General features: G+C 44.4%; 4 protein-coding genes and 2 non-coding genes across 7 annotated transcripts in view; 3 read left to right on the plus strand and 3 right to left on the minus strand.

Moving 5' to 3' along the window:
• Window positions 1-10265: 10265 nt before the first annotated feature.
• On the minus strand, window positions 10266-27709 carry LOC129830711 (transmembrane protein 200A-like). 2 transcript variants are annotated; one of them, XM_055893352.1, is made up of 2 exons: window positions 27273-27709; window positions 10266-12865 (listed from the first exon to the last, which is right to left on the minus strand). In XM_055893352.1, the coding sequence occupies exon 2, from the start codon at window positions 12831-12833 to the stop codon at window positions 11502-11504; it is 1332 nt and encodes a 443-aa protein (XP_055749327.1). In that variant the 5' UTR covers window positions 12834-12865; window positions 27273-27709; the 3' UTR covers window positions 10266-11501. The 2 variants fall into 2 exon arrangements, with proteins under 2 accessions (XP_055749327.1, XP_055749328.1); XM_055893353.1 differs by lacking the exon at window positions 27273-27709 and adding an exon at window positions 12994-13085.
• A 1456-nt stretch (window positions 27710-29165) lies between these two features.
• Window positions 29166-35925, minus strand: LOC129830712 (serine/arginine-rich splicing factor 6-like). The gene is made up of 6 exons (XM_055893355.1): window positions 35661-35925; window positions 34423-34595; window positions 32462-32580; window positions 31062-31279; window positions 30607-30678; window positions 29166-30129 (listed from the first exon to the last, which is right to left on the minus strand). The coding sequence occupies exons 1-6, from the start codon at window positions 35765-35767 to the stop codon at window positions 29631-29633; spliced, it is 1188 nt and encodes a 395-aa protein (XP_055749330.1). The 5' UTR covers window positions 35768-35925; the 3' UTR covers window positions 29166-29630.
• Window positions 35926-39428: 3503 nt separating this feature from the next.
• Window positions 39429-39500, minus strand: trnap-agg (transfer RNA proline (anticodon AGG)). The gene has a single exon. It is a non-coding gene; the product is annotated as a tRNA-Pro (tRNA).
• An 875-nt stretch (window positions 39501-40375) lies between these two features.
• Window positions 40376-40447, plus strand: trnap-agg (transfer RNA proline (anticodon AGG)). Its single transcript has one exon. It is a non-coding gene; the product is annotated as a tRNA-Pro (tRNA).
• Window positions 40448-43623: 3176 nt separating this feature from the next.
• Window positions 43624-47110, plus strand: LOC129830713 (60S ribosomal protein L14-like). The gene is made up of 6 exons (XM_055893356.1): window positions 43624-43726; window positions 45321-45422; window positions 45818-45912; window positions 46292-46391; window positions 46775-46828; window positions 47015-47110. Exons 1-6 carry the CDS (start codon window positions 43724-43726, stop codon window positions 47075-47077), a joined length of 417 nt encoding a protein of 138 aa, XP_055749331.1. The 5' UTR covers window positions 43624-43723; the 3' UTR covers window positions 47078-47110.
• A 24271-nt stretch (window positions 47111-71381) lies between these two features.
• LOC129830714 (1-acylglycerol-3-phosphate O-acyltransferase ABHD5-like) overlaps window positions 71382-72089 on the plus strand; it is a 20397-nt gene continuing 19689 nt past the window's right edge. Inside the window, exon 1 of the mRNA XM_055893357.1 lies at window positions 71382-71485. Within this exon, the coding sequence (XP_055749332.1) occupies window positions 71454-71485 (32 nt within the window). The 5' untranslated portion in view covers window positions 71382-71453. The remainder of the gene's footprint in view (window positions 71486-72089) is intronic.

Here is a 72089-nt window from a genome sequence, read left to right on the forward strand (position 1 = left end):
GAACACTGCTAAGGTTTTCTATTAACTGTAAAAAAATAAAATAATAATAATTTAAAAAAGGAGAGAAACCCCCCCCCCACAACAGAACGAGTCACAAATGAACCATCTAATCATCAATGAATTCAAAAATACATTTTTTTTTAACACAGCAACCGTATATCATCAGGGATGTCAATATGCACCTTTTTTTGTTCACTTGGGGAAACTATCATTGTCTAATGTATTCTATTTCATTCCATGATATTGTTGTTACAAAATAGATTTGTGTGGACTGTGATCAGGGCATGGGGATATAAGAGCATCTGCTAGGCTAAATTAACAACCAAGGCATGCATAGCTCACCACATGGTCCTCAAACCAAAGACTGGCCTAACTCCTGTTTCTAAAAGTGAATTCAAAGGCACTGTAGAACGACTGTCTAGTCTAATAAGACACTCATGAATGACTGTATAGCCTAATAAGACACTCATGAATGACTGTATAGCCTAATGAGACACTGTAGAATGTCTGTTTAGCCTAATAAGACAATGTAGAATGTCTGGCTAGCCTAATAAGACAATGTAGAATGTCTGGCTAGCCTAATAAGACAATGTAGAATGTCTGGCTAGCCTAATAAGACAATGTAGAATGTCTGTCTAGCCTAATAAGACAATGTAGAATGTCTGGCTAGCCTAATAAGACAATGTAGAATGTCTGTATAGCCTAATAAGACACTCATGAATGACTGTATAGCCTAATAAGACACGCATGAATGACTGTATAGCCTAATGAGACACTGTAGAATGTCTGTTTAGCCTAATAAGACACTGTAGAATGACTGTCTAGCCTAATAAGACACTCATTAATGACTGTATAGCCTAATAAGGCATTTTTTGTTTCATTATTATTTAACTCTAAGTCATTATTTTTTACATTTTATTTTATACAGCCTAAATGCGATGTATAGACAGCCTAAATGTATAGGCATGTTATTGAAGTGTTGTTGTTGATGTGCTGAGCGCTCCTTGCCAGCCTGTAGCGTGTCACGATGCTTCACGATTTATTTCTTAAATGGCAGGCTGTAGCCGAGAAATACCACTAATAATACAGTCTAGGTAAGGCTACCTGGCCAGCTCCTGATTCATTTAGACTTAGTATGTTGTTTAATAGCCTGTTATGCATGTGGCATTAAAACTTCTAACTTGTAGCGCAGCCTCTGAATGTCATAGAGACAGACCAAAGATATCCCATATGCATCGGAGTCACGTCTTTCCCATGGTTTTAACATAACACACCAAGCCCACTGACACTGAGATATTTAAGGAGTGCATGTTGGAATTGGTTGAGAAAAATCTATGTATAGTAGACTATAATTTGTCTGTCAAACAGGTAGGCCTAACTCTTTTATTTCTTGAAAGGGAAGAAATAGGCTCCAACACAAAGCCCTCCTGTTGTTAGTAGCCTCAAGTCAAGGTAAAATGAAGACTGTTTAAATGAATTAGGCTTCTCAAATTAGTCTACTTTCAGCACCCATGTCCATCTCCACGGCAGCCGCATCATAGTAATGTAAGTTATGTAAATTACTAGAATAATGGCTTATGAGATCAATAACTCGGATAAATATCTTCATTATGGGCAACAAAATTTATTGTTTTTATTCAAATCAATTATAGGAGTAGCAAGCTTACCTCTGGTCCTCCTTCTCATCTTCAAGCTCTTCCTCAAACTGAACAGGACACCAGTAGGCCTAGTCCTCCCTCAAACGGAACAGGACACCAGTAGGCCTTGTCCTCCATCAAACTGAACAGGACACCAGTAGGCCTAGTGCTCCCTCAAACTGAACAGGACACCAGTAGGCCTAGTCCTCCATCAAACTGAACAGGACACCAGTAGGCCTAGTGCTCCCTCAAACTGAACAGTACACCAGTAGACCTAGTCCTCCTTCAAACTGAACAGGACACCAGTAGGCCTAGTCCTCCTTCAAACTGAACAGGACACCAGTAGGCCTAGTCCTCCTTCAAACTGAACAGGACACCAGTAGGCCTAGTCCTCCCTCAAACTGAACAGGGCACCAGTAGACTTAGTCCTCCATCAAACTGAACAGGACACCAGTAGGCCTAGTCCTCCTTCAAACTGAACAGGACACCAGTAGGCCTAGTCCTCCTTCAAACTGAACAGGACACCAGTAGGCCTAGTCCTCCTTCAAACTGAACAGGACACCAGTAGGCCTAGTCCTCCCTCAAACTGAACAGGACACCAGTAGGCCTAGTCCTCCATCAAACTGAACAGGACACCAGTAGGCCTAGTCCTCCATCAAACTGAACAGGACACCAGTAGGCCTAGTCCTCCATCAAACTGAACAGGACACCAGTAGACTTAGTCCTCCATCAAACTGAACAGGACACCAGTAGGCCTAGTCCTCCATCAAACTGAACAGGACACCAGTAGGCCTAGTCCTCCATCAAACTGAACAGGACACCAGTAGACTTAGTCCTCCCTCAAACTGAACAGGACACCAGTAGACCTAGTCCGTGCACACAGATATTGCATATTTTTGACAAATAAAAAATTATTTTTGGAAAAAGTCTTTGACTCGCTTCCTGAAGTGCCAGTGTACACAGCACAGCCGTACCTTCTCCGCTGTGCAATCCGGTTTCCGAGCCGGTCACGGGTGCACCTCAGCCACGCTCAATGTACTAAACGATATCATAACCGCCATCGATAAAAGACATTACTGTGCAGCCGTCTTCATCGACCTGGCCAAGGCTTTCGACTCTGTCAATCACCATATTCTTATCGGCAGACTCAATAGCCTCGGTTTTTCTAATGACTGCCTTGCCTGGTTCACCAACTACTTTGCAGACAGAGTTCAGTGTGTCAAATCGGAGGGCATGTTGTCCGGTCCTCTGGCAGTCTCTATGGGGGTACCACAGGGTTCAATTCTCGGGCCGACTCTTTTCTCTGTATACATCAATGATGTTGCTCTTGCTGCGGGCGATTCCCTGATCCACCTCTACGCAGACGACACCATTCTGTATACTTCCGGCCCTTCCCTGGACACTGTGCTATCTAACCTCCAAACGAGCTTCAATGCCATACAACACTCCTTCCGTGGCCTCCAACTGCTCTTAAACGCTAGTAAAACCAAATGCATGCTTTTCAACCGTTCGCTGCCTGCACCCGCACGCCCGACTAGCATCACCACCCTGGACGGTTCCGACCTAGAATATGTGGACATCTATAAGTACCTAGGTGTCTGGCTAGACTGCAAACTCTCCTTCCAGACTCATATCAAACATCTCCAATCCAAAATCAAATCTAGAGTCGGCTTTCTATTCCGGAACAAAGCCTCCTTCACTCACGCCGCCAAACTTACCCTAGTAAAACTGACTATCCTACCGATCCTCGACTTCGGCGATGTCATCTACAAAATAGCTTCCAATACTCTACTCAGCAAACTGGATGCAGTTTATCACAGTGCCATCCGTTTTGTTACTAAAGCACCTTATACGACCCACCACTGCGACCTGTATGCCCTAGTCGGCTGGCCCTCGCTACATGTTCGTCGTCAGACCCACTGGCTCCAGGTCATCTACAAGGCTATGCTAGGTAAAGTGCCGCCTTATCTCAGTTCACTGGTCACGATGGCTACACCCACCCGTAGCACGCGCTCCAGCAGGTGTATCTCACTGATCATCCCTAAAGCCAATACCTCATTTGGACGCCTTTCCTTCCAGTTCTCTGCTGCCTGCGACTGGAACGAATTGCAAAAATCTTTGAAGTTGGAGACTTTTATCTCCCTCAACAACTTTAAAAATCTGCTATCCGAGCAGCTAACCGATCGCTGCAGTTGTACATAGTCCATCTGTAAACTACCCACCCAATTTACCTACCTCACCCCCATACTGCTTTTATTTATTTACTTTTCTGCTCTTTTGCACACCAGTATCTCTTCTTGCACATGATCATCTGATGATTTACCACTCCAGTGTTAATCTGCTAAATTGTAATTATTCGATTTATTGCCTACCTCATGCCTTTTGCACACATTGTATATAGATTCTCTTTTTTCTACCATGTTATTGACTTGTTTATTGTTTACTCCATGTGTAACTCTGTGTTGTTGTCTGTTCACACTGCTATGCTTTATCTTGGCCAGGTCGCAGTTGCAAATGAGAACTTGTTCTCAACTAGCCTACCTGGTTAAATAAAGGTGAAATAAAAAATAAAAATAAAAAATTGGTTAGGAAGCACAAAATGGTTTCCATCAGTAAGAGCAGGGAAGGCCAGGGCTCATCATAGCCTGTCCATTGCAGTGTGTAATGCAGTGTAGCCTAGTTTTATATACATCATCCCAGCAGTGCAAAAAAACTCAGGAAGGAAGTACATTTTCTTAGAAATAGAATTTTTCCCTGTGCTTCTCCGACTATGCTCTGCATATAACCTATAATATAGGTTATGGATGATTCAATTGAGACCAAACTATGCTTACTTGATATAGAACGCCCAGCAGATCATCAGGGATGAGGGGCATCATTGGGACATAATAAGCAACTCATTCTCAAGCCCTGAGCAATATGGCATTTAATCAATTATAAACCCTTCCTCTAACTGAAATTTAAAAAACATTACCCCATTTTCCTCCGGGGTGACAAATGTGTAAATTTCGACCGCTCCCTAACATCACTGTGAACCCTTAGGTCCTAAAAGCCACCCTTTTACTGAATGACAATGAGTGGTTATTCCATGAACCGAGTGAGCCACTGCTACAAATAACAAGGGGAGAAGGCATTGTGTACTGTCATCCATACTAAAACCATTATTACTCTGACTCATTATTACCAGTAAACATGATCCATTTGTGAGTGTAAAGAATTGCTCTGGAATATACAACTCAACCATATATTAACATATAAGTCCTTTACCTCAGTTGCTTCACTGCATGCTGTTGTATAATTGAAAAAAAATCACATTTAAAATCACATTACAGAGAATGAACTGCAGCATAAGCTACCTTAGAGACTGGGATAATGGCCCTACTAGGCTACCGTAGAGACTGGGATAATGGCCCTACTAGGCTACCGTAGAGACTGGGATAATGGCCCTACTAGGCTACCGTAGAGACTGGGATAATGGCCCTACTAGGCTACCGTAGAGACTGGGATAATGGCCCTACTAGGCTACCGTAGAGACTGGGATAATGGCCCTACTAGGCTACCGTAGAGACTGGGATAATGGCCCTACTAGGCTACCGTAGAGACTGGGATAATGGCCCTACTAGGCTACCGTAGAGACTGGGATAATGGCCCTACTAGGCTACCGTAGAGACTGGGATAATGGCCCTACTAGGCTACCGTAGAGACTGGGATAATGGCCCTGCTAGGCTACCGTAGAGACTGGGATAATGGCCCTACTAGGCTACCGTAGAGACTGGGATAATGGCCCTACTAGGCTACTGTAGAGACTGGGATAATGGCCCTACTAGGCTACTGTAGAGACTGGGATAATGGCCTTACAGAACATATTGTAATTGAGCATATTAATCATATGCAGATAATCTCCCACCATGTCTGAATAATGCTGTAATGCCTTTTAGATACTCTGCTTGCATCCCAAATTACACCCTATTCCCTATATAGTGCACTACTTTTAAAGTAGTGCACTATATAGGGAATAGGGTGCTATTTTGGACGTCCACTGAGTCTCTGCAGAGTTTGCCTCTATTGTTGGAAGCAAACATTGTCCATAAATCACCACATTGTCGTTAATCCGTCTCTACCTCATTGGAAAGCCTGTAAAATCTCCTGGGTTTCAGTTCAGATTCACTAGAAGTAGCCGGGTGACTTGAAGTGCCTGCTGGAGAGGAATGAAGATTTTTTTTTACAGCAGGAACAGAAACCCCATCAGCTCTCCACTGAGACCCTCAAGCCTGATCTGACGGGCAGCTTTGCGTAGTTTTGGATAGGTGGAATGGCATGGGTTGAGTTCCAAATTGTACCATATTCCCTATATAGTGCACCAGTTGGTCAAAAGTAGTGCACTACAGTATGTAGGGAACAGGATGCTTTTTGGGACACACAGCAATGCTCACAGAAAGCTTATTTTTAAATGAACCACTCCTGAGGGATTAGTTCAGGGACACAATGCAGTCTGTGTCAAGCTTTTCCCCCCAAAACTCTTCCATTTTCACATATTCATTCTCATCCCTGCCTGTTGGTCTCTCCAGTCCTTTAGTAAATTAGTATCCCTTGAAAGCATTGTGTTGTATCCACACCTGGATCCCATTGACTCCTGCGTTCAGGCCAACGAGACTGTGCCTCTGGGAGTGACTGCAGTAAAACACAATTAAAACCGGCTTGAAGTCGTTTACTCAACTCCCTCACACACACATTACACTAATTGCAAAGTTATGTTGGGTTGGGCGACAAGTCCTCCCCACCCACCAGCATTTAATGTCTAAAAGTTAATACAGAGTTATAACTAAATTAATACCTAGTTATAGCTAAGTTAATACCGAGTTATAACTAAATTAATACAGAGTTATAACTAAGTTAATACAGAGTTATAACTAAATTAATACCTAGTTATAGCTAAGTTAATAGCGAGTTATAGCTAAGTTAATACCTAGTTATAGCTAAGCTAATACCTAGTTATAGCTAAGCTAATACCTAGTTATAGCTAAGTTAATAGCGAGTTATAGCTAAGTTAATACCGAGTTAGCTAAGTTAATACTGAGTTATAACTAAATTAATACCTAGTTATAGCGAGATATAACTAAGTTAATACCTAGTTATAGCTAAGCTAATACCGAGTTATAACTAAGTTAATACCGAGTTATAACTAAATTAATACCTAGTTATAGCTAAGTTAATAGCGAGTTATAGCTAAGTTAATACCTAGTTATAGCTAAGCTAATACCGAGTTATAACTAAATTAATACCTAGTTATAGCGAGATATAACTAAGTTAATACCGAGTTATAACTAAATGAATACCTAGTTATAGCTAAGTTAATAGCGAGTTATAGCTAAGTTAATACCTAGTTATAGCTAAGCTAATACCGAGTTATAACTCAATTAATACCTAGTTATAGCGAGATATAACTAAGTTAATACCTAGTTATAGCTAAGTTAATACCGAGTTATAGCTAAGCTAATACCGAGTTATAACTAAATTAATACATAGTTATAGCGAGATATAACTAAGTTAATACCTAGTTATAGCTAAGTTAATACAGAGTTATAGCTAAGCTAATACCGAGTTATAGCTAAGCTAATACCGAGTTCTAACTAAATTAATACCTAGTTATAGCGAGATATAACTAAGTTAATACCTACTTATAGCTAAGTTAATACCGAGTTATAGCTAAGCTAATACCGAGTTATAACTAAATTAATACCTAGTTATAGCGAGATATAACTAAGTTAATACCTAGTTATAGCTAAGTTAATATCGAGTTATAACTAAATTAATACCTAGTTATAGCGAGATATAACTAAGTTAATAACGAGTTATAGCTAAGTTAATATCGAGTTGACTAAGTCTGTACTCATTATTCCAACAGACTTTAGAAAGTACTCAACATTTCAGTCATGTTTCTAAATACTCCTCCACACATTTCAGCTTTCTCTCTAAATCACAAAACCCTGATCACCCACAGGGTTACATAAGTTGCTGTAGTTTGGTCTAACATGATAACTAGATAATACTAAAGGAGAGAATGACTGAGGACTTTGGAGAGCATTTTAAGTAGCATCGTCTGTGACTAATCCGCTGAAAAGGTGATAGACCGATGCCTCAGATTGCTCTTGACCTTTAACCCCTGACATCATGTTGACTGCAGATGGCCTAGAGACATGGGTGTGCGTCCCAAATGGCAATCTAACCCCTACATAGTGCACTACTTTTGACCAGAGCCATATGGGCCCTTGTCAAAACAAGTGCACTCTAGCACTATATAGGGAATAGGGCTCTGGTCTAAAGTAGTGTACTATATAGGGAACAGGCTCTGGTCTAAAGTAGTGCACTATATAGGGAATAGGGTGCCATTTGGGACGTATGCTGGTTAATCTCTGCTTGCCAGATGCTAATGCATCAGAGGTAGTAATGGGGCAGCACCTTCTGCCAATGGAAGACAATTTACAGCATCTTCACCGGACAAATCATCTTATGGACGGTTCACAATATTCTTGCTGGCATTGCACCGTACGTAAATCCTTCCAACTGGAGTGACAGATAGCTTAGCAGATAAACAGAACGTGGAAAGTGGGCCAGCACAATTGCCATTGGCTTTTTGGTGATGTAACTCTCACCCCCATGCCCCCCTACCCCCTCCCACATATGTAATCCTCCACCTCCTTGTGATTTTGGCAGGAGAGGGCCCTGGGTCTTGCCTGCTAGCTTTACGAGCTGTTAGAATCGCAGAAGCCATCTTGTAAACAACAAATTAAATGAGAAAAGATCACGAGAGACTGCATACCTGCTCGGAAGGAACCATAAAATCTAATAAATGGGGGGGGGGGGGGGGAGTTGGCCTGGTAGAGGAGCGCTGCTTAGAATAATTACGACCTGGGAATTTCTCCTTCCTCTCCACCCCTCAAGAGGACTGCACCAACAGGAAGCCATGATGTGAGAGCTGATCTACACCGAGGAGGAACTTGTGGTTTTGTAAATGTAGGTGACTGTTATCTAACTCCGAGGATGTCCCCTGTCAAAGTCTTTAGCACAGAGTAAAGTAATAGTAGTGGAGAAAGTAGATTGTGATACGAGAGATCCCAAAATGTTGTTCAGACTTCCAATTGTTTGGTCTCATTTGAATCCGTTGTGTAGTGGTACAGCCTGCTGATTGGCTGCGGTGTTTCGGGACCGGCCCTGGGGACAGCTAGGAGGCTCGTTGCTTCACATCCCAGGTTTACATCCTCGAGCTGGGAGGAACAATGAGACGCATACCCCCTGTCTGGTGAGGAATAGGGTCATCAGTGTTGAGCACAGAAACAGTGATGCAACAAATAACCCAAGTTGAACAAAGGAAACACAAGGATTTTTTTCTCCATTTTTTTTTTTTTAAAGCTTTGTCTTGGTATGTGGGTCTACAGGGCCAGACACAGACAATAATTGTTCTGGCAGACCTACTGATATTGCTTGTTAATACTGTACATTTAGAACACACAAATTGTCACACTGACATGCCATACAAAACAGGCAACACTGACAAGAGAGAGAAAGAGAGAGACTGTGGCATTGCAAACACAGTGGAGCCTTCTCTCCACATCAGCCAGTGTGTGTGTGGGGGGGGGGGCCTTGTCCTCTAGTGAACCAGACATTTCTTAATCACGTAGCCCCACACAACCCAACTGCATGCAAAAACACTGACCATTTCATTCCACTAAATCAGAGACAGACACCGTCGACACTGACTGGTCTGTCCTCCATTCCCTCACCTGTATTGGACGGAGGAAGGCTTGACCCCTCCTCGTAAACACTAAGGCTGCATCCTAAATGGCACCCTATTCCCTATATAGAACACTACTTTTAACCCCTATGAGCGCTGGTCAAAAGCAGTACACTACATCTGTAGGGAGTAGGGTGCCATTTGGGACAAACACAAGATGCACTCTGAGATGAGGCAGAGAGAAAATCAACAGGATGGTAAGACATGAGGAAGGGAAGGGTTTCCTCACCGTTGATTACCTGGGGTTGCGTCTCAAAGAGCACCCTATTCCCTATACCAGGGCTCGCCAACCCTGTTCCTGGAGAGTTACCATCCAGTAGGTTTTAACTCCAACCCTGTTCCTGGAGAGACACCCTCCTGTAGGTTTTAACTCCAACCCTGTTCATGGAGAGTTACCGTCCAGTAGGTTTTAACTCCAACCCTGTTCCTGGAGAGTTACCGTCCAGTAGGTTTGAACTCCAACCCTGTTCCTGGAGAGCTACCGTCCAGTAGGTTTTAACTCCAACCCTGTTCCTGGAGAGATACCCTGCTGTAGGTTTTTGCTCCAACCCCAGTTGTAACTAACCTGATTCACCTTATCAACCAGCTAATTCTTAGAATCCGGTACACTAGATTAGGGTTGGAGTGAAAACCTACTGGAGGGTATCTCTCCAGGAACAGGGTTGGAGTTAAAACCTACAGGACGGTAGCTCTCCAGGAACAGGGTTGGAGTTAAAACCTACTGGACGGTATCTCTCCAGGAACAGGGTTGGAGTTAAAACCTACAGGACGGTAGCTCTCCAGGAACAGGGTTGGAGTTAAAACCTACTGGACGGTAGCTCTCCAGGAACAGGGTTGGAGTTCAAACCTACTGGACGGTAGCTCTCCAGGAACAGGGTTGGAGTTCAAACCTACTGGACGGTAACTCTCCAGGAACAGGGTTGGAGTTCAAACCTACTGGACGGTAACTCTCCAGGAACAGGGTTGGAAAGCACTGCCCTATACAGAACACTACTTTTGACCAGAGCCCTATGAGTGCTGGTCAAAAGTAGTGCACTAAATAGGTAATAGGGTGTCATTTTGTACACAGCCTTGGAAATAACCAATAGAACTACAGCAAACGGACAACATAGTAGTTGAAGGGTACCTACATAAGGGATTTATTACACCTTCATAAGCCATACATAATACTTAATAAATTATTATGTACTGTTTATTCATGTGTTATGAAGTCCTTATGTACGTACCATTTAAATAAAGTGTTAACCAACCTATCATTTACTCTCTCTTCTTCTGATACACAGCCAATTGAACCCTTATTCTGCATAACTATGTCATTTACACATCTCTGTCATCATGCACCTGTTTTGGTCTCCTACGGACAAATATATTATTTGACTAGTTGTTATCATTAGCACATCTGTCGCTCACCAGGTTACAGTTGTTTGGTTTTTAAATTGATTGCAAAGTGAAGACAGTCCCTCATTAGAATGTCTTTCTACCTCCCACATTCGGATGTGCTTTGCTGTGTCCTGAAAACAAGCAACGCTTTGGCAACGAAAGACAAATTGATTCTTCCACATTACTACCAAATGCCAAGCCTAACTGCCACCCAGTAAACAGACTGGCAAATCTTTCAAACTCATATTTGACAGTCTGTGTATTGTTCCCCTCTTAAATAATGACGTCTGCCAAACTGATCCAATTCATCTGCAGTCCTCCAACACTTGTGTTTACATATCCACGCCACGGGAAGTCCGAGAAACAAGGTTTCTAAAGGTTTGTATCTTTAGATTGGAAGCCGCTCAACACTTGTACTGTGTATCCCAAGAGAGAGGAAATCAGCTTCATACATAAACTGGATTTGACTAGAACGGTTTCTGTTATAGCCTCCCTTCTCGGTTTCAGGAGTCAGTGAAAACAGTGCAAAATTATGATCCAATGGAAAAAAGCTCCTACTCCCGGTAGTGGATATATCAGCATCCATGAGGATCTTTCTTCATAAGCTGCTTTTTAAAAACAGACAGAGGACCCTGATATAGGGCCATATTGAGATATGGGGCCTTATTGAGATATGGGACCTTTACTGGCTCTCACTGGAAAGGCCCTGAGCCGAAACTGTTATCCCACTGAGAACACTGCTGCTCCAACTGGTCTAGCAGTCTGTCCACCGAGTCCTCCTTATTGTCCAGCTTCAGGTACCTGCGGGCACAGCCCAGGTCTAACCGGGGCCAGCTGCAGTGCCTCTGCTCCTCTACGGGGGTGAGCTCCGGGGGCTCCACACCGCCACACCCAACCATGTTCACACACACGTCTGAGCTGGGCTCACTCCGCACTCTCTGTGGGTCTGCCCCAGGTCCCCCGGGTCGCATGGCCCCTTCCTGTAGACGTATTACAGTCTGGGGCCCGTGAGGGCCAGGGTTAGTCCTGTAGCTCAGACTGTGGGAGCGCCTGGGCAGCGTGGCCGTGACCTCCGACCTCTCCCAGTCATCCCCTCCAAGAGTAGACATGGAGCTGGCTGACAACAGACAGTTGTTGAGCTTAAAGAGGTGAGCGGGCTGGGGGTCCGGGCTGAAGCCCCGTACCCTTGGCCCACCACCGGCCCTCCCCGTGTTGAAGCCCATCTTGCTGGAGTTGCATGAGTTGGAGTGGGAGGAGTGGAGGGAAGGGGTGGAGGCTGAGTCCTGGTGGTGTAGAGCCTCCGTCTGTACGGTGGCCTGCTGGTACATACGGTCAGTTGCCCTCTCCTCCTCTCTGCTGTCTCTGGTCGTCTGCAGCAGGGGCTCTGAGCTGGCTAGCTGCTGCAGATAGAGGATGTTAAGGTGGGTGGCAGGCAGACTGCTCACCCACTGGTAGTGTCTGGCCATGGAGTTGGCTGCTGCCATGTCTGAGAGGTCGGCCGAGGGCATGGCCGCCGACACCGAACAGATGACGCTCCGCATCTGGGCCAGCAGCATCTGGGTCTCCCTGTCGCGGTTCTCGTACAGCACCGTGTTGGCACAGATGAGGATGAACAGCCCCACGCCCATGATGACTGGTCCCAGGAGCTTCATCCGCTCACTGTGGATCAGACTGGCCGTGGTCAGCAGGCTCTTAGCCCTCAGGCTCCAACCGGATGACTGGGGTTCAGAGACACCCCCACCTCTAACTCCGTCTACAGAACCAGAGCCTTGTTGTCCAACTCCTAGCAGCTGGGAACGCTGGGTCCGGTAGGGCCAGTACCCAGCCACTGCCAGGGCCGTGCCCACCACCACCACGATGACCCCCAGCACTAGGAAGGCTCCTGGCATGGAGCGGATGCGTAGCTCCCCGCGGATCAGGCCCTCCTTCTTCCGACCCCGCAGGCTGAAACCAGACATCCGTTGGCGTGGGGAAGGAGAGCTTGGCGCCTGGCCCCCGGGGTCCCCGGCCTTCTGGGTCTTCATGGTGCGGCTCGGTCCAGTGCCCTATCGGAACACTGTGGAAGGGGGGGGGGGGGGGGGGGTTCAAGGGTTAGGAAGACACATTAATTATGGACTATCCATTTTTTTCTACTGTTGTTGATATTGTTCACCTTTCCCCCCCCCCCCCTTCCCTTTTTCCTACTTTGTTTTCTTCCTCTTTTTTTAATCTTCTGAAGTGGGTTGTGAACTTTAAATCACCTTTTTGACTTGACTGATGCGACAACACATCCTTTTCCTGTAGACATTGAACTCTTCTTATAATTCATTTAATATGTTCTCACTTTCATACTGCCCATACCTTTTTTTTGCTCTATTGCTCTGTTGTAAAAAAAATAGCTTCTGGTTCTCAGGGTTTTGATACGTGACACAACCAAACGTTTCCCTTTTGAAATACTTTATTAAAAACATTTCAATTTAAGAGACACTAAAAAGGTATTTTGTGAATGTTTTTAGTCCTTGCTTTGGAGATATAAAAAAAAAAATCAGTTTATCACATTTTGCATAATCGTACATTTTTTTGTATGTTAATGTTCACAGAAAACCATTCAAGTTATAGCGTACTCCTCTTACAAACTGTTCCAAACCATGTCGGTGGCGAGCTTCTAAATTCAAATGCTACAAACACTGACACGTGGCGTGCTACGTGAGTTCCCACATGACCATAAACAAGGTGAGTTCCCACAAGACTATAAACAAGGTGAGTTCCCACATGACCATAAACAGGGTGAGTTCCCACAAGACCATAAACAAGGTGAGTTCCCACATGACCATAAACAAGGTGAGTTCCCACATGACCATGAACAGGGTGAGTTCCCACATGACCATAAACAAGGTGAGTTCCCACATGACCATAAACAAGGTGAGTTCCCACAAGACTATAAACAAGGTGAGTTTCCACATGACCATAAACAGGGTGAGTTCCAACATGACCATAAACAAGGTGAGTTCCCACATGACCATAAACAGGGTGAGTTCCCACATGACCATAAACAGGGTGAGTTCCCACATGACCATAAACAGGGTGAGTTCCCACAAGACCATAAACAGGGTGAGTTCCCACATGACCATAAACAGGGTGAGTTGCCACAAGACCACAAACAGGGTGAGTTCCAACATGACCATAAACAGGGTGAGTTCCCACAAGACCATAAACAAGGTGAGTTCCCACAAGACCATAAACAGGGTGAGTTCCCACATGACCATAAACAGGGTGAGTTCCCACAAGACCATAAACAAGGTGAGTTCCCACAAGACCATAAACAAGGTGAGTTCCCACATGACCATAAACAGGGTGAGTTCCCACAAGACCATAAACAGGGTGAGTTCCCACAAGACCATAAACAGGGTGAGTTCCCACAAGACCATAAACAGGGTGAGTTCCCACAAGACCATAAACAGGATGAGTTCCAACATGACCATAAACAGGGTGAGTTCCCACAAGACCATAAACAGGGTGAGTTCCCACAAGACCATAAACAGGGTGAGTTCCCACAAGACCATAAACAGGGTGAGTTCCCACAAGACCATAAACAGGGTGAGTTCCCACATGACCATAAACAAGGTGTGCAACAATACCTTTAAATCCCTACCCCTAGACCAAACTGATCTGATGACAGCACTTAACACTCAAAACACATAAAAATCCAAATAAACTTTGATTATTTTGTCACACACCATCAATATGTCCCGTCCACTATCAAATGTAGCCTGAAGTCTCGCTCCAGATGACAAAGAGAAAAACAGGAAGTCTATCTTCTTCACAGTCTATCTTCTTCACACAACATCACATATTTAGACAATTAAATGAATGTGAGGTTTAAATTTAGAGGTCTTTCTTTAAAGGCTAAGGCATGTCTTCTTCTTCACTGTTTGGTAAATATGCATACACAGACAGACAGATGGCGGCCACAGGACTCATCGTTTGGCTTGAGTTCATCAAAGCCCTTTAGATAAGGTTTAGAGTGAATGATGGAACACGGCCCAACTTCATGGGCTCCATGCTGGTCTCCCATAGGACTTCTTTATTCATACAGTATGCACTACATGACCAAAAGTATATGGACATCTCCTCGTCGAACATCTCATTCCAAAATCATGAGCATTAATATGGAGTTGGTCTCCCCTTTGCTGCTTTAACAGCCTCCACTCTTCTGGCAAGGTTTTCCACTAGATGTTGGAACATCGCTGCGGGGACTTGCTTCCATTCAGCCACAAGAGCATTAGTGAGTTTGGGCACTGATGTAGGACGATTAGGCCTCGCTTGCAGTTGGCGTTCCAATTCATCCCAAAGGTGTTTTATGGGGTTGAGGTCAGGGCTCTCTGAAGGCGAGTCAAGTTCTTCCACACCGATCTCAACAGCTCATTTCTGTAGGGACCTCGCTTTGTGCACGGGGGCATTGTAATGCTGAAATAGGAAAGGGCCTTCCCCAAACTGTTGCCACAAAGCTGGAAGCACAGAATCAGAACGTCATTGTATGCTGTAGCATTAAGATTTCCCTTCACGGCAACTAAGGGGCCAAGCCCGAACCATGAAATACAGCCCCAGACCATTATTCCTCCTCCACCAAACTTTACAGTTGACACTATGCATTTGGGCAAGTAGCGTTCTCCTGACATCTGCTAACCCAGACGGTAAAGCGCGATTCATCACTCCAGAGAACGCGTTTCCACTGCTCCAGAGTCCAATGGCGGCAAGCTTTATATCCCTCCAGCCGATACTTGGCATTAAGCATGGTAATCTTAAGCTTGTGTGCAGCTGCTCGGCCATGGAAAACCATATCATGAAGCTCCCGACAAACAGTTATTGTCCTGACGTTGCTTCCAGAGGAAGTTTGGAACTCGGCAGTGAGTGTTGCAACCGAGGACAGACGATTTTTACGCGCTATGCGCTTCAGCACTCGGCGGTCCTGTTATGTGAGCTTGTGTGGCCTACCACTTTGCGGCTGAGCCGTTGTTGCTCCTAGACATTTCCACTTCACATTAACAGCACTTTGACCGGGGCAGCTGTAACAGGGCATAAATTTGACAAACTGACTTGTTGGAAAGGTGGCATCCTATGACAGTGCCACGTTGAAAGTCACTAAGCTCTTTAGTAAGGCCAGTTTACTGACAATGTTTATCTATGGAGATTGCATGGCTGTGTGCTCGATTTTATACACCAGTCAGCAACGGGTGTGGCTGAAATTGCCAAATCCACTAATTTGAAGGGGTGTTCACATACTTTTGTATATATAGTGTACAGTACCAGTCAAAAGTTTGGACACACCAACTCATTCAAGGGTTTTTCTTTATTTGTACTATTTTCTACATTGTTGAATAATAACGAAGAGATCAAAACTATGAAATAACACATGGAATCATGTGGTAACCAAAAGAAAGTGTTAAACAAATACAAATATATTTTATATTTGAGATTCTTCAAAGTAGCTACCCTTTGCCTTGTTGACAGCTTTGTACACTCTTGGCATTCTCTCAACCAGCTTCATGAGGTAGTCACCTGGAATGCATTCCAATTAACAGGTGTGCCTTGTTAATTTGTGGAATTTCATTCCTTCTTAATGCGTTTGAGCCAATCAGTTGTGACAAGCTAGGGGTGGTATAAGACCAAGTCCATACTATGGCAAGAACAGCTCAAATAAGCAAAGAGAAACGACAGTCCATCATTAATTTTAATTTAATTAAAACTTAAGGATCGGACACTTTTTTAAATGTTCGCCTAAAATAACATAATCAAATCTAACTGCCTGTAGCTCAGGACCTAAAGGAAGAGTATACATTTTCTTGATAACATTTGAAAGGAAACACTGAAGTTTGTGGAAATGTTAAATTAATGTTGGAGAATCTAACACCTTAGATCTGGTAATAGATAATACAAAGAAAAAAACATGCGTTCTCTTATTTTTCCTCATCTATGAAATGCAAGAGAAAGGCCATACATTGAGATAGGATTTTAGGTGTAATTTAGATGTCCACAAGATGGCAGCACTGTGCGTGCACAGTTTCAGACTGATCCAGTGAAGAATTACATCACTACACAACATTTTGTATCAAGTCTGACAGGAGTTTGCACAAATGTACCGAATTGGTCAATTTATACATTTTCAAGTACATAACTATAGAGAACATACAAAAATGCTATGATAATAAAAGATTTAAGTTAACACACTCCCAGGAATGTCATACATGATGGATCATTAGCTTCCCTACAGAAAATACACTAACCTTCACACATCTAGATGGCTGGATGACAAATCAGGATGACAAATCAGAGCAAGATTACTGAATGTAAGTACATTATTTACCTTCAGAGGTGAATGCATCAAACCAGCTGCCGTGATAAGTGTTTTGTTGTAGTGCACTATCCTCAAACAATAGCATGGTATTTTTGTTGTTGTAATAGCTACTGTAAATGTGACACTGCAGTTAGATTAACAAGAAGAAGAAAAAATCCCCATATAAGAAATGTCTATGTCCCGGATATTGCTGTTGTTTACAACGCAAAAACAACGCAAAAACCATCAAGTGCTATGATGAAACTGGCTCTCATGAGGACTGCCACAGGAAAGGAAGAGCTTCTTCTGCTGCAGAGGATAAGTTCATTAGAGTTAACTGCACATCAGATTGCAGGTCAAATAAATGCTTCACAGAGTTCGAGTAACAGACACATCTCAACCTCAACTGTTCAGAGGAGACTGCGTGAATCAGTCGTTCATGGTCGAGTTGCTGCAAAGAAACCACTACTAAAGGACACCAATAAGAAGATTTTTGGTTCCAACCGCCGTGTCTGTGTGAGACGCAGAGTAGGTGAACAGATGATCTCCGTATGTGTGGTTCCCACCGTGAAGCATGGAGGAGGAGGTGTGATGGTGTGCTTTGCTGGTGACACTGTCAGTGATTTATTTAGAATTCAAGGCACACTTAACCAGCATGGCTACTACAGCATTCTGCAACGATACGCCATCCCATATGGTTTGCGCTTAGTGAGACTATCATTTATTTTTCAACAGGACAAATGACCCAACACACCTCCAAGCTCTGTAAGGGCTATTTGACCAAGGAGAGTGATGGAGTGCTGCATTAGATGACCTGGCCTCCACAATCATCCGACCTCAACCCAATTGAGATGGTTTGGGATGAGTTGGACTGCAGAGTGAAGGAAAAGCAGCCAACATATGTGGGAACTCCTTCAAGACTGTTGGAAAAGCATTCCAGGTGAAGCTGGTAGAGAGAAAGCTGTTATCAAGGGTGGCTACTTTGAAGAATTTAAAATATCAAATACGTTTTGATTTGTTTAACACTTTTTTTGTTACTACATGATTCCATATGTGTTATTTCATGGTTGATGGCTTCAATATTACTCTACAATGTAGAAAATAGTAAAACATAAAGAAAAACCTTTGAGTAGGTGTGTCCAAACTTTTGACTGGTACTGTATGTGCACAGTTGAAGTCAGAAGTTTACATACACCTTAAGCAAATACATTTAAACTCAGTTTCACAATTCCTGACATTTAATCCTAGTAAAAATTCCCTGTTTTAGGTCAGTTAGGATCACCAGTTTATTTTAAGAATGTGAAATGTCAGAACAATAGTAGAGAGAATTATTTATTTCAACTTTCATTTTTTTCATCACATTCCCAGTGGGTCAGAAGTTTACATACACTCAATTAGTATTTGGTAGCATTGCTTTTAAATTGTTTAACTTGTGTCAAACGTTTGGGGCAGCCTTCCACAAGCTTCCCACAATAAGTTGGGTGAATTTTGGCCCATTCCTCCTGACAGAGCTGGTGTAACAGAGTCAGGTTTGTAGGCCACCTAGCTCACACACGCTTTTCAGTTATGCTCACAGATTTTCTATGGGATTGAGGTCAAGGCTTTGTGATGGCCACTCCAATACCTTGACTTTGTTGTCCTTAAGCCATTTTGCCACAACTTTGGAAGTATGCTTGGGGCCAATGTCCATTTGGAAGACCCATTTGCGACCAAGCTTTAACTTCCTGACTGATGTCTTGAGATGTTGCTTCAATATATCCACAATTGTCCTTCCTCATGAAGCCATCTATTTTGTGAAGTGCACGACTCCCTCCTGCAGCAAAGCACCCTCACAACATGATGCCGCCACCCCTGTGCTTCACGGTTGGGATGGTGTTCTTAGGCTCGCAAGCCTCCCCCTTTTTCCTTCAAACATAACGATGGTCATTATGGCCAAACAGTTCTATTTTTGTTTCATCAGACCAGAGGACATTTCTCCAAAAAGTACAATCTTTGTCCCCATGTGCAGTTGCAAACTGTAGTCTGGCTTTTTTATGGTGGTTTTGGAGCAGTGGCTTCTTCCTTGCTGAGCGACCTTTCAGGTTATGTCAATATAGGACTCATTTTACTTTGGATATCGATACTTTTGTACCGGTTTCCTCCAGCATCTTCACAAGGTCCTTTGCTGTTGTTCTGGGATTGATTTGCACTTTTTGCACCAAAGTACGTTCATCTCTAAGAGAAAGAACGCGTCTCCTTCCTGAGCGGTATGATGGCTGCGTGGTCCCATGGTGTTTATACTTGCGTGCTATTGTTTGTACAGATGAACGTGGTACCTTCAGGCGTTTGGAAGTTGCTCCCAAGGATGAACCAGACTTGTGGTGGTCTACAATGTCTTGGCTGATTTTGTTTTATTTTCCCATGACTGTCAAGCAAAGAGGCACTGAGTTTCAAGGTAGGCCTTGAAATACATCCTCAGGTACACCTCCAATTGACTCAAATGATGTCAATTAGCCTATCAGAAGCGTCTAAAGCCATGACATCATTTTCTGGAATTTTCCAAACTGTTTAAAGACACAGTCAACTTAGTGTATGTAAACTTCTGACCCACTGGAATTGTGATACAGTGAATAATAAGTCTGTAAACAATTTCTGGAAAAATTACTGTCATGCACAAACCGACTTGGCAAAACTATAGTTTGTTAACAAGAAATGTGTGGAGTGGTTGAAAAACGAGTCTTAATGACTCCAACCTAAGTGTATGTAAACTTCTGACTTCAACTGTATATGTGAAAGGGAAACAGTACAGGGCAATAAAGCTATCTGATCAAATGTCAACAGGATTTTGTTTCACAGAAACTCAGAGATCATGGTTGTATTTTGCTCAGAGCACCACTGGTGGTTGTTTTCTTGATACTCTAAATGAAGGTGACTTGTGCACTGCTTTTAAAGTGTCTCATTGTCTGAACTACGTAACCCCCAACCTGTCATCACTGCTTTTAAGAGAGAGTCAAGCACAGTGGAATGCTCGGGAGTGGAATCTGGAATGTATTTTTTTTTCATCATTAATTCATGCCCCTAGCCACACACCACACCATGCCCCTAGCCACACACCATGCCCCTGGCCACACACCATGCCCCTGGCCACACACCATGCCCCTGGCCACCATGCCCCTGGCCACCATGCCCCTGGCCACCATGCCCCTGGCCACACACCATGCCCCTAGCCACACACCATGCCCCTGGACACACACCATGCCCCTGGACACACACCATGCCCCTGGCCACACACCATGCCCCTGGCCACACACCATGCCCCTGGCCACACACCATGCCCCTGGCCACACACCATGCCCCTGGCCACACACCATTCCCCTGGCCACACACCATGCCCCTGGCCACACACTATGCCCCTGGCCACACACCATGCCCCTGGCCACACACCATGCCCCTGGCCACACACCATTCCCCTGGCCACACACCATGCCCCTGGCCACACACTATGCCCCTGGCCACACACCATGCCCCTGGCCACACACCATGCCCCTGGCCACACACCATGCCACCATGCCCCTGGCCACACACCATGCCCCTGGCCACCATGCCCCTGGCCACACAACATGCCCCTGGCCACACACCATGCCCCTGGCCACCATGCCCCTGGCCACCATGCCCCTGGCCACCATGCCCCTGGCCACCATGCCCCTGGCCACACACCATGCTCCTGGCCACCATGCCCCTGGCCACCATGCCCCTGGTCACCATGCCCCTGGTCACCATGCCCCTGGCCACACACCATGCCCCTGGCCACACACCATGCCCCTGGCCACACACCATGCCCCTGGCCACACACCATGCCCCTGGCCACCATGCCCCTGGCCACTATGCCCCTGGACACACACCATGCCCCTGGACACACACCATGCCCCTGGACACACACCATGCCCCTGGACACATACCATGGCCCTGACCACCATGCCCCTGGCCACACACCATGCCCCTGGCCACACACCATGCCCCTGGCCACACACCATGCCCCTGGCCACACACCATGCCCCTGGACACACACCATGGCCCTGACCACCATGCCCCTGGCCACACACCATGCCCCTGGCCACACACCATGCCCCTGGCCACACACCATGCCCCTGGCCACACACCATGCCTCTGGCCACACACCATGCCTCTGGCCACACACCATGCCTCTGGCCACACACCATGCCCCTGGCCACACACCATGCCACCATGCCCCTGGCCACACACCATGCCCCTGGCCACCATGCCCCTGGCCACACACCATGCCCCTGGCCACACACCATGCCCCTGGCCACACACCATGCCCCTGGCCACCATGCCCCTGGCCACCATGCCCCTGGCCACCATGCCCCTGGCCACACACCATGCCCCTGGCCACCATGCCCCTGGCCACACACCATGCCCCTGGCCACCATGCCCCTGGCCACACACCATGCCCCTGGCCACACACCATGCCCCTGGCCACACACCATGCCCCTGGCCACACACCATTCCCCTGGCCACACACCATGCCCCTGGCCACACACCATGCCCCTGGCCACCATGCCCCTGGCCACACACCATGCCCCTGGCCACACACCATGCCCCTGGCCACACACCATGCCCCTGGCCACCATGCCCCTGGCCACCATGCCCCTGGCCACCATGCCCCTCTGATGTATTCACTGGGTTTGAGGAACATCGAGAATAGAAAAACTAACAAAACGTCGCCCAGAAGAGGAACGACTAGTTGTGGCCAATTCAACAGGTCTGAAATAACAAACTGTACTCTGGCAGGAGTCTCAGAGCGACGCTTCTCTCTACTCTGTGGCATGTAATTTACAACACTGCTTTGGATCCCGTCCTGATTTTGTTTGGCTTATTCGACCTCAATGGAGATGCAGGGCTGGTTTAGACAGCAACAGCGTCCTGAATGGCACCCTATTCCCTATGCTCTGGTCAAAAGTAGTGCAGAATAGGGAGCCATCTGGGACGCAGGGAGAGTGATTCAGATCAGTTAGAAAGATGATGATCAGATTCAACTTTTAATGATCCACTAAGGCCCATTAGCACTCAGGCTGTACAACACACCGATGTACAACACACCGATGTACAACACACCGATGTACAACACACCGATGTACAACACACCGATGTACAACACACCGATGTACAACACACCGATGTACAACACACCGATGTACAACACACCGATGTACAACACATTTGACACAATGGTTGTGATACAACTGTTGCTTTTGTGATAAAACACAAACATTGGGTGTTTCTCAAAAATGCATCCTACCGTGCTCTTCTCGAATGCGAACTCTGTTTGTACGTATTTTGAAGCATGCATCTATGCAAGCTTCAACGAAAAGTTTGCACAGAAATATGACGAAACGTCGTAAAAAAAAAATGCCGCTCAATTTCTTGACATCAACGACGGCCATTATTTGAGCTGCAGCGAGAGAAAATTCACTCCGACTTCAGAATTAAATGTTGCCCATTCACATCTCATATGTTGCCGGACTACAATATTTTTTATCTCGATACGTTAATAAATACATGCTGTGTTAATTTTGGCATGTTAACCTGCCTTCACTATAGACCCACTGTAGTGTGCGTAAATCACAAGGCCATACATAGTAAGTCAATAGGGCTAACTACTACTGTTAGCTAGCCAGATAGACACACGAAGAATTGACATCTACCCTTTAGTTTTAGGTCTCCTGGTTAGCTACATTATTACGGTTCACATATAGCTAGCTGATAGTTATGAAGTAAAATGTTTGCTTTGTGTATATCTTGTTTCGTCTCTATTGCCATTGTCCTGGCTGGAAGAAGGTTCAGTGAATGTGTAAGTCCATAGTAATTCAATAGGGCTAACTGGCTAGCTAGCTAACCATGAATAATTGGTAGCTAGCTACCCACGAAAAGTTTACGTCTACCTTGCTTAACATTAGTGTTACTAAACATTTTTGACTGTTTAACTAGCTTGCTACCTAGATTATTTCGATTCACAGCTAACTGGTTATCATTAATTAAAACATTTTGCTTTGGGTATATCTTATTTCGTCTCTATTGTTGCCATTGTCCTGGCTGGAAGAGGGTTCAGTGAATGGGGAGGTGCAGCGTGAGGTAATACAGTAGGGGGAGGCGCAGCGTGAGGTAATACAGTAGGGGGAGGAGCAGCGTGAGGTAATACAGTAGGGGGAGGAGCAGCATGAGGTAATACAGTAGGGGGAGGAGCAGCGTGAGGTAATACAGTAGGGGGAGGAGCAGCGTGAGGTAATACAGTAGGGGGAGGAGCAGCGTGAGGTAATACAGTAGGGGGAGGAGCAGCATGAGGTAATACAGTAGGGGGAGGAGCAGCGTGAGGTAATACAGTAGGGGGAGGAGCAGCGTGAGGTAATACAGTAGGGGGAGGTGCAGCGTCAGGTAGTACAGTAGGGGGAGGAGCAGCGTGAGGTAATACAGTAGGGGGAGGAGCAGCGTGAGGTAATACAGTAGGGGGAGAAGCAGCGTGAAGTAATATAGTAGGGGAGGAGCAGCATGAGGTCATACAGTAGGGGGAGGTGCAGCGTGAGGTAATACAGTAGGGGAATTGGGAGGTAATACAGTAGGGGGAGTGCGAGTGCTTCTCAAATGTAATGTTTAATGCGTTCTCCACACTCTCGTCCTCACAAGAACGTACTCAAGAGAACGTCTTCAGAGAATGCACTAGGAGCATAAGAGTGGGGCGGACGGTAGTATGCATGTTGAAAAACACCCTTTGTGGGCACAAAAATGTCAATAAAAAAAATAAATAATAATAATCATTTATGTGCAGAAAAACTCACAACTATTGTGTCAAATGCGTTGTACATCAGTTGGACAACCTGACCGTGTACAGGACCAAGGAGTCTACTATGACTAGCGTCAGGGGTTGGATACCAGACTGTCCTGACCAGAGGGTTGTAGGTTTGAATCCCATTTGGGTGATCTGGATAGTTAAAAGCTGCTGATACTGAATTACATTCGCTATAGTCCAAATGAGAGCGTTACAGCAGGTACTGCTCCTTAATAGTTCTAAGAATAGTTGTCTGGCTGCCTGGAGCAAGAACATTCCATCTAGTTGACTGGAGCAAGAACATTCCCTCTAGTTGACTGGCTGCCTGGAGCAAGATCATTCCCTCTAGTTGACTGGCTGCCTGGAGCAAGATCATTCCCTCTAGTTGTCTGGCTGCCTGGAGCAAGATCAATCCCTCTAGTTGCCTGACTGCATGGAGCAATATCATTCCCTCTAGTTGCCTGGCTGCCTGGAGCAAGATCATTCCCTCTAGTTGCCTGGCTGCCTGGAGCAAGATCATTCCCTCTAGTTGCCTGGCTGCCTGAAGCAAGATCATTCCCTCTAGTTGTCTGGCTGCCTGGAGCAAGATCATTCCCTCTAGTTGTCTGGCTGCCTGGAGCAAGAACATTCCATCTAGTTGAATGGCTGCCTGGCGCAAGATCATTCCCTCTAGTTGTCTGGCTGCCTGGAGCAAGAACATTCCATCTAGTTGTCTGGTGGAAGAACATTCCATCTAGTTGTCTGGCTGCCTGGAGCAAGAACATTCCATCTGGTTGTCTGGCTACCTGGAGCAAGAACATTCCATCTAGTTGTCTGGCTGCCTGGAGCAAGCACATTCCATCTAGTTGTCTGGCTGCCTGGAGCAAGATCATTCCCTCTAGTTGCCTGGCTGCCTGGAGCAAGATCCTTCCCTCTAGTTGCCTGGCTGCCTGGAGCAAGATCATTCCCTCTAGTTGCCTGGCTGCCTGGAGCAAGATCATTCCCTCTAGTTGTCTGGAGCAAGAACATTCCCTCTAGTTGTCTGGAGGAAGATCATTCCCTCTAGTTGTCTGGAGGAAGATCATTCCCTCTAGTTGACTGGAGGAAGAACATTCCCTCTAGTTGACTGGAGGAAGAACATTCCATCTAGTTGACTGGAGCAAGAACATTCCATCTAGTTGTCTGGAGCAAGAACATTCCCTCTAGTTGTCTGGAGCAAGAACATTCCCTCTAGTTGTCTGGCTGCCTGGAGCAAGAACATTCCATCTAGTTGACTGGCTGCCTGGAGCAAGAACATTCCATCTAGTTGTCTGGCTGCCTGGAGCAAGATCATTCCCTCTAGTTGCCTGGCTGCCTGGAGCAAGAACATTCCATCTAGTTGTCTGGCTGCCTGGAGCAAGAACATTCCATCTAGTTGTCTGGCTGCCTGGAGCAAGAACATTCCATCTAGTTGTCTGGCTGCCTGGAGCAAGAACATTCCCTCTAGTTGACTGGAGCAAGAACATTCCCTCTAGTTGTCTGGAGCAAGAACATTCCCTCTAGTTGACTGGAGGAAGAACATTCCATCTAGTTGTCTGGCTGCCTGGAGCAAGAACATTCCCTCTAGTTGTCTGGCTGCCTGGAGCAAGAACATCCCATCTAGTTGACTGGAGCAAGAACATTCCCTCTAGTTGACTGGCTGCCTGGAGCAAGATCATTCCCTCTAGTTGTCTGGCTGCCTGGAGCAAGAACATTCCCTCTAGTTGTCTGGCTGCCTGGAGCAAGAACATTCCATCTAGTTGACTTGAGGAAGAACATTCCCTCTAGTTGACTGGAGGAAGAACATTCCCTCTAGTTGACTGGAGCAAGAACATTCCATCTAGTTGTCTGGCTGCCTGGAGCAAGAACATTCCCTCTAGTTGTCTGGCTGCCTGGAGCAAGAACATTCCCTCTAGTTGTCTGGCTGCCTGGAGCAAGAACATTCCATCTAGTTGTCTGGCTGCCTGGAGCAAGAACATTCCATCTAGTTGTCTGGCTGCCTGGAGCAAGATCAATCCCTCTAGTTGCCTGGCTGCCTGGAGCAAGAACATTCCCTCTAGTTGACTGGCTGCCTGGAGCAAGATAATTCCCTCTAGTTGTCTGGCTGCCTGGAGCAAGAACATTCCATCTAGTTGACTGGAGGAACATTCCATCTAGTTGTCTGGCTGCCTGGAGCAAGAACATTCCATCTGGTTGCCTGGCTTCCTGGGGCAAGATCATTCCCTCTGCTCATATGGCCACTGATATGGTCTTTATAAATGAGGCAAACCAGACCTCACCTTTCATTAGCCAGTCAGGAATGTGGAATATGGCCAAACACTGGCATCAAGTCACAAGCAGTACTACATAACATTGGAATAAGATCAATCTGTGGGTTTGAATTCTATATGAGATATATTAGGCTATATAATTAGCTAAGTGCCTTCGGTCCCAAGACAGCCACTTACAGCATGGAGAGAAGGAACCTTTGCATGGGCAATCTGAATTTGACAGTCTACTCTCAATTCAAGTCATGTGACAGTTTTTGCGTTTTACTGGTTTTACTTCAATGTTTTATTTCCCCATGGAAATCGACATACCCTTGAGGCAATTTTCTTCTTCTCAATCCTGTTCCTAGACGTGCACGACGCTGGGCAAACAATTATTTTGATGATTGCCAAGGTCCACACACTATGTAGGAGTAAATGCATGCGTCATGCTTGCAATATTTTTCCGCTATTATATTTTATCTGCATTGCTTACCCTATCAATAATTTAGCCTACACGTATTGCGTGCAAAATGGTATTACGCGCACTCCAAATTAACTATATGGTATTCGACCAATTGCCCTGTATAATATCATACCTTTCGAAGTCCCATATTGGGAAGACGTTACAGATATGCACCCCCCCCCCCCCCCCCCCCCCCCCCCCCCACCCCAGCAAATAACGGTTCTATGTCGGTCGCGGCATAGCAGGCTGCAGAAGGGGGGGGGGGGGGGTGTTGCATTCCTTCGGTGCGGACTGTTGATACATTGCCTGTATCAATTAACTGATTAAGGATTCCGCGGGAAAATGTAATCTTGATTTCCTCTAAATATACAATCTCCAAAATAACCCACAGTTGAAATAGGCATAGGTGAAGGGAAACCAGACCGTGATTGATTTGTCCTGAACTTAAGCAAATACAATCTTTCCGTCTTCAGACCTCTCAGAAAAGGCTGCTACAATGTTTCAACGTCAATTGTCTGAAGTTGCCGCTCTCATTGTAATAATCATATTTCAACTACCTGCGGGTTGATAGCCTAGGCTACTTTTGAAGGTTACCGGGGAAAGTTATAGCCTACTTGCCTTTGATGCCGTATTCTTCGGTTGTATTCATTGTCCCCCGACACATTTCGATACAGTACCGTTTGGTTTGTTCCCTCATATAAGCCTTAAAATATTGTGATATCCGTCAAGCAATTTAATTTGCCTATAGTTTAAATCCAAAACGGAAGGATGAAGGATGTGCGTGTCTCTGTTGCTCGCAGTCTAATATGTGCTCCGTCTCTTATTCAGTAAGTTTCTATTGCCTATATCGGTGTCGTTTGTTACTGCAGGGAAATAGGCATTTTCAAAAGCCCGAGACAAAAATTTACGCTACATGCGACCGCCCCCTCACAAAACTGACCGAATTCCCACTGCTACTTTTCCTTGGCGCCTCCTTTCCTTCACGAACCCTGATGCGATGCGCACTGCTCCTCCGTATAAATGGAGCATTTGAGTAGGCTGCTGTTGCTTAATGCCTACGCGTGCACTTTGGATAATTCTTTATGCTTTAGAGTAGAGTAGTCTTTATTATCCCCGAGAGCAATTCATTTTGCAGCGCGTAGTAAGAACACATGACAATAGACACAAAAACAATATAAATACAGCAATATGTGCACAACTACCAGTACTATAGTAGAGCGTATTGAGAAAGCTGATCGCAGCTGGCATAGATAGTTTAGACTTATTAGTGAACTAGTAGGTGAGATGCGCACTGTTGACTGACCAACCGACCATTTTAATAGTACGCTAGTCTGTTAGTGGTCTCAGAAATCCTTTGAAATTGGCTACATATACATCCATCCATGGACGAATATGGTAGGCTAAGCTTATCTTAAAACAATTCAGATTTCTACATGCTTTGGGTGATATGAAACAGAGGCCTACACCCATACAATCATATAGGTCTTTAAATGTGCCTGGGAAACTGTGATACATATACCGATTATATACGTCCCTACTCATTCAAATGAGCTTTAATGGTAGCAATTAATAATTAACTTGAACATCAATTATATTCCCATAGTTATTCATTATTCTCATTGCTAAGGAATAGTTATTTCATTGACAGCGAGGGCATTTATGTCAACACGGATGGAATACTGTTCAATTAGTACTACGCCATCTTGTGGCAAAACAAGGGCACATAACACCAAACCTATGGCCCGCCACGATACTTGTGTAGTAACTCGGTTGCCAGTCTGATTCTGCGTTTACCAAATCCCTATCGCTCATTGTCACGCCAAACATGTTATTGCATTGCATTTGGCGTGACTATGGAGCCCCAAAGTGGAGGTGTCATAATACCCATAAAACCTAGCGGTCCAACATGGAAACGGTTCCAACTGTTTTGATTCTTTAAAATAAGGGCTGTTTCGTGTTGGCGTACCCTGGCGTTACGTTTTGATAACCATGTAAATCTCTCTTGGACAAGGTGACTAATATATTAGACTCAATTTACTCTGGTTTGAAAATGCTCATTAGCATTTCATTTGCTGGTAAATGCTAATGTATTGATAAACGTCACCTTGTCCTACAGATTTACACAGTTATCACAACGTCACCCCAGGGTAAAAATGAATGGTGGAAAAACGTTCGGAACCATTTCCCCGTTTGACTGCTAGGTTTTATGGATATGACGACTCATACTGTGTTACTCAAAAGTTACGAGAGGTTGACATGATGGCACATCTGGGACTAAGCTAGTGGTAGTAAATTCCAACTGCACTAATCTCAGCACTAAATGTCTTCTGTGACAAACCTACAACAATTAGTTCCTTCAACTCAAAGATGTCCTTCTAGCAATTTCTGAAATGTCACTGTTGAAAAGTAATATCCCCAGTATAAATACATTACATTACACACACACACACTAAAGGGTAAAAAAATGTATTATTTAAATCTTATTTAAGAGACAAAAACAACTCCAAATCATTCCAGATCAGGCATTTTTTATTTTTAAGTAACTGGTAAAAGGATTTCTCACAGTGAAAAGATGCAACAATGGAATGAAACAGCCGCCACCCTTGCACAACATTGACAGCACAGTATGCTAGTATTGATACAAAGTTTAAGACACCGACTACAGCACATTTCCATTTCAACTTAGAAAAATCTATCCAAGCAAATACCCTCGAACTTACTTCACACGTTTAATATTTTACAAAACACCTTGATTAAGAGACTACTGGAAAAAGCAGAATGACCAACAAAACACTGTATATTTAAAAGAAATGGGGAAGTGTGAGTGAAAGACACCGAGCATGAGCCTGTTTTTTTTTCTACAACTATTTTATCAAAAAACGAAAAGGGACAGACACAGGGGACAATAACAAGGGGGGGGGGGGGGGGGGGGGGGGAGAGACACACACGACTGCTGGGTTATGTCCCCATCCCAGCTCAGGACTCTGATAGAGAGCGGGAGCGAGAACGAGACGCGGAGCGAGATTTGGAGCGGGACTCTGAGCGAGAGACGGAGGGGGAACGGGAGCGCGCTTTGGCCGGGGAGGGAGATGGAGATTTGGACTTAGACTTTGACTTGGGTTTGGATTCGGCAGGGGTGTGGGAGCGAGAGCGGGAACGGGCGGCCCCCTTCTCAGCTACAGCTCCCTCGTCGTCGCTCTTGGCCGGCTCGCGGCTCTTAGAGCCAGACTTCCGTGAGCGATCCTTAGCTGTTGATCTGGAGCGGGACCTGGATCTAGACTCATCCTTCCTGCTCTTCTTCCCTTCTTTCTTGCTGCTCTTTTTGCTCTTGCTGCGGCTCCTGCTGCGGCTCTTGCTACGGCCCCCGCGCCCCTCCTTGGCCTTGTGGGCGCCGTTGGTGCGCTCCTCCTCTCTGCTGCCCTTGGTCTTGTCCTTCTTGCTGTGGGAGCGGCTACGGGACCGGGAGGCAGCACCCCTGGGAAATAGAAAGGAGCAGACAGTTAACTAATATGTACTTGAAATGCAGAAATAGCCACCACCCATTGCACTAGCTGGTTAAGACATCTGAGCTACACAAGGTCCATATTGAGGCAAGAGCTCTTGGTAAACAGATTTTTTTAGAAACCCACAAATTGTAACTTGTTACTGTTGATGTCACTTGAGTGCAACAAGTCTGCAAAAGAAACATCTAAAAGAGATCCCTTAGAAAATGGCACCCTCTTAGTGTCCCACCCTCTTCCCTACACGTGTCCCAAATGGCACCTTCTTCCGTATATAGTTCCAAACGGCACCCTCTTCCCTATATAGTGCTCTACTTTTGACTGAAGCCCTACAAGCTCTGGTTGCAAGTAGTGTACTACATAGGGAATAGAGTGCCATTTGGGACACATGTCAGGGGTCACCCTTGGGTATGGGTCTATAAGTTAAACGTCGCCTGCACTCTGAGCCTCACCTGGAGCGGGAGCGACTGCTGCTCTCACTGCGGCTGCGGCTCTTACGGGACCTACGGCTCCTGGAGCGAGACCTGGAGACAGAGGGAGAACGTAGATTCACGGAAAGCCATGTACCTTCAGGGGTTAGGGTGACGTGAGTTCCAATGTAATTGTGAACTGGTGGGAAAGCAATACATTTGTGTGTGGGTTGGTGGGGGCAACTGAAATCGCCACATCCCTTTGAATAGAGACCATGTTTAAGAGCAGAAATTCTACTCATCGCTGATTAAAGATTGACTGACCTAGAAATAATCTAGGAAAATTTCATGCAACTACTCATTATGGTTTGTAGATAAGCCAGTCTCAGTGTGCATTCCAAATGTCAGTCTATTCCCCGCAGAGCCATACGGGCCCTTTGTCAAAAGCAGTGGACTAGAGTGAGCTGTTTGGGACGCAACCCCACATTCTTATTTACCGGGAGCGGCTGCGACTGCGAGAGTAGGAGCGCTTGCTGCGCTTGGCCCCGGGGCGGTCCTCAATCAGACGGATCTTCCTGCCGTTCACCTCTGTGCCGTCCAGCTTCTCCAGGGCTCTCTTCATGTCAGAGTATAGCCTGAACTCTATCACTCCCTCGTTCCTGCGCCCCTTATTGGTGTCAGCATACGTCACCTCACCCGCCTGCCTCATGTAGTCCTGGTGAAGGGACAGGAACGGTTGGGATTAGGTGAGAAAACCAAAGATCCTATTGAATTAATATACATAATTTAATATTGTACATGAGTCATGATATATATATGCATTCTATGTATTTGTATGGTGGAAAAACTGCAGGAAATCTCAGATTTATGCACCGCCATAAATTTAGCTAAGTTTGTCATATTGTACATTGCTCTCAGTCACTTTGTTTTGGTACCGTCATTAGCAGAGTATACATATCAACCCAACTTTAGCTCCAAGACGCCGGAAATGAATTAACAAAGGAAAAAGTAGATTGTGTCGATGGGCACATTGAACCTTATCGGGCACCGTAGTAAAAAAAAAAGTAAAAAAAAAAAAAGCTGGATAGAGCTTAAACAATGACATCATATGTGAATTCTGCCATCTTTATGCACGTTTGCCACTATGGGCATTTATTCAATCGTAAAAAATGATTCTTATGCAGTGTTGTGGAATGTTACTTTTAAAACTGATTGTTAGTTCTATAATGTTTAACCGTTATTTAACTAAGCCAGTTAAGAACACATTTTTATTTACAATGACAGCCTACACCGGCCAACCCCGGACGGCGCTGGGCCAATTGTGCGCCACCCTATGGGACTCCCAATCACGGCCGGTTGTGATACAGCCTGGATACGAACCAGGTTGTCTGTAGTGATGCCTCTAGCACGGAGATGCTGTGACTTAGACCGCGACACCACTCGGGAGCCCATTAGAGGGAACTTGTTACGTTACAATGTTACTTACTGTGGAAAGTAACAGGTTACTTTACGTTACCAAAACTAAAAACCCCCTGAAGATGCCTTGCGTGCGTTTGTCCTTATGCCCAGTAGATGGCGCACACTACCTTTGAATTGCTTGCATAGCCTTATCCATAACTCTGGCTGTACCAACACATAATGACTGATGCAAAATAACATGGATTTTTACTTTATCTTCTATAAAAAGTCACTTAAATTGACAAACTAACGCATTAAGTTACTCTTTAACACAAAATAGTAATCAGAGTACTCTAATGCGTTACCCCAACACAAACATACACGTAAAAAATGTTTTGAAAAAGGCTCAAATGTTCTCTCTCCAAACGTTAACGTAGGATGCCGAAATCATAAGGAAGAGAGTTATCATTAAGCATGGCTGAATAACGGGTCACCATACCTTCAGGTCTTGCCAGCTGCAGCGGCTGGACAGGTTCTCAACGATCAGCCGATAGTCTGTCCTTGCTGGTGGGCCATATCGGTCTCTGCCACCACGCCCGTACCCGCCCCCGCCCCCGCCTTCAAGGTAACAAGGACAGAGCAGCAGTAATTACGGCAGGGGACACACTGACGACAGCCTCAATACTAAACTCCAAGCTACATTCTGTAAACAAAATGGTCACTTATAAAACGGGGAGGGGGAGGTAAAGACAAACTATCAAAAAAAAGAAAAGATAAACAGAAATCAAACCTGTACACATTACACTGGTCTAGAAAACTAGGGGACATTTTCCATCGAGAACACTGACATATCCCTTCCCTTCAACAAGATCTAAACAAATAAATTACTACCTGATTCAAGTTTGGGTAGAACTGAATACAAAAACTGTACATACAAACTTAAAATCAAAATTAAAAGCTAAGACAAAAAAAAAAAAAGCTGACTGAAGACAGTACTTACTTACGGTGACACTAAAGTTTAAAGTTTAAACTAGCACATCTAAATATAGACATTTCACATGTGTTTCAGGCACCTATAAAAGCTCAACCCACATCTGTTCCTAACCCAATGGCATCCTCACCACCCGGCCTGGGACTAATGGGACAAGCGGTCTTCATTCACAATGGCTCCCTTTTTTGGTCTGCCCAGGGGCCCAGAATGGTCAAACCACACTCTTGGTTGGAAAGGGGACACCATGGCCAGGCCAGCAATAGGGGCAGGCAGTCAGCAAAGGACTCTTTTAATTAAAACATTGAGGTTCTTTGTTAAATCTTTACCTTTTATTATTCAACATTCATTTTAATTAAACAAAAAATAAAAGAATCCTGAATAAAACAGATGACACAAGATTCTCAAATTACTCTAACAAATTCACTAGTTCATTTATTCTATTCAAATTACAGTTCATTTATCTAGCAAATATTCTACGGTAGTAAATCTCAAGCTTGTTTCCCTCTCATTTCCCCCACGACAATTCGAATGAACACTAGTGCATTTGTTTCCCTGCAACAGTTTAAATCAAGCATACCGGCTCCCAAGATAACGGCATGTCATTGGTGGCAGTGGTGCATGTAATTTGAATTCCCTCAACTACTCAGGTGTAAAATGTCTTCTCTACACCCATTAGTAAAACAATGACTGTGGAGTACCATGAAGGGCTTAGTCTGTACTACGAGCTCCCGTGAATGCAAGAGAACAAGGTGCTTCTCTAACCGGCAACCTGCCCCACACACCTGTATGCCAACGAGACGACAAGTGGCCTACTCAAGAGTGGAGTCAGAACAATAGCATCCACTTCTCCCTGAAACTAGGTGAAATTACAGCAAATGGGAGAGATCTATGTAGAAATGCCCTCTAAAAAAAACAAAACAGAAAAACAACTTTGGGGTGGAATCATCCTTTTACAGTGTGGTGGGAATGTGGAGTGAGCCGAGCACAACCCAAATTATGGGTGACAGTGCCAGCTGTGACCATGTATACCAGTATGGTACTGCTTGTGTATATTTGACTAAGTTTCCATCACTACTATCCCCAAGGAAGCAACAAGCCTTTGAACAGATGGCACGTAGACGCATCTTCTCAGGACGTAAAACAACTAAGGTAAAGAATGGACGACAACTGATGCTCACGTGGTAGCATTAACTATAGTTGAATTATAGTTATAATATATTTGATTATGTGGTTGTCTTAGCTAGCTACCTTAAGTTGAATGCACTGACTAAGTCGGGCTGGATAAGAATGTCTGCTAAATAACCAAAATATTAATGTAAAAGAACCCAATTACATGAACTACAACCACCAAGGACAAACTTGAGATGTTATGCAGTAGTGGCCTATCCCACATACTATGCACTGCCATGTTGGCCTCCTCAATCTCAAATCCCCACTAATGTTAAAACACCACTGCATTGTATACTTACTTCTTCCACCACCTCCGCCGCCACCTCCTCCTCCTCCTGAGCCATAGCTGCCATCCCGCCGCGGCCCCTTTGTGTGTTCCACAATAACCCTCTCCCCACACAGGTCTTTCCCATTCAGGTCATACACAGCATCATCTGCATCGCGGGGGTCATCAAATTCAACAAACCCATACCTTTACACATAGGAGAAAGTATGTTAGGCTAGAGATGAGGTGGCACATCGATTTGGGATCAAATGATGTGAGTAGTTAAAAACTACTAACGCCAGACCCAAATGACCATTTCATAATGCAACATTTTATAATCTTCTCACATGTGCCACTGCTGCTGCAGGGTGTTAAGAGGGGCCACATTAATTCCACTTGTAAGTATGGTGTAGTTTAGAGTACTGTTAACTAGCTAAGATAATATTGAGTTAAGCTAACATTGTGTTTTGACCCATGTCTCTACAGTAGTTAGCAAATTATTTTGACTGCCATTCATACTGGTGGTTAGAGTGCGTGTAAATGGCCTTGTAAATGTTGTCCCGTCCACCAGATACCATAATATGACAGTTGCTGGAAGTATGACAATGCCAGTAGCCACTATCGTTGGCTGTACAACCATTCCGCTTCACCCGCAATAACATCTGCTAAGCATGTGTATGTGACCAATACAATTACGCAAGCTATCTACTGTAACTGTTACATAAACAGTATCTACCCGACGCCAGTTAGGGAGTAAAATCGTTTTCGTACCGTTATGCAAGCCAATTTAGCATGCAACTGTTGTTTGAAGATGCTAGCTAGCTTAGTTATGAAGAAGTCATACACGTGAAACTAAGGTTACCTCTTCTGACACGTGGCTGCGATTTCATTCAAAGAAAAGAGCGCCTAGTACGTTCGTGGCTTGCTAACTAACAACATGGTCTACTCGGTCTAAACACAAACACGACAATGAGGTGCCCCTAGCAGCTTAGCTAGCTAGCAAAACACGATTGACGCTAGCTACAGTATGTTAACTCCTTAACCCATGCTAGTCAACTTTGCTTCTATAGCAAAACGCTTCTCAAATTCTTAACTAGCTAAGTAAATAATAATATGATAACTAGGTCTTCAAACTAAATTAATTAACGAGAATCTTCCATAAACGCCAATTAAAACACTGGTTCAAGAGGCTTGGGCCTGGCTACGAGGACTAGGCCACAAACACAACGCGGCTAGCTACCACAGAGCGAGACGAGGCATTCATTTTGTTACCCGTTTTTCAGGTCAACTTCAAGTATCTTCCCATAGCCCTTGAAGAACTTCTCGACGTCCTTTTCCCTTGCTCGATAGCTCAATCTTCCAATATAAACTCTCGACATTTCCCCGTGCTGATCTTTGTCCCTTCACACTCTCAGGAACACAATGGCGCGTAGGGAAATATTCTGCCAATGTCAATGACCACTCAAAACCCGCCCACAAGGCCTGAAAACGAGACCCTTTTTTCGCCACAAGAGAGGAGTTGCCACATTCATCCAATAGGTGTCTCCATAATGACAATCTAAATGTTCTCTGCGTTTCTCCCTTTGTTATTGCTTCATCACACCAAATTATTTAATCTGAAGTGATTGATAGTTAACGGTTAAAACGTATGTTTTTTTTTTTTAAATAAAACATTATTTTGAAATGGTGTTAACACAATGTGAAGTCACATTTGCAAATGTTTTTTTCTTCAAAAAATTGGTTAATTTTATTTCATAAATGTTTTTAATTCATGTGTGTCCTGATATCCTAGTCATCCGTCGCTCTAGAGCTGGTATTCCCCCTGGGGTACGAGCAATGCCGTCGGGGGTACGGCAAATAAAAATGTGATTCACATAAATAAAAAATAAAAAAGTACATTTATATTTTCCAACGGGGCTATACATTTGGGTGAGTTTTTTTCTCGCCCGAGTAGCCTCGTTTCACTGCCAAAAAATACAATTTAACAATCTATTGTTCAGCGAAATAACAAATAACAACACAATGTCAAATACAGGTAGCCTAGTCAAATAATGAACATCCAATCACATGAACCGTTACTCTCTCGCGGGAGCCCTTCACTCCTGCGCAGACATTTAGAAACGAAACATGACGATTTGAAAAATAAGCCACATCGTTTTTTGAGAATAAAGATGACTTTTGAGTAGTAAGACATGTATAAAAGCAACAGATACCATTAATGAGAAGGGGCTAGAAGCGACTTATATGGTGAGCTACCGAGTGGCTAGGACAGGCAAGCCCCATAATGTTGTGGAGGATTTAATTCTTCCTGCTGGCGGATATGGCTCGGACAATGCTGGGGGAAAAGGCACAAAAAAAGGTGGGTACATTTCATCATCCACTGAGAGGCTCTTGCTGCCAAGGGAATGCCTGACAGCTTGAAATATGTTTTGGACACTACAGTGAAAATGGTTAACTTTGTTAAAGCAAGGCCCCTGAACTCTCGTGTATTTTCTGCATTATGCAGTGATATGAGCAGCGACCATGTAACGCTTTTACAACATATAGAAGTGCGCTGGTTATCAAGGGGAAAACTATTGACACGTTTTTTTTTTTTTTAGAGCAGGGGTGTCAAACTCATTCCACGGAGGGCCTAGTGTCTGCAGGTTTTTGGTTTTTCCTTTCAATAAAGCCCTAGACAACCAGGTGTGGGGAGTTCCTAACTAATTAGTGATGTTAATTCATCAATCAAGTATAAGGGAGGAGCGAAAACCCGCAGACACTCGGCCCCCCGTGGAATGAGTTTGACACCTGTGATTTAGAGGCAAGCTTAAAGTTTTCTTTACTGACCATAATTTTGTACTTGTCTGACAGCTTGCATGATGATGAATTTCTTACATGACTAGCCAATCTGGGTGATGTTTTTTTCTCACCCGAATGATCTGAATCTAGGATTACAGGGACTCTCCGCTACACTATATTCAATGTCGTGGACAAAAATGAGGTTGGGTGTTCCATTCTCCAGACCCCTGTCAGATGTCCCGATTTACATTTTCTGACATGTCAGAAATTTGGGTTTGTGCATCTTGTAGTATGAGCAGTGCTACTGTGCAGTTTGGACAAGGACTACTGCCAATGAGCACTCAGCATGTGAGACCAAAACAATGATGAAGAAGAGGAAAGCAACAATAACACTCAGGTTGTTATTAGTTACCACAACCACAAAGTCAAAAATGGCTATTTCGTAACAATTCATGAAAACCTGCACCGCCCACAATCGCAGGGCTCTCCAGAGGGTGGTGCAGACTGCACAACGCATCACCGGGGGTAAACTACCTGCCCTCCAGGACACCTACAGCACCCGACGTCACAGGAAGGCCAAAAAGATCATCAAGGACAACAACCACCCGAGCCACTGCCTGTTCACCCCGCTATCATCCAGAAGGCGAGGTCAGTACAGGTGCATCAAAGCAGGGACCGAGAGACTAAAAAACAGCTTCTATCTCAAGGCCATCAGACTGTTAAACAGCCATCACTAACATTGAGTGGCTGAGGCCAACATACTGACTCAACTCCAGCCACTTTAATAATGGAAAAATGTATGTAATAAATGTATCACTAGCCACTTTAAACAATTCCACTTTATATAATGTTTACATACCCTACATTACTCATCTCATCTGTATATAATGTACTCTATACCAGCCACTGCATCTTGCCTATGCCGTTCTATACCATCACTCATTCGTATATTTTTTTAATGTGCATATTCTTATTCATTCCTTTACACTTGTGTGTATAAGGTAGCTGATGTGAAATTGTTAGGTTAGATTACTCGTTGGTTATTACTGCATTGTCGGAACTAGAAGTACAAGTATTTCGCTACACTCGCATTAACATCTGCTAACCATGTGTATGGACAAATAACATTTGATTTGATTTGATCAAATGTGATTTGATTAATTGGGTAGCCATAATCTATTTGTTTAAGTAACAAATTGCTTTGATTTAGACTTTTATTTTTGAATGCGCCCCAGCCGATAGGCTATGAAGATCTGAGTTGCCGATTGGCCCTCACCAACCGGCCATCTGGCCCATAGAGACTAAAGGACTATGCTGTGGCCCTCACCAACCAGCCATCTGGCCCATAGAGACTAAAGGACTATGCTGTGGCCCTCACCAACTGGCCATCTGGCCAGTACAGACTAAAGGACTATGCTGTGGCCCTCACCAACTGGCCATCTGGCCCATAGAGACTAAAGGACTATGTTGTGGCCCTCACTAACCGGCCATCTGGCCCACAGAGACTAAAGGACTATGCTGTGGCCCTCACCAACCGGCCATCTGGCCCATAGAGACTAAAGGACTATGCTGTGGCCCTCACCAACCGGCCATCTGGCCAGTACAGACTAAAGGACTATGCTGTGGCCCTCACCAATCGGCCATCTGGTCCACAGAGACTAAAGTACTATGCTGTGGCCCTCACCAACCGGCCATCTGGCCCATAGAGACTAAAGGACTATGCTGTGGCCCTCACCAACCGGCCATCTGGCCCATAGAGACTAAAGGACTATGCTGTGGCCCTCACCAACTGGCCATCTGGCCCATAGAGACAAAAGGACTATGCACTCTATGCTGCACACCACATCAAGGCATCTCTGAACTCTACACAAAAGAACTGCACTATACTGCATTGCACTCTGTCCATCTCTCTGTATTTAGATATATTCATACTGATACTGTAAATGTGTACATCCCCTGTATATCAACTGTATACCCACTGTGTTTCAACCGTTTACCTACTCTGTATACACCGTATGCTCACTGTATCAAGCATTAACCCACTGTACATTTGTATATCTGCTAATTCTCTTACAGCTCTATGCTCACTCTACCTAGTTGTATATAATGTATGTCAACTTTGTTTAAACTCTGTCTCTAAATGTTGTCTGGCACCACCATATCACCAAGTAACACTCAGAGTATGTTGGCAAGAAAGGCCCACAGAACAGACAGGCACAGAGTAAGTTTTTCATCTTCTCATTGAAGAGTCTAAAACAAGGGCTCGTCCGGGATTTGAACCCGGGACCTCTCGCACCCTAAGCGAGAATCATACCCCTAGACCAACGAGCCTGTCTGTCGGCTGTTTCTGAGATTTGGAAAATCATTTAAATGCCACGCATGTAATGAAAACTTTGATTCTTCAATGGTACTGCACTGTCTTCTGGTGGTGCTGAGAAGTACTGCTGTTGAATTTTGGGCGTTTGGACAATGGCCACTCAAATCTGTAGATTAGGATTGCACTAGAGGGAGACGAGAGCTGGTCGTTAATTTGCAACCAGCTAGGGAATTAACACAAAGGGAAGAGCGCTAGTTCAACATGGAGAGGAAGAGCTACAAAGTCATCATTATGTCTAAACCCCGCCCATTTCTTAAAATGTTCTTCTGATTTTAAACCTAACCTTAACTACACTGCTCACCTTGTGGCTAACCCTAACCTTAACTACACTGCTCACCTTGTGGCTAACCCTAACCTTAACTACACTGCTCACCTTGTGGCTAACCCTAACCTTAACTACACTGCTCACCTTGTGGCTAACCCTAACCTTAACTACACTGCTCACCTTGTGGCTAACCCTAACCTTAACTACACTGCTCACCTTGTGGCTAACCCTAACCTTAACTACACTGCTCACCTTGTGGCTAACCCTAACCTTAACTACACTGCTCACCTTGTGGCTAACCCTAACCTTAACTACACTGCTCACCTTGTGGCTAACCCTAACCTTAACTACACTGCTCACCTTGTGGCTAACCCTAACCTTAAATTAAGACCAAAACGCACATTTTTGTTTTCATACATTTTTACGTCATGGATAATTTTGACTTTATATTTGTGGTAACTAATGACAAGCAGGAGAGTTGTAGTTCTGCCAATTATGTGTATTCTACCCCAACACACTTAACACTTGAGTTCAAATCGATGTGTTATACTAGACGAGGCATGTGGCTCGTTGGTCTAGGGGTATGATTCTCGCTTAGGGTGCGAGAGGTCCCGGGTTCAAATCCCGGACGAGCCCATCTTTTAATGTTAGGCCTCCATGAAACTAGTATGCAGTATACTAGATATGCTCACTCTACCTAGTTGTATATAATGTATGTCAACTTTGTTTAAACTCTGTCACTAAATGTTGTCTGGCACCATCATATCACCAAGTAACTCTCAGAGTATGTTGTCTCACAGTAGCAGCACGATATCCACAAGTAATAAATAATAAGCATCGTGAAAGTTGGTCTAGGGGTAGAATTCTTGCCTACGGTGCAAGAGGTCTGGGGTTCAAAACCTGAAATAAACAATTTTTTTATGTTAGAACATCAGAGCGACGTCAATTGACCAGGAATACGACTTTCCCGAAGTGGATCCTTTGTCCTCACCAACCAGGGCGTTTGAACTGATTCAAGAGGCCGATCCCAAATTAATGCCGCCGGAGGACTAGAGGGAGACAGAGCAGTCTTCTGGTCAGACTTCGGAGGCGCGCACACCACCCACCTCTTCTGAGTATATTACTCGCTAATATCCAGTCCCTTGATAACAAGGTTGACAAAATCAGGGCATGGGTTGCTTTCCAGAGAGACATCGGGGATTGTAACATACTCTGTTTCATGGCTCTCTCTGAATATACTGTCGAAGTTGGTACAGTCAACAGGATGTTCAGTGCGTCGCGCCGACAGGAACAAACATCTCTCTGGTAAGAAGAAGGGCGGGGGTGTATGTTTCATGATTAACAACTCATGGTGTAATTGGAACAACATACAGGAACTCAAGTCCTTTTGTTCACCTGACCTAGAATTCCTCACAATCAAATGCTGACCGTATTATCTCCCAAGAAAATTCTCTTTGGTTATTGTCACAGCCGTGTACATCCCCCCCTCAAGCTGATACCAAGACGGCCCTCAAGGAACTTCACTGCACTTTATGCAAACTGGAAACCATATATCCTGGGGCTGCATTTATTGTAGCTGGGGATTTTAACAAAGCAAATTTGAGAACAAGGCTGTCTGAATTCTATCAGCATATCAAATGTAACACTCGCGCTAGAAAAACACTGGACCACTGTTACTCTAATTTCCACGTTGCACACAAGGCCCTCCCCCGCCCTCCTTTTGGCAAATCTGATCATGGCTCTATTTTGCTCCTCCCTTCCTATAGGCAGAAACTCACGGCATCCCTAGCCACGTCCTCAGAACATGTGCAGACTAGCTGGCTGGTGCGTTTACGGACATAATAAATCTCTCCCTATCCCAGTCTGCTGTCCCCACATGCTTCAAGATGGCCACCATTGTTTCTGTACCCAAGAATGCAAAGTTAACTGAACTAAATGACTATCGCCCCATAGCACTCACATCTGTCATCATGAAGTGCTTTGAGAGACTAGTCAAGGATCATATCACCTCCACCTTACCTGTCACCCTAGACTCACTTCACTTTTCTTACCGCCCCAATAGGTCCACAGACGATGCAATCGCCATCACACTGCACACTGCCATATTCCATCTGGACAAGAGGAATACCTATGTAAGAATGCTGTTCATTGACTATAGCTCAGCATTCAACGCCATAGTACCCTCCAAGCTCATCATTAAGCTTGAGGCCCTGGATCTCAACCCCGTCCTGTGAAATTGGCTCATGGACTTCCTGACGGGCCACCCCCAGATGGTGAAGGTAGGAAACAACGTCTCCCCTTCACTGATCCTCAACACTGGAGCCCAACAAGGCTGCATGCTTAGTCCCCTCCTGTACTCCCTGTTCACCCATGACTGCCATGCACGCCTCCAACTCAATCATCAAGTTTACAGACGACACAACAGTAGTAGGCGGCTTGATTACCAACTAAGACGAGAGAGCCTACAGGGAGGAGGTGAGGGCTCCCGGAGTGTGGTGTCAGGAAAATAACCTCTCACTCAACGTCAACAAAACAAAGGAGATGATCGTGGACTTCAGGAAACAGCAGAGGGAGCACCCACCTATCCACATCAACGGGACAGCAGTGGAGAAGGTGGAAAGTTTTAAGTTCCTCGGCATACACATCACGGACAAACTGAAATGGTCCACCCACACAGACAATGTGGTGAAGAAGGCGCAACAGCCCCTCTTCAACCTCAGGTAGCTGAAGCAATTTGGCCTGTCACCTAAAACCCTCACAAACTTTTACAGATGCACAATTGAGAGCATCCTGTCGGGCTGTATCACCACCTGGTATGACAACTGCACCGTACACAATCGCAGGGGGTGGTGCGGTCTGCACAACGCATTACCGGGGGCAAACTACCTGCCCTCCAGGACACCTACATTACCCAATGTCACAGAAAGGCCAAAAAGATAATCAAGGACAACAACCACCCGAGCCACTGCCTGATCACCCCCGCTACCATCCAGAAGGCAAGGTCAGTACAGGTGCATCAAAGCTGGGACAGAGAGACTGAAAAACAGCTTCTATCTCAAGGCCATCAGACTGTTAAACAGCAATCACTAACTCAGAGAGGCTTCACCTACACACAGACTTGAAATCATTGGCCACTTTAATAAATGGAACACTAGTCACTTTAACAATGCCACTTTATTCATGTTTACATATCTTGCATTACTCATCTCATATGTATATACTGTATTCTATTCTATCTATTGCATCCTAGCCTATGTCACTCTGTCATTGCTCATCCATATATTTATATATTCTTATTCCATTCCTTAGATCTGTGTGTGTTATGTAGTTGTTGTGGAATTGTAAGATATTACTTGTTAGATATTGCTGCACATGTCGTTACTAGAAGCACAAGCATTTCGCTACACTCGCAATAACATCTGCTATTTGAAGTAACACTCAGAGTATGTTGGCTTGCACTAGCAGCACCATATCACAAAGTAAAATTCTGAGTATGTGTAAATGTGCTTGGCGAATAAAGATGATTCTGATTTGTACAAGCCTAGTAAAATTGATTCAGATTGTTGTGTGGATTGAAGATTTCACCTTTATTTAACCAGGCGGGCTAGTTGAGAACAAGTTCTCATTTGCAGCTGCGAAGATACACTCATCATTCACTTCAGGTGTACATTTCCCCCCCCCAAAAAAAATGTTAACCAAAGGAACGATCATATAATTGTGTAAATATATATAAAGCTGCTCAGACACCAACACACTTCTCTGCAGTAGATGGCGTGATGAGCATTCCGAACTGAAACATTATCCAACCACGCGAATAAGAAATCCCTCACACGCGCGTGCGCATTTACAGAGCGGAAAGCGTAATTTCGTCGAGCGGAAACTGGTACGTCCTTTCTGAAGCGGACTGCCATCATGGTGAGTTCGCAATGGAGCTTGTGGATTTTGAAAAAATGATTAAATAAAAAATTCCTTATTGTTAAGCACCCTCAACTGATATGTAAATGCATAGCGTATCGCTATGTTGGCTTTTTTTTGATGCGTTTAAGGTTTTGATAAATAGTTTCGATGGGTTTTGGACATAATAAAAATGTCGGCTGTTCCGCATGCTACAACGTGGTGAAGAACAGGCCGATAATCAGTAGACTAACCGTAGTCAACTATCGAGCTAGGCAGCGCCAACGTCACCACTGTAAAAAACTAATTTGAAAAGCGATCGCAGAATAGTTTCTGTATTTGTTTTCTTCGTTTGGTTTGTCGGTCCACGGCCATACGTAAACTAACTAACGGTAGTTACGTTATCTGCCAGCGTGCTAGGCTTAGGGGTAACGTAATAGTACCACTCCGGTACAGTTTGCTGGCGTCTATAGACTTCTCGGTATTGGTGTTTTCCCACAAACTAATAGCCATTTCCCGAAGGTAAATCACATTTTATAAAACGTGTAGTTAGCTAACCAAGATAACCCATCTGCGTGTTTGACAGTGTCGGGAGGGTTAAAGTGTTTGGTCCATCAGTAGGCTGGACAATAGTCAATTCACCCCAGCTGAAAAAGATGTCAGAAGAACGTTGCTCAGCTGGAACACTAACGCGAGCCAATAGCAAATGAATGGAGTCGAACGTTCGCAGAGCCTGTTGACTGGAGTGACGCTTAGAAATCAATTTCACCTAAATGGCACCAATATATGTATCTCTTACAATTTTACTACAACAATCTTTTATGACCAAACTGAGAAGTAACTAGTGTAGAAAGTAAACATCCTCACATCTATAGTGCCAAGTGTGCTCATGTCTGCATAACGAGGAAGTAGGGTGAAAAAGTGCTACTTCTGATCTAGCGATTGACGACAGCTGAGCACGCCGCCCAACCTGTAATTACAAAGAGTAGATTATCCTGATTTTAAAATGGTGTCCGACTTGAAAAAAATGTATATATATACACGATGCGAGATATTTGGCGAAATATACCGGCATGCCTCCAAAACAATGGGGGAGCTCAGCGTTCCAAGGGCAAAAGGTATTTTTGGGTTTATGTTGGATGACTACGGAGTACGCTGCCCAGCCTTACATAATTAGAAAGATATCATGTTTTAAAATGGTTTCAAATTGAGAGAGAAAAAGTGCACATTGTACACATTGCGAGATATTTGGCAAAATATAAATACATACCTATATTTCCCTATAGTAAACAATGGGGAGGGCTACCACAGTTCCATGAGTAATTTGTTAACATTTTAACTACTAACAACGTGGGCAGGTCTCATTGCCAACAATAGCAAAGCAGACATTGTGACATAGAATAAACGGGCAATAGAATGTTCAGAGGGTGAGTTGGTGTCCAATAGAACTAATATGAGCTGGCAGGGTAAAAAAATGCCCTGAAATAAAGCCTGCTTCTTTGTGATTACTTTTTTTGTGATTAAGCATTGTTAAAAATGTCCAGTGTCTAGCCTACCATAATACTATTTTCTGGATCTGCCTACCAAGCTAGTTAACAACCCTTATTTGTTGCAGGTGTTCAAGCGCTACGTTGAGATTGGCCGTGTTGCTTACATCTCTTTCGGGCCCCACGCAGGCAGCCTGGTGGCCATCGTCGATGTCATCGACCAAAACAGAGTAAGCATAGTATTGATGATATCCTGACTTTATGCCAGAGGTCTCCAACTCTCTTCATTTTAAGTTACTGGTTGTGCAGGCTTGTTCCAATGCTGCAGTAACATATCAGATTCACATGATCAACTAGTCAGTCTTTCTGGCCTGGAATTGGGAGAGCCCGGCTCCAAACCGGTACCTGACTCACCTACTAGTCTGGTAGAGTTTGTTTGTCTGTCAGTCTTTTATCCACCAACAATTCTCCAGAGTCCTGCTTCAAAGTGTCCAAAAACTCCCCATTGTGTGAGTGGTAGAGCCAGGTTGTTGACGTAAACTACCACATAGCGCAGCTCATTTAAGAACGGTTCAACTCAGCATAGACATGTTTAATTAAATTGGCTGTGGTGTGTTTGTCTCAGGCATTGGTGGATGGTCCCTGCACAGGGGTGAAGAGACAGTCGATGCCTTTCAAGTGCATGCAGCTCACTGACTACGTCATCAAAGTCCCACACAGGTGAGTGAGAGGACCTCAGGGGTGTATTTACTAGGAACCAAGCAGAAGCAAACTGAATGAAACAGGGAGGTACCTACCTAACTTTGTCCAATATAAACGTACTTGCGTTGCAAAATGTTTAGCTATGGTTCGCACATGAATATTTTCCAGACCTCAATTAAGACTTTGATTGGTTCAGTCAGTTTTATTATAGCTGAGCTGGTACAAAAAAACATGTGCGAATACACACTTCGATGAATTGAGTTTGGCTTTTGTTTTCCTGTGGTGGATTTTGAGTCGATAGTCACAAACCTATTGCAGTACCCTCTTAGAACACAATACCTTTGCCTCTTCTCTGCCCATGTCGATCCTCTGGGACATAACCCTTCCTGTGTTGCAGCGCTCGTCAGAAGTTTGTGAGACGTGCCTGGGAGAAGGCCCAAGTCACTGAGAAGTGGGCAGGAAGCAACTGGGCCAAGAAGATCGAAGCCAGGCAAAAGGTACAGAGTGTTTTTAGATTACTTTTAGCTGCTAATCAAAAAGCAACTCCTTATGGGGTCCACATGTTTCTGACAGCCTTCTGTCTCCTTCGGTTTTCTAAATGGATGGGGGAATTGGTCTGCTTGTGGCTAACAGTAGGTTCCTCAAGGGTTGTGACTAAACATTTTGTCAAATGGGACACGGGATAGTTCAGTAGGCTTTAGGTGAATCACTGCCCACAAACATCATTGGCTTGCTTATGCTACTGCAATGTTTCTGCATTTCCAGGGTGGTATTCACAAAGAACCAAATAGGCTACAATGGGGAAGGACCTACCTGAATCTGTCCAATAAGCAAATAGTTTGATGTCCCAGTTGTGTAACTGTTGTGTGTGTCTCTGCAGAGGGCACAGATGTCCGACTTTGATCGCTTCAAGGTGATGAAGGCCAAAAGGATGGTGAGTGTAGAAAACGCTCAGATTATTCATTATGTTGAATATTTTTGCGTTTCACAATTACATGTAAAACGACAATATGTTGTATTTGAATCCCCGAACACATGAAGGGTTTAATGTGTGACAATAAAACCTAATGGGGGGGGGGAAATGATTGAATGGTCACTGATTTGTTGTTTGTGTCCACAGAGGAACAAGTTCATCAAGCATGAGGTGAAAAGGCTGCAGAAAGAGGCAGCGAAGAAGGCGTGATCTGTCATTAATAAATCTTCTGGTTGAATTGTTCTCCGTCCTCTGGTCTTTACTACTGCACACCTGTCAATCACAGCATAAGGCTAGCTATCGCTTCGGTCACACAGACAGCGTGGCCTCACAGCATAGGGCTAGCTATCGCTTCGGTCAGACAGACAGCGTGTCCTCACAGCATAGGGCTAGCTATCGCTTCGGTCACACAGACAGCGTGGCCTCACAGCATAGGGCTAGCTATCGCTTCGGTCACACAGACAGCGTGTCCTCACAGCATAGGGCTAGCTATCGCTTCGGTCACACAGACAGCGTGTCCTCACAGCATAAGGCTAGCTATCACTTCGATCACTCAGACAGCGTGTCCTCACAGCATAAGGCTAGCTATCACTTCGATCACTCAGACAGCGAAGCTATCACTTCGATCACTCAAAAGTTCAACATTCACCTTCTGCTACCATTTCTGTCAAGCCGTCAATGCATACAGTTTGATGCAGACGTTCGATAAATCCAACGTACTCACCACACTGCCTCAACGCAATACTGCAAGGCAAACGCGGCCTTTCATCGGAAATGAATGTAATTCTGTTGTACCAAAATGCAATGATGCTGTGATGTAAGAGTAAAGACACATTTCTAGATCACATTTAGAAACTTTGCAACTTTCAAAAAATGTAACCCGGGTGTGCCTATATCATTCCACACTGCGACCAGGAACATTAAAGCAGCGGATAGCTGTCTGACTAGATTGTCAAATGTCATTTTTTAACATTTCTAGTCCTTTCTCCTAATCTACATGTTGAATCGCTACTGTTCGTAGCAACCCAGAAGGTGGTTGCTACATTTACTGCAGCCATCCGCTGCTTTGAGACATTTTGTTTTTTTGCGGTGTCTGTTGAAGGCACATCCGACTCGTGTTTCAGAAAAGGGTGAAATCTTACAGAATCTAAAACAAAACATAGAAAGAGCAAGTGAATCAAATTGTATTTGTCACATGCGCCGAATACAACAGGTGTAGTAGACCTTACAGTGAAATGTTTACTTATGAGCCCTAAACCAACAATGCCGTTTAAAGAAATACAGATTAGAACAAGAGAGAAAAGGTAACAAGCAAGTAATTCAAGAGCAGCAGTGAAATAACAATAGCGAGACTATATACAGGGGGCTACTGGTACAGTCAATATGCGGGGGCACTGGCTAGATGAGGTAGTATGTACCACTGATATTATGATTGTATAATCTGCATTGCAGACCAGCAGGCAGTTTGTTCTCCTGAAACCTCTTGACAACTAGTGCAGGTCACAATCGGTAACTGGCTGGGGGTGACGTAAGAGCCGACTGCTCAATTTCTTTAATTTTAAAGGGCTCACTTGAATAACAACACAAATCATTAACAAATCACTACTTTTATATGGTCACAATGTGTACATGTTCAGTGGAACTAATTAAATTGAAAGCACCAGTTTACATTTACATTACATTTACATTTAAGTCATTTAGCAGACGCTCTTATCCAGAGCGACTTACAAATTGGTGCATTCACCTTATGACATCCAGTGGAACAGCCACTTTACAATAGTGCATCTAGATCTTTTAAGGGGGGGGGGGGGGGGGGCAGAAGGATTGCTTTATCCTAGGTATTCCTTGAAGAGGTGGGGTTTCAGGTGTCTCCGGAAGGTGGTGATTGACTCCGCTGTCCTGGCGTCGTGAGGGAGTTTGTTCCACCATTGGGGTGCCAGAGCAGCGAACAGTTTTGACTGGGCTGAGCGGGAACTGTACTTCCTCAGTGGTAGGGAGGCGAGCAGGCCAGAGGTGGATGAACGCAGTGCCCTTGTTTGGGTGTAGGGCCTGATCAGAGCCTGAAGGTACTGAGGTGCCGTTCCCCTCACAGCTCCGTAGGCAAGCACCATGGTCTTGTAGCGGATGCGAGCTTCAACTGGAAGCCAGTGGAGAGAGCGGAGGAGCGGGGTGACGTGAGAGAACTTGGGAAGGTTGAACACCAGACGGGCTGCGGCGTTCTGGATGAGTTGTAGGGGTTTAATGGCACAGGCAGGGAGCCCAGCCAACAGCGAGTTGCAGTCGGATCGGATCATCACATAATTGGCATATATATTTCTCTTACAGAATTTCCACGTGGGCGAGGATATTGGAAATTTAATCAAAGTCTACTAGATGATAAATTGTTTAGAACTAGGACAGAAGATTTTATAACTGACTTTTTCAGACATAACATAGGTACAGCAGATCCCCTTATTGTATGGGACACTTTTAAGTGTGCCTTTAGAGGCCATGCAATTCAGTACTCATCTATAAAACAAAAGCAATTTAGATCAAAAGAGTCCATATTAACAAAGGAAATTGAAGGACTAACAGTACAGTTAGATAGCAATAAAAACGGTCCCATAGAGGCACAGAATAATTTAGAGGAAAAACAAAAAGAAATGGAGGAACTTATTCAAGAAAGATCCAGTGTAATATATTATAAAAATAAAGCGAACTGGATGGAATATGGGGAAAAATGCACCAAATTCTTTTTCAATCTTCAATATAGAAATGCTACCAAAAAAAATGTATTAAAACTTGTGACAAATGATGGAGTCACGCATGATTCACCAAATGATATTTTGAAAGAGGAAGTAAAGTACTTTAAGAATATGTTTTCGTTTCAGGCTCCTCCATCTCCACTGACTGAAACTAATTGTATGGATTTTTTTCCTATTAATAATGTAAAATTAACATCTGAACAGAAAGACTCATGTGAAGGCCAAATTACAGAGGAGGAACTGCTTGTTGCAATTGGGGCCTTTAAAGATGGGAAAACTCCAGGGCTGGATGGCATACCAGTGGAAGTATACAAAACGTTTTTTGATATACTCAAAGGACCTTTATTAACTTGTTTTAACCACTCCTATATAAATGGTAGATTATCAGACACACAACAAGAAGGTCTGATATCGTTATTACTGAAACAGGACCCAAGTGGTATATATAAAGATCCAGTCCAATTAAAAAATTGGAGACCTCTTACACTTCAGTGTTGTGATGCAAAAATCCTAGCAAAATGTTTGGCGCATAGAATAAAAAAAGTTTTGTCAGATATTATTCATCCTAATCAGACAGGTTTTTTACATGGACGATACATTGGAGATAATATAAGGCAAGTACTGGAAACAATAGAACACTATGAGATATCGGGGACACCAGGCCTGGTTTTCATAGCTGATTTTGAAAAGGCTTTTGATAAAGTACGACTGGAGTTTATATATAAATGCCTAGAATATTTCAATTTTGGGGAATCTCTTATAAAATGGGTTAAAATTATGTATAGTAACCCTAGGTGTAAAATAGTAAATAATGGCTACATCTCAGAAAGTTTTAAACTATCTAGAGGAGTAAAACAAGGTTGTCCACTATCGGCATATCTATTTATTATTGCCATCGAAATGTTAGCTGTTAAAATTAGATCAAACATTAATATTAAAGGATTAGAAATCCATGGCTTAAAAACTAAGGTGTCATTGTACGCTGATGATTCATGTTTTCTTTTAAAACCACAACTAGAGTCTCTCCAGGGCCTCATAGAGGATCTAGATACCTTTGCTATCCTCTCTGGATTAAAACCAAATTATGATAAATGTACCATATTACGTATTGGATCACTAAAAAATACACATTTTATATTGCCATGTAGTTTACCAATTAAATGGTCTGACGGAGATGTGGACATACTCGGTATAAAAATCCCAAAAGAAAGAAATGATCTCACTCCAATAAATTTTTATAGAAAGTTAGCAAAAATAGATAAGATCTTGCTACCATGGAAAGGAAAATACCTGTCTATTTGTGGAAAAATCACCCTAATTAACTCTTTAGTCATATCACAGTTTACCTATTTGCTTATGGTTTTGCCTACACCTAGTGACCTGTTTTTTAAATTATATGAACAAAAAATATTCAATTTTATTTGGAACGGCAAGCCAGATAAAATTAAAAGGGCCTATTTATATAACGAATATGAATTCGGAGGGCAGAAATTATTAAATATTAAAGCATTAGACCTCTCACTAAAGGCATCGGTCATACAAAAGTTATACTTAAATCCAAACTGGTTCTCTAGTAAACTGGTACGAATGTCTCATCCTATGTTCAAGAAGGGCCTTTTTCCCTTTATTCAGATTACACCTGCTCATTTTCGGTTGTTTGAAAAGGAAATGATCTCCAAAATATCCTTATTCTTTAAACAAGCCTTAGAAAGTTGGTTGCAATTTCAGTTTAATCCACCTGAAAGGACGGAACAAATAGTACAACAAATATTGTGGTTAAATTCAAATATAATAATTGATAAAAAAACTGTATTTATCGAAGAAATGTTTAAAAAAGGTATAATTTTTGTGAATGATATCATAAATAGGACTGGTGGAGTTATGTCACACATGCAGCTAACACAGACATATGGAAAAGTCTGCTCTACCCAAAATTACAACCAATTAATTGCAGCATTACCACAAAAATGGAAGAGGCAAGTAGAAGGGGAAAAAAGTAAGGAACTTGTATGTCGGCCCTGTATTAAAGAACAAAAATGGTTAAAGAAAAGTGTGATAAATAAAAACATATACCAATTTCATTTAAGGACCAAAAAACTAACAGCTGTGCCATACAAATTGCAAAATAGTTGGGAAGAGATTTTCGATGTACCCATTCCATGGCACATGGTTTATGAATTGATACGCAAAACAACGCCGGATTCAAAACTTCGAATTTTTCAATATAAATTACTGTACAAAATTCTTGCAACTAATAGAATGTTATATATATGGGGTATACAATCTTCCCAGCTCTGCAGATTCTGTTGTGAGGAGGCAGAGTCATTAGATCATTTATTTTGGTATTGTCCATATGTAGCTCGTTTTTGGTCACAGGTCCAGGAATGGCTGAAGAATTGCAATATTTGCCTAAAACTAACGCTACAGATAGCAATACTGGGGGATTTGAAAAGCCATAGTCAATCAATCAATAATATAATAATTATTTTGGCAAAGATGTTTATTTTTAATTTACAATCTGTAGAAGCTATGAGAATAGGAAGGTTCAGGTCTTTTGTGAAGCATCACAGCACAGTTGAGAAATGTATGGCAAATAGAAATCCGAAATGGATGATGTTGGAAGATAGATGGGAGGGGTTGGGTGGAGCTGAAGGGTGGGACTAATAACAAGATAAACAATATAGGGCATACGGGATCTGTGAAATGTGTATAGGTGCGGAGCTTTTGTGAAATAGCACAGTTACAAGTGGAAATAAAATTGGATGGACAACAGAAATAGAGGAAGGACTAAGAACAAATAAGAGAGAACTATTGTAAAGTGGACTGTGTCTGTAAGATAGGTATAAGATGTAGAAATTGAAGGTAAAAGCAGAAGTGTTTATAAGTTTACTCCAATTGGGGGATTGGTGGTAGGGTCGCGGGGAATAATAATAAAGGCATATTCTTTAAAAAAGTATGTATGTCTATATAGGTATGTGTATGTATATATGTGTATATGTATGCATACGTATATGGATATATATATTTACCCAAAAAAATATGGGGGAATGGAAATGATGCAGACAATTACATTGGAAGCAACATTCTTTCCGCAATACTAAGCTGATCCACCCCCCAAAAAAAAAAAAAAAAAAAAAAAAAAAAAACAGCGAGTTGCAGTAATCCAGACGGGAGATGACAAGTGCCTGGATTAGGACCTGCGCCGCTTCCTGTGTGAGGCAGGGTCGTACTCTGCGGATGTTGTAGAGCATGAACCTACAGGAACGGGCCACCGCCTTGATGTTGGTGGAGAACGACAGGGTGTTGTCCAGGATCACGCCAAGGTTCTTAGCGCTCTGGGAGGAGGACACAATGGAGTTGTCAACCGTGATGGCGAGATCATGGAACGGACAGTCCTTCCCCGGGAGGAAGAGCAGCTCCGTCTTGCCGAGGTTCAGCTTGAGGTGGTGATCCGTCATCCACACTGATATGTCTGCCAGACATGCAGAGATGCGATTCGCCACCTGGTCATCAGAAGGGGGAAAGGAGAAGATTAATTGTGTGTCGTCTGCATAGCAATGATAGGAGAGACCATGTGAGGTTATGACAGAGCCAAGTGACTTGGTGTATAGCGAGAATAGGAGAGGGCCTAGAACAGAGCCCTGGGGGACACCAGTGGTGAGAGCGCGTGGTGAGGAGACAGATTCTCGCCACGCCACCTGGTAGGAGCGACCTGTCAGGTAGGACGCAATCCAAGCGTGGGCCGCGCCGGAGATGCCCAACTCGGAGAGGGTGGAGAGGAGGATCTGATGGTTCACAGTATCGAAGGCAGCCGATAGGTCTAGAAGGATGAGAGCAGAGGAGAGAGAGTTAGCTTTAGCAGTGCGGAGCGCCTCCGTGATACAGAGAAGAGCAGTCTCAGTTGAGTGACTAGTCTTGAAACCTGACTGATTTGGATCAAGAAGGTCATTCTGAGAGAGATAGCAGGAGAGCTGGCCAAGGACGGCACGTTCAAGAGTTTTGGAGAGAAAAGAAAGAAGGGATACTGGTCTGTAGTTGTTGACATCGGAGGGATCGAGTGTAGGTTTTTTCAGAAGGGGTGCAACTCTCGCTCTCTTGAAGACGGAAGGGACGTAGCCAGCGGTCAAGGATGAGTTGATGAGCGAGGTGAGGTAAGGTAGAAGGTCTCCGGAAATGGTCTGGAGAAGAGAGGAGGGGATAGGGTCAAGCGGGCAGGTTGTTGGGCGGCCGGCCGTCACAAGACGCGAGATTTCATCTGGAGAGAGAGGGGAGAAAGAGGTCAAAGCACAGGGTTGGGCAGTGTGAGCAGAACCAGCGGTGTCGTTTGACTTAGCAAACGAGGATCGGATGTCGTCGACCTTCTTTTCAAAATGGTTGACGAAGTCGTCTGCAGAGAGGGAGGAGGGGGGGGGAGGGGGAGGAGGATTCAGGAGGGAGGAGAAGGTGGCAAAGAGCTTCCTAGGGTTAGAGGCAGATGCTTGGAATTTAGAGTGGTAGAAAGTGGCTTTAGCAGCAGAGACAGAAGAGGAAAATGTAGAGAGGAGGGAGTGAAAGGATGCCAGGTCCGCAGGGAGGCGAGTTTTCCTCCATTTCCGCTCGGCTGCCCGGAGCCCTGTTCTGTGAGCTCGCAATGAGTCGTCGAGCCACGGAGCGGGAGGGGAGGACCGAGCCGGCCTGGAGGATAGGGGACATAGAGAGTCAAAGGATGCAGAAAGGGAGGAGAGGAGGGTTGAGGAGGCAGAATCAGGAGATAGGTTGGAGAAGGTTTGGGCAGAGGGAAGAGATGATAGGATGGAAGAGGAGAGAGTAGCGGGGGAGAGAGAGCGGAGGTTGGGACGGCGCGATACCATCCGAGTAGGGGCAGTGTGGGAAGTGTTGGATGAGAGCGAGAGGGAAAAGGATACAAGGTAGTGGTCGGAGACTTGGAGGGGAGTTGCAATGAGGTTAGTGGAAGAACAGCATCTAGTAAAGATGAGGTCAAGCGTATTGCCTGCCTTGTGAGTAGGGGGGGAAGGTGAGAGGGTGAGGTCAAAAGAGGAGAGGAGTGGAAAGAAGGAGGCAGAGAGGAATGAGTCAAAGGTAGACATGGGGAGGTTAAAGTCACCCAGAACTGTGAGAGGTGAGCCGTCCTCAGGAAAGGAGCTTATCAAGGCATCAAGCTCATTGATGAACTCTCCAAGGGAACCTGGAGGGCGATAAATGATAAGGATGTTAAGCTTGAAAGGGCTGGTAACTGTGACAGCATGGAATTCAAAGGAGGCGATAGACAGATGGGTAAGGGGAGAAAGAGAGAATGACCACTTGGGAGAGATGAGGATCCCGGTGCCACCACCCCGCTGACCAGAAGGTCTCGGGGTGTGCGAGAACACGTGGGCAGACGAAGAGAGAGCAGTAGGAGTAGCAGTGTTATCTGTGGTGAGCCATGTTTCCGTCAGTGCCAGGAAGTCGAGGGACTGGAGGGACGCATAGGCTGAGATGAGCTCTGCCTTGTTGGCCGCAGATCGGCAGTTCCAGAGGCTACCGGAGACCTGGAACTCCACGTGGGTCGTGCGGGCTGGGACCACCAGGTTAGGGTGGGCGCGGCCACGTGGTGTGAAGCGTTTGTATGGTCTGTGCAGAGAGGAGAGAACAGGGATAGACAGACACATGGTTGACAGGCTACAGAAGAGGCTACGCTAATGCAAAGGAGATTAGAATGACAAGTGGGCTACACGTCTCGAATGTTCAGAAAGTTAAGCTTACGTTGCAAAAAAATAAAAAATAAAATACAAGATCTTATTGACTAAAATGATATAGTACTGCTGGCTGGTGAAGTAGCCTGGCTAGCAGTGGCTACGTTGTTGAAAGTGAAGCTGGCTAGGTAACCTCGACAATTTCACTAAATTTCTCTAAACTACACAATTATCATGGATACAAGGACAGCAAAGACAACTAGCTAACACTACGCTAATCAAGTCGTTCCGTTGTAATGTAAGTTTCTACAGTGCTGCTATTCGGTAGAAGTTGGCTAGCTAGCAGTGTTGGCTAGGTAGGAGGACGGCAGCGCGGCAGGCGAAAAATAGCTGGCTAGCTAACCGATAATTACTCAAAGCTACACAATTATCTTAGATAAAAAGATAGCAAAGAAAACTATGTAGCTAGCTAACACTACACAAGTCAAGTCGTTCCGTTGTAATGTAATCGTTTCTACAGTGCTGCTAATCGGTGGCTAGCTGGCTAGCTAGCAGGGTTGACTACGTTACGTTACGTTACGTTAGGGCGAGAATACCTGGCTAGCGAACCTTGATAACTACACAATTATCACCGATACAAAGACGGCTATGTAGCCAGCTAAGTAGCTAGCTAAGATCGAACAAATACAAATCAAAGATAGCAAAGACAACTGTGTAGTCAGCCAACACTACACTGATCAAGTCGTTCCGTTGTAATGCACTCGTTTCTACAATGCTGCTATTCGGTGGCAAGCTGGCTAGCTAGCAGTGTTGGCTACGTTGCGTTACGTTAGGGCGAAAATAGCTGGCTGGCGAACCTCAATAATTACACAATTATGTTTGATGCAAAGACGGCTATGTAGCTAGCTAAGATCAAACAAATCAAACCGTTGTACTGTAGTGAAAATGAAAATCAGACCGTTGTACTATAATGAAATGTAATGAAAAGTTTATACTACTATTCGGTAGACGGTGGACGTTTGCTGGCTGCTGGGCAGATAGCAGTGTGGAGTTTAAAATGTTAACTGGTGGAAACTGGCACCCTGTATCAGATAATGGAATAATGGAATATGACGCCGTTGCTATTCTCTTTTAATGCAGTAGGTGGTGGTGAAAGATTGAGAAACTGGCAAATAAACTCAAATGTGTTTTTTGTTGTCGGGGATGCTTTTCTAAAGCCTAGTTCATATTGGCAGTTAAGTGACTCAAACTTTTTGTTTGCATATATCATTCGAATCATTTTGTTTTTCCCTGCAGTCTGAACAACCATAAAAGCACATGGAATCAGATATTTCGCACACAGCCGTCGTTACTATGACAACTATCGTAGCCATGTCAGTGAATGACTGCTTTGAATAAACGCATCTGATTTGGCCACTTTGGACAATCAGTATTCCAAAACGGATTTGAAAAAAATGATCTGATTTGCGCATAAGGGCTTGTTGTGTGAACAAGGCTGAGTGATCGAATAATGTGTGAACAGCAACGGAGGGGTAGACGCGCCTCATTAAACGGTTGATAAATATACTAGATTTGTGTTCGCAATTCTAATGCGCTAAGGAGGTAGTATATCGTCAGTAGCACTTCCCTGCTGTGTGTGGCTGACTCAAGTCTGTTTATGCCACCTTCAACACCCTCCACCCCCAACAGGCATGTCTAGATGAGAAGAGTGGTGTTGTCGGGTTGGTGTAGCGTGGGGGAGGGAATGTAGGTTGTTATTGTGTTCGGGCGCTTCTCTCTCACACTGTGGTCAGGGTGAGAGAGGGTGGGGGGGGGACCAAAAATAGGACAACCTGAGATACTGCCGGACTCAGGATAATAAGAGATGGGAGTGAGAACAACTCTGTTTCTATCTAACAGAAGATGAGGTTGGGCGCTTTATGACACTTAATGGAGGGATCCGTTGGCATTGTCTCGCTACAATGTTAAAAATCTGCGGTACACTGTTCTATCACCCAGTGTCTTCAAATGCCCCGTTTTTAATGTCGAAATTTATGGTGGAAAAACCAACAGACTTTGGATGTATTTATTAGGGATGGGCATTTGAAATGTTTGGACTGTTCTAATACTCCCATTCTTTATTTTTTGTAGAGTACTTGACTGGGGAAAGAAAGTGCTTATTTATCTATATGCCAACAGATAGCAACAATGCTTTATTTAGTATAACCATTACAGATACATCCTAATTGCTAATTTTCCCCATAAACACTGTACAAAGCATTAGGAACACCTGCTCTTTCCAAGTCATAGACTGGCTAGGTGAAAGCTATGCTTAAGTATGTGTGCCATTCAGAGGGTGAATGGGCAAGACAAAATATTAAAGTGCCCTTTGAATGGGGTTTGGTAGTAGACATGGGCACAACTTTGGTTTAGGAAGTTGAGGGGACATAGCTTTATTTGTATTTTTATGTCCAGTCTATAAATACCCCAAACAGCCTACCTGATCGCACGGAGGCGTCCACGTGGTCCTAAAGCAAACCATTGCCCTGTTTTGTATCACATTCCAATCATAAAACTGGGGGGGGGGACAAAAATGCAATTTCAGAATGTGGGGGGCGTCCCCAGTGAAAGTTGCGCCCCTGGTAGTAGGTGCCAAGAGCACCGGTTTGTGTCAAGAAATGGAACGTTGCTGGGTTTTTCAAGCTCAACCGTTTCCCGTGTGTATCAAGAATGGTCCACCACCCAAAGGACATCCAGCCAACTTGACACAACTGTGGGATGCATTGGAGTCAAATGGGCCAGTATCCCTGTGGGAAAACTTTCGACACCTTGTAGAGTCCATGCCCTGACGAATTGAGGCTGTTCTGAGTGCAAGAGGGGGTGCAACTCAATATTAGGAAGGTGATCCTAATATTTTGTACCCTCAGTCAATAAAAAAGCAAGTGCCATTTAAGATTAATTTATTGAATCTAATATCAACTGGTTATATTATATCGTGGAACACAATCTTTAATATCTGGTTATATTATATTATGGGACACAATCTGTAATATCAACTGGTTATATTATATCATGGAACAAATTAAATTTAACTTTATTTGTCACTTGTGCCGAATACAACAAGTGTAGACCTTACCGTGAAATGTTTACTTATGAGCCCTTAACCAACAGTGCAGTTCAAGAAGAGTAAAAAAATATTTACCAAAGAAACTAAAGTAAAAAATTAAAAGTAGCACAATAACATAACAATAACGAGGCTATATACAGGGGGTACCGGTACCGAGCCAATGTGCGGGGGTACAGGTTGGTTGAGGTAATTTGTACATGTAGGTAGGGGTGAAGTGACTATGCATAGATAATAAACAGTGAGTAGCAGCAGTGTACAAAACAAATGGGGGGGGGGGGGGGGGGGTCAATGTAAATAGTCCGGTGGCCATTTGACTAATTGTTCTAATTGTTATGGCTTGGGTGTAGAAGCTGTTAAGGAGTTTTTGGGGCCTAGACTTGGCGCTCTGGTACTGCTTGCCGTGCGGTAGCTGAGAAAACAGTCTATGACTTGGGTGACTGGAGTTCTCTGACAATTTTATGGGCTTTTCCCTGACACCGCCTATTATAAAGGTCCTGGATCACAGGAAGCTTGGCCCCAGTGATGTACTGGGCCGTACGCATTACCCTCTGTAACGCCTTACGGTCAGATGCCGAGCAGTTCCCATACCAGGCGGTGATGCAACTGGTCAGGATGCTCTTGATGGTGCAGCTGTAGAACTTTTTGAGGATCTGGGGACCCATGCCAAATATTTTCAGTCTCCTGAGGGGGGAGAAGGTGTTGTCGTGCCCTCTTCACAACTGTCTTGGTGTGTTTGGACCATGATAGTTTGTTGGTGATGTGGACACCAAGGGACTTGAAACTCTCGACCCGCTCCACTACAGCTCCGTTGATATTAATGGGGGCCCTGTTCGGCCCGCCTTTTCCTGTAGTCCACGATCAGCTCCTTTGTCTTGCTCACATTGAGGGAGAGGTTGTTGTCCTGGCACCACACTGCCTGTTCTCTGACCTCCTCCCTATAGGCTGTCTCATCATTGTCAGTGATCAGGCCTACCACTGTTGTGTCGTCAGCGAACTTAATCAATGTGTTGGAGTCGTGTTTGGCCACGCAGTCATGGCTGAACAGGGAGTACAGGAGATGGCTGAGCATGCACCCCTGAGGGGCCCCCGTGTTGAGGATCAGCGTGGCAGACGTGTTGTTGCCTACCCTCACCACCTGGGGGCGGCCCGTCATGAAGTCCAGAATCCAGTTTCAGAGGGAGGTGTTTAGTCCCAGGGTCCATAGCTTAGTGAGGAGCTTTGAGGGCACTATGGTACTGAACGCTGATCTGTAGTCAATTATCAACATTCTTACATAGGTATTCCTTTTGTCCAGATGGGAAAGGGCAGTGTGCAGTGCGATGGTGATTGCGTCATCCGTGGGTCTGTTGGGGTGGTATGCTAAATTGTAGTGGGTCTAAGATGTCGGGTAAGTTGGATGTGATATAATCCTTAATAAGCCTCTCAAAGCACTACATGATGACAGAAATAGTGATTTAGTTCAGTTACTGTCTCTTTCTTGGGTACAGGAACAATGGTGGACATCTTGAAGCAAGTGGGGACAACAGACTGGGATAGGAAGAGATTGAATATGTCCGTAAACACTGGCAGCTGGCCTGCACATGCTCTAAGGAAGCGGATAGGGATGACGTCTGGGCCGGCAGCCTTGCGAGGCTTAACACGCTTAAATGTCTTACTCACGTCGGCCACAGAGAACGAGAGCTCACAGTACTTATGAGCGGTGTTGGCCCGCGTCGGTGGCTTGTTGTTTTCCTAGAAGCAGGCGAAGAAGGTGTTTACCTTGTCCGGGAGTGAGGTGTTGGTGTCCGCGATGAGCCTGGCTTTCCCTTTGTAATTTGTGATTGTCTGGAGTCCCTGTCCCGTACGTCTTGTGTCTGAGCTGTTGAATTGCGTCTCCACTTTGTCTCTGTACTGTCAGTTTGCATCTTTAATTGTCAGCATAGCTGGTCTGTTTGTACATGTCCATGTTCCCAGTCACATTACAATAGTTAAATGCGGTGGTTAACACTTTTAGTTTGGTGTGAATGCTGCCATGCTGAATGCTGCCACTGTTTTTGGTTTGGATAAGTTTTAATAGTCACAGTGGGAACAACATCCTCTATGAACTTCCTGGTGAACTCAGTCACCAAGTCAGTGTACACGTCAATACAATTCTCAGAGGCAACCCAGAATATTTCCCAGTCGGTGTGATCAAAACTATCTTGAAGCGTAGATTCCGATTGGTCAGACCAACGTTGAAAAGTCCTTACCATGGGTACTTCCTCTTTAAGTTTCTGCCTATAGGAGGGGAGGATCGTGACGGTGACCGAAGAAAATTCTCTCTGGAGACAATCCAGTCGGCATTTGATGGTGAGGTATTACAAATCGGGAGAACAAAAGAACTTGAGTTCCTCTACGTTACCACAATCACCCTACCATGAGTAGTTAATCATGAAACATACACCTCCATTTTTCTTTTTCTCACAGAGTTCTTGCTTCCCTGTCCACACAATGGACGGAGAACCCGCTGGCTGAATAGATGGGGACAGTATATCAAAAGAGAACCTTGATTCCATAAAACAGTCCATGATGTCTCGCTGGAAGGAGATCCTCTCCCTGAGCTCGTCTACTTTATTGTACAAGTTTCTGGGGAGGCAGGTAGCCTAGTGGTTAGAGCGTTGTGTCAGTAACCGAAAGGTTGCTGGATCAAATCCCAGAGCTGACAAGGTTAAAGTCTGTCATTCTGCCCCTGAGCAAGGCAGTTAACCCACTGTTCCCCGGGCGCCGAAGACTTGGATGTCGATTATGGCAGCCCCCCGCACATCTCTGATTCAGATGTTAAATGCAGAATACACATTTACGTTGAATGTATTCAGTTGTACAACGGACTATGTATCCCCTTTCCCTTCTCTGATAGTTAAAGTGTGAACCAGGGATGAGCTCTATCCTTTACCCTTAGTTTCTTGAACAGTGCATGATTATCTGCAAAAGAGTTGAGCAAAGAAGTTAAACAGTTTAGGGCCTGATCCGAGTCACAATCCCAGATCAGACAACAATTGTTGCTCATTGAAATTCGTATAATTTATCTTTGTAATAATGCAAGGCCAAGATTTAGGTAACTTTGCACCTCTTATACAGGCAACGGGACAATGGTCACTAGCAAAAATTCCAATGGCTGTATACTTATGAGGGGCGTTTGTTAAAATAATATCCAAAAGACTTGCTCTTTCACGGTGTTTTAAAGTTGGTGCGGGTTGGTTCAGTTATCAGATGAGTTCGATTGAGCTCAATACAGATATCTTTCAGCCTATCAGAATTTGGTATCAACCTAATCCAGATTAAATGAATAATTCAGATTTAGCATAGTTAAATAACAAGTCAGACAATCGGCTAAGAGCACATGTTAAGGCAGAGGAAAGGAGATAAATTCCCACATGCGTAAATTGGGCATTATTACCAAGGCACACTTTTAGGACTAGACATTCAAATTGCTTAGGGACAGAGGTAGTGAGACATTTTTAAATTGTTCATAGTAAATATTGTGACACCTCCGGCCTCTGTCAACTATGTCAGATTTTAAAAACATTATAACCAATCAAAGACACAACAATATCTGGCACAGTCTTATTTAGCCAAGTTTCAGATATGACCAGAATGTCCACATTGGTTTGAGAGGCTACAGTTATAATCACACCACAGTTATAATCACACCACAGCTATAATCACACCACAGCTATAATCACACCACAGCTATAATCACACCACAGTTATCATCTCACCACAGTTATAATCACACCACAGTTATCATCACACCACAGCTATCATCACACCACAGTTGTAATAACACCACAGTTATAATCACACCACAGTTATAATCACACCACAGCTATAATCACACCACAGTTATAATCACACCACAGTTATAATCACACCACAGTTATAATCTCACCACAGTTATAATCACACCACAGTTATAATCACACCACAGTTATAATCACACCACAGTTATAATCACACCACAGCTATAATCACACCACAGTTATAATCACACCACAGTTATCATCACACCACAGTTATCATCACACCACAGTTATCATCACACCACAGTTATAATCACACCACAGTTATAATCTCACCACAGCTATAATCACACCACAGTTATAATCACACCACAGTTATAATCACACCACAGTTATAATCACACCACAGTTATAATCACACCACAGCTATCATCACACCACAGTTGTAATAACACCACAGTTGTAATAACACCACAGTTATAATCACACCACAGTTATAATCACACCACAGCTATCATCACACCACAGTTGTAATCTCACCACAGTTATAATCACACCACAGTTATAATCACACCACAGCTATAATCACACCACAGTTATAATCACACCACAGTTATAATCACACCACAGTTATAATCACACCACAGTTATCATCACACCACAGTTATAATCACACCACAGTTATCATCACACCACAGTTATAATCACACCACAGTTATAATAACACCACAGTTATCATCACACCACAGTTATAATCACATAAGAGTTATAATCACACCACAGTTATAATCACACCACAGTTATAATCACACCACAGTTAAAATCACATAAGAGTTATAATCACACCACAGTTATCATCACACCACAGTTATAATCACATAAGAGTTATAATCACACCACAGTTATAATAACACCACAGTTATCATCACACCACAGTTATAATCACATAAGAGTTATAATCACACCACAGTTATAATCACACCACAGTTATAATCACACCACAGTTATAATCACATAAGAGTTATAATCACATCACAGTTATCATCACACCACAGTTATCATCACACCACAGTTATCATCACACCACAGTTATAATAACATCACAGTTATCATCACACCACAGTTATAATCACACCACAGTTATCATCACACCACAGTTATAATAACACCACAGTTATAATCACACCACAGTTATCATCAAACCACAGTTATAATCACACCACAGTTATCACACCACAGTTATAATTACACCACAGTTATAATCACACCCCAGTTATAATCACACCACAGTTATAATCACACCACAGTTATCATCACACCACAGTTATCATCACATAAGAGTTATAATCACACCACAGTTATCATAACACCACAGTTATCATCACACCACAGTTATCATCACATAAGAGTTATAATCACACCACAGTTATCATCACACCACAGTTATAATCACACCACAGTTATAATCACACCACAGTTATAATCACACCCCAGTTATCATCACACCCCAGTTATAATCACACCACAGCTATCATCACACCACAGTTATCATCACACCACAGTTATAATCACACCACAGTTATAATCACACCACAGTTATCATCACACCACAGTTATCATCACACCACAGTTATCATCACACCACAGTTATAATCACACCCCAGTTATCATCACACCCCAGTTATCATCACACCACAGTTATCATCACACCACAGTTATCATCACACCCCAGTTATTACATTTACATTTAAGTCATTTAGCAGACGCTCTTATCCAGAGCGACTTACAAATTGGTGCATTCACCTAATGACATCCAGTGGAACAGCCACTTTACAATAGTGCATCTAGATCTTTTAAGGGGGGGGGGGGGGGGGCAGAAGGATTGCTTTATCCTAGGTATTCCTTGAAGAGGTGGGGTTTCAGGTGTCTCCGGAAGGTGGTGATTGACTCCGCTGTCCTGGCATCGTGAGGGAGTTTGTTCCACCATTGGGGTGCCAGAGCAGCGAACAGTTTTGACTGGGCTGAGCGGGAACTGTACTTCCTCAGTGGTAGGGAGGCGAGCAGGCCAGAGGTGGATGAACGCAGTGCCCTTGTTTGGGTGTAGGGCCTGATCAGAGCCTGAAGGTACTGAGGTGCCGTTCCCCTCACAGCTCCGTAGGCAAGCACCATGGTCTTGTAGCGGATGCGAGTTATCATCACACCCCAGTTAACATCACACCACAGTTATCATCACACCCCAGTTATCATCACACCCCAGTTATCATCACACCACAGTTAACATCACACCACAGTTATCATCACATAAGTGTTATATACCTTCTTTCCCTTTGTGCTGTTGTCTGTGCCCAAAAATGTTTGTACCATGTTGTATTGCTACCATGTTGTTGTCATGTTGTGTTGCTACCATGCTGTGTTGTCATGTGTTGCTGCCCTGCTATGATGTTGTCTTAGGTCTCTCTTTATGTAGTGTTGTGTTGTGTCTGTTATTGTGATGTGTGTTTTGTCCTATATTTATATGTTATTATTATTATGTTTTTTAAATCATAGCCTCTGTCCCCGCAGGAGGTCATTTGCTGTTTGGTAGGCCGTCATCGTAAATAATAATTTGTTCTTAACTGACTTGCCTCGTTAAATAAAGGTTCAATAAAAAAAATATATAATAATACCTCCAGAGTTATAATCAATAATTTTGGGGTGGCAGGTAGTCTAGTGGTTAGAGTGTTGGGCAGGTAGTCTAGTGGTTAGAGTGTAGGGACGGCAGGTAGCCTAGTAGTTAGAGTGTAGGGCCGGCAGGTAGCCTAGTGGTTAGAGTGTTGGGCAGGTAGTCTAGTGGTTAGAGCGTAGGGACGGCAGGTAGCCTAGTGGTTAGAGCATTGGTCAGGTAGCCTAGTGGTTAGAGCGTAGGGACGTCAGGTAGCCTAGTGGTTAGAGGGTAGGGACGGCAGGTAGCCTAGTGGTTAGAGCGTAGGGACGGCAGGTAGCCTAGTGGTTAGAGCGTAGGGACGGCAGGTAGCCTAGTGGTTAGAGCGTAGGGCCGGCAGGTAGCCTAGTGGTTAGAGCGTAGGGACGGCAGGTAGCCTAGTGGTTAGAGCGTAGGGCCGGCAGGTAGCCTAGTGGTTAGAGCGTAGGGACGGCAGGTAGCCTAGTGGTTAGAGCGTAGGGCCGGCAGGTAGCCTAGTGGTTAGAGCGTAGGGACGGCAGGTAGCCTAGTGGTTAGAGCGTAGGGCCGGCAGGTAGCCTAGTGGTTAGAGCGTAGGGACGGCAGGTAGCCTAGTGGTTAGAGCGTAGGGCCGGCAGGTAGCCTAGTGGTTAGAGCGTAGGGACGGCAGGTAGCCTAGTGGTTAGAGCGTAGGGACGGCAGGTATCCTATTGGTTAGAGCGTAGGGACGGCAGGTAGCCTATTGGTTAGAGCGTAGGGACGGCAGGAAGCCTATTGGTTAGAGCGTAGGGACGGCAGGTAGCCTAGTGGTTAGAGCGTAGGGACGGCAGGTAGCCTAGTGGTTAGAGCGTAGGGACGGCAGGTAGCCTAGTGGTTAGAGCGTAGGGACGGCAGGTAGCCTAGTGGTTAGAGCGTAGGGACGGCAGGTAGCCTAGTGGTTAGAGCGTAGGGACGGCAGGTAGCCTAGTGGTTAGAGCGTAGGGACGGCAGGTAGCCTAGTGGTTAGAGCGTAGGGACGGCAGGTAGCCTAGTGGTTAGAGCGTAGGGACGGCAGGTAGTCTAGTGGTTAGAGCGTAGGGACGGCAGGTAGCCTAGTGGTTAGAGCGTAGGGACGGCAGGTAGTCTAGTGGTTAGAGCGTAGGGACGGCAGGTAGCCTAGTGGTTAGAGCGTAGGGACGGCAGGTAGCCTAGTGGTTAGAGCGTAGGGACGGCAGGTAGCCTAGTGGTTAGAGCGTAGGGACGGCAGGTAGCCTAGTGGTTAGAGCGTAGGGACGGCAGGTAGCCTAGTGGTTAGAGCGTAGGGACGGCAGGTAGCCTAGTGGTTAGAGCGTAGGGACGGCAGGTAGCCTAGTGGTTAGAGCGTAGGGACGGCAGGTAGCCTAGTGGTTAGAGCGTAGGGACGGCAGGTAGCCTAGTGGTTAGAGCGTAGGGACGGCAGGTAGCCTAGTGGTTAGAGCGTAGGGACGGCAGGTAGCCTAGTGGTTAGAGCGTAGGGACGGCAGGTAGCCTAGTGGTTAGAGCGTAGGGACGGCAGGTTGCCTAGTGGTTAGAGTGTAGGGACGGCAGGTAGCCTAGTGGTTAGAGTGTAGGGACGGCAGGTAGCCTAGTGGTTAGAGCGTTGGTCCAGTAACTGAAAGGTTGCTAGATCGAATCCCTGAGCTGACAAGGTAAATAACTGTCATTCTGCCTCTGAACAAGGCAGCTGAACAAAGCATTGTTCCTAGGCCGTCATTGTAAATAATAATTTGTTCTTAACTGACTTGCCTAGTTAAGGTAATCATTGAAATCATTGAAAAGTGAAAGACTAAAGCTACATACATGGGATGCTTTAGTGAATTTCAGAATAACATCCATTTGAGATCAAACTTCTGGCATTTACATGAATCAATGCTGCAGCTGATTTCAGATCAGTTGGAGTCTCTAATCCAATGCCGCAGCTGTTGGATTTCAGATCAGGCGGAGTCTCTAATACAAGTGTACTATGCTCAGTTGGTAACCTCTTATTTGAAAATAACATAGAGCAACTGTAGTTTGAATTGGCATAGATACAAGATTGTCTTGAACTGTACTGTTGGATGGACCCCCATCCTCTCTGTCTCTCTCTGTTTACAACATGGCTACAGTAGAATCGTAGCCAGTCGTGTAGTGCCAGCAGGGGGTGTTAGACTTTGAAGAAACCCCAATCTGATGATGACTCTGTTCAATTTATTGAATGGAGTGGAGTGATGGATATCTGAAAAGTCCACATATGTAGCTAAAGCGAAGGATTAAATTGAAACTTTAGCGGGAGGAAAATCCAACACGGTTGCTGAGGTGAAGGATTAAATTGAAGCCTTGGCAGGTAGGAATCTCCACCTGAAGCTCATTTATGAGCGAATGGTACGGTTGTTAGGGTGAAAACTGTGGTTGAAGCCTTAGCTGGGAGGAATCTTCATCTGTAGCTCATTTTATGAGCTGAATGGTACGATTGTTAGGGTGAAAAGTGTGACTAAAGCCTTAGCTGGGAGGAATCGCTTTTCCATTGTCATTTTTGTTGGACTTGCATTCTGTAGCAGGTATGAATCACATTATTATTATAGATAGTATTGAAGTCAAATGGGAGAACCAGTCCTTGGGTGGTTCCTAATGTTGTGAGATTCTCGCTTGTGTTTACAGATCAAATGGTTCTGCAATTGTAACAGTAAGCTGTGGTCCCTACACTCTAACCACTAGGCTACCTGCTGTTTTTTTTATTTATTATTGATGCTTTCAGAAAGTATTCATACCCCTTGACTTTTCCACATTTTGTTGTGTTACAGCCTGAATTTAAAATGGATTAAATTGAGTCAAAATAATAAAAAAACAGACATTGAATACCCCTTTGAGCATGGAATTTAATAACTTTGGATGGTGTATCAATATACCCAGTCACTACAAAAATACAGGCATCCTTCCTAACTCAATTGCTTGAGAGGAAGGAAACCGTTCAGGGTTTTCACCAATGGTGACTTTAAAACAGTTTAACAGTTTAATGGCTGTGATAGGGGACAACTGAGGATGGATCAACAACATTGTAGTTACCCCACAATACTTACCTAAATGTGAAAAGAAGGAAACCTGTACAGTATAAATAATATTCCAAAACATGCATCCTGTTTGCAACAAGGTACTAAAGAAATATTGCAAAAACATGACAAAGCAATCTTTTTTTTCCAGAATACAAAGTGTTATGTTTGGGAGAAATCCAATACAACACATTACTGAGTATCACTCTCCATATTTTCAAGCATAGTTGTGGCTGCATCATGTTATGGGTATGCTTGTAATCGTCAAGGACTGGGGAGTTTTTCAGGATAAAAAAGAAACGTAATGGAGCTAACCACTGGCAAAATCCTAGAGGAAAACCTGGTTCAGTTGTCACGCCCTGGCCTTAGTATTCTTTGTTTTCTTTATTATTTTAGTTAGGTCAGGGTGTGACATGGGGAATGTTTGTGTTTTGTTGGTATTGGGTGATTCTATGGTAAAGGGGTTGTTGGTGTAGTATATGGGTTTGGTGTTGAGTGTATGTGTCTAGCTGTGTCTATGTTGGGTGTAGTTCTAGGAAAGTCTATGGTGGCCGGAATGGGTTCTCAATTAGAGACAGCTGATTTCGGTTGTCTCTAATTGGGAGCTATATTTAAGGCTGCCATGGGCTTTAGCTGTTTGTGGGTCATTGTTTGTGTATATGTATAGTTCAACGTAAGTAGTTTGTGTGTGCACTTACGTTTGAAGTTTTCACGATCGTTTGTTGTTTTTTCGTTATTGTTGTAATAGTGTGTCGTGTTCATCTTCGTCGTTATTAAAAAGAAGATGTATTCAAATCATGTTGCGCCTTGGTCCTCTCGTTCATGTCAACACGTTCGTGATATCAGTCTGCTTTCCACCAGACACTGGGAGATTAATTCACCTTTCAGCAGGACAATAACTTAAAAAACAACACTGTAGTTGCTTACCAAAAACACAGTGAATGTTCCTGAGTGGCCGAGTTACAGTTTTGACTTAAATCTGCTTGAAAATATATGGCAAGACCTGAAAATGGTTGTCTAGCAATGATTGAAGAATTTTTTTAATAATAATGTGCAAATATTGTAAAATCCAGGTGTTTAAAACTCTTAAAGATTTACCCAGAAAGACTCACAACTGTAATCACTGCCAAAGATGATTCTAAAATGTATTGACTCAGGGGTATGAATACTTATGCAAATTAGATGTTTCTGTATTTCATTTTCAATACGTTTAAAAACATTTTTTTTTAAATCTAAATGCACTTTGTCATTTGTCATTATGGGCTATTGGGGATAGATGGGTGAGAGAAAAAAGTGGAATAAGTGAAGGGGTAGGAATACTTTCTGAAGGCGCTGTAGGTCTGTACCGGTCTAATGTTATGTATTACGTCATTTTATTCTGTAATATAATGTATGTGTTATGTCATGAGTGGTGTGGACCCCAGGAAGAGTAGCTGCAGCTTTGGCTATAGCTAATGAGGATCCTAATAAAATACTAAATGTTGCTAAACAGAAACACACTGGCATTGTGCTTGGATGTCTGCCCATATCTATAAAGCTAGCTACAGAAGCTGTCCACTGACTGGGACTTTGGACCTGGGGTCTTTATAGAGGACAACATTAGAACTGTTGCATAATAACAGTGGGGTGACTGTTAAATAGCAGATCGACTATTGACACACTGAACCTGTGAACATGTGAACATGTACTCTCTTATATGCTCTTATCTGCTGCCTGATAAAGGAGTGGAGAGAGAGAGAGAGAGAGAGAGAAAGAGGTAGCCATACTCAATTCCCTCAGGTCTTGATATGTAATGAATGAATAAATAGATTAATGAATAAACTAATGCATTAATTTCAATAAATCAATCAATCACTGTACTTCATTGATCCCCCCCCCCCCCCCCCAAAAAAAAGGTAAAATTAGGTTAATTAACGGGCACGAGAGGCAGCCCCAGATTTTTTTGGGGGGGGGGCACACGAGTAGATTGGCGGACTCAGGTAGTAGACATGAGCCAACTCCCCGTACTTTCCGTGGCGAGAGAGTGACTGGGCAGGCACCGTATTATGCGGAGAAGTGCAAGGTGTCCCCCAGTGCGCACGCATAGCCCGGTGCGCTACATCACAGCTCCTCGAATCGGCCGGGCTAGAGTGGGCATCGAGCCAAGGTGGCTGAGCCAGGGTGGCTCAGCGCATCTGGTCTCCAGTGCGTCTCCTCGGCACGGGGTATACTGCACCAGCCCTACACACGGTGTCTTCAGTTCGCCAGCACAGCCCAGTGCGGCCTGTTCCAACTCCCCGCACTTGCCGGGCTACAGGGGGGATCCAGCCAGGACGAGTGGTGCTAGCTCTGCACTCGAGACCGCCAGTGCGCCTCCACGGTCCAGTGCATCCGGTGCCACAGCCAAGGACAAGGCCTCCTGCATGTCTCCCCAGCCTGGTGAGTTCTGTGTCTGTGCTAAGCACTAACCCCCCTGCATGTCTCCCCAGCCTGGTGAGTCCTGTGCCTTCTCCCAGAGCCAGGCCTTCTGTGTGTCTCTCCAATCCAGTGATAATCCATGGCAAGAAGCCTCCAGTGATAATCCATGGCACGAAGCCTCCAGTGATAATCCATGGCAAGAAGCCTCCAGTGATGATCCATGGCACGAAGCCTCCAGTAATGATCTATGGCAAGAAGCCTCCAGTGATGATCCATGGCACGAAGCCTCCAGTGATGATCTATGGCAAGAAGCCTCCAGTGATGATCCATGGCACGAAGCCTCCAGCGACGTTCCCCTGTCCGGAGCCTCCAGCGACGGTCCCCGGTCCGGAGCCCCCAGCGACGGTGCCCGGTTCGGGGCCCCCAGCGACGGTGCCCGGTCCGGGGCCCCCAGCGACTGTGCCCGGTCCGGGGCCCCCAACGAGGGTGCCCGGTCCGGGGCTCCCAACGAGGGTGCCCAGTCCGGGGTCTGCTACGAGGGTCCCCGCACCAGAGGTGCCACCAAAGTGGGGTGAGCCAGTGGTGGAGCGGGGTCTGCGCCCCGCACCTGAGCCGCCACCGCGGATAGATGCACACCAAGACCCTCCCCTATAGGTTCAGGTTTTGCGGCCGGAGTCCGCACCTTTGGGGGGGGTACTGTCACGCCTTGACCTTAGAGATCCTTTTTATGTCTCTATTTGGTTTGGTCAGGGTGTGATTTGGGGTCGGTATTCTATGTTTTTTCGTTCTATTATTTGTATTTCTATGTTTTGGCCCCTTAGCCCTGCATGACGTCGATTGTGCTGTAAAAGCATGCTGAAGTGGGCAAAGTCCATATCCGCGTTAATAAACACAGGGTCACAATAGTTCTTGGTATTTGTCGTTTTAAATATTATTTTGAGTTAATTCTATGAGGGGGGAGGGTGTTCAATGTATTCTACAGTACAAGAGGAGGGTCGTGCAAAAATATTTTTTAATTTGGGGGCGGGAGGTGCATTTAGTTTTTGGACACGTAGAGTCGAACTTTACCTTACATTTCCCCCCGCTCTCTCCTATTGGCTACTATCACGCCTAAAGATTGTGTGTGAGGCGGTCTTACCAATTACCACTCAAACTTAGTTTCTCTGCATGGATGACAGATAATCATCACAGTTCACTGTGAGGAGGATGGCGGAGGAGCTGCATCCAGCCGAGCACGGGTGAGTGGATTTTAATATAATACTGTTAACCAAGTTATTATAGTGAGCTATTCTAAAGTTATTATAGTGAGCTATTCTAAAGAGTTATTATAGTGAGCTATTCTCAAGATTTATTATGGTGAGCTATTCTCAAGAGTTATCATAGTGAGCTATTCTCAAGAGTTATTATAGTGAGCTATTCTAAAGAGTTATTATAGTGAGCTATTCTAAAGAGTTATTATAGTGAGCTATTCTCAAGAGTTATTATAGTGAGCTATTCTAAAGAGTTATTATAGTGAGCTATTCTCAAGAGTTATTATAGTGAGCTATTCTCAAGAGTTATTATAGTGAGCTATTCTCAAGAGTTATTATAGTGAGCTATTCTAAAGAGTTCCACAACTTACAGAATGTTTAAGGAATGATAGGATACCTCGTTGAGCAATATGCCTCAATGTTAATGACTCTGATGTAAACATGCTGATGTCGATTTAGTAGGCCCGACTAGAATGCAAACACACAGCCTCATAGCACCTCTACCATCAAATTTTTTTGTTCACTAAAATATGTTTGATTTTGTGACAAAGCTATGCATGTAATTTTATTTGTATAAAATGATCTACCTTGA

This window comes from Salvelinus fontinalis, chromosome 32 (assembly GCF_029448725.1).
Source record: "Salvelinus fontinalis isolate EN_2023a chromosome 32, ASM2944872v1, whole genome shotgun sequence".
Lineage (NCBI taxonomy): Eukaryota > Metazoa > Chordata > Actinopteri > Salmoniformes > Salmonidae > Salvelinus > Salvelinus fontinalis.

Bases quoted from the DNA above. Each gene is read 5' to 3' on its own strand.
- LOC129830711 (XM_055893352.1), bottom strand. From the start codon at position 12,833: ATGAAGACCCAGAAGGCCGGGGACCCCGGGGGCCAGGCGCCAAGCTCT.
- LOC129830713 (XM_055893356.1), top strand. The intron at 46,392-46,774 runs GTACAGAGTGTT...GTGTCTCTGCAG, and splicing joins AGATCGAAGCCAGGCAAAAG to AGGGCACAGATGTCCGACTT. The intron at 46,829-47,014 runs GTGAGTGTAGAA...TTGTGTCCACAG, and splicing joins TGATGAAGGCCAAAAGGATG to AGGAACAAGTTCATCAAGCA.
- LOC129830712 (XM_055893355.1), bottom strand. From the start codon at position 35,767: ATGTCGAGAGTTTATATTGGAAGATTGAGCTATCGAGCAAGGGAAAAG. The intron at 31,280-32,461 runs GTATGGTGACCC...TCCCTTCACCAG, and splicing joins GCAGCTGGCAAGACCTGAAG to GACTACATGAGGCAGGCGGG. The intron at 30,679-31,061 runs GTAAATAAGAAT...CTCTGTCTCCAG, and splicing joins CGCAGTCGCAGCCGCTCCCG to GTCTCGCTCCAGGAGCCGTA.